At 50.6% G+C, this 72,089-nt stretch overlaps 1 protein-coding gene across 1 annotated transcript; it reads right to left on the reverse strand.

The window, feature by feature from the left end:
* Positions 1–468: 468 nt before the first annotated feature.
* On the reverse strand, positions 469–31,972 carry CCDC86 (coiled-coil domain containing 86). The gene is made up of 4 exons (XM_063958441.1): positions 31,406–31,972; positions 17,561–17,690; positions 16,246–16,320; positions 469–995 (listed from the first exon to the last, which is right to left on the reverse strand). The coding sequence occupies exons 1-4, from the start codon at positions 31,807–31,809 to the stop codon at positions 771–773; spliced, it is 834 nt and encodes a 277-aa protein (XP_063814511.1). The 5' UTR covers positions 31,810–31,972; the 3' UTR covers positions 469–770.
* Between the last annotated feature and the right edge of the window lie 40,117 nt (positions 31,973–72,089).

Genomic DNA, 72,089 nt, shown 5'->3' on the forward strand with positions numbered 1-72,089 from the left:
ACCTGGCTTACCAGTTTACCCTGCAAGCTAGCCAGGTTGTATTCTCAGGTCACTGGACTCAGGTAAACCCTTTTACACATGGCTGCGACCCAGATTTACCCAGGTCAAAAGCTTGGTGTAAAAGGGATATCATGGATGCATGGTAATGTTTCCCAAACCCCAGTAGACGTTACCACATCTTCCTGTAAAAAGCATTTTAAAAGTCTGCATTATTGTCCCCAAGACGAATGTGCCATCAAATACAAACCAATCACATTGTACATTTTGTGCGTTCTGGATAAACTTGCCCCACACACTTATCAAGGCATGATCAAATTTACCATACTGGGATGTTCCCTTGTGTAAGTTTATCTACTCTCAGTGGTGGTGATAATTAGCCAGAGGCCCTACTCTGGCACTGCCACTGGTACCTGAAGTCCAAATTTGCTAAATGGGAAAAGGGAGAAAAATTGACAATTTGGAGAACAGTTAAAGGGGGAGGGAATCATTTATAAAAGATTCAGAATGCAATATACTGGTTCTTCATAATACCATTTTTTTCCCAAAAGAACCATTTAGTGAAAATAAGTATGTGTTATATTCAATGAGAAGTCCAGTCAGAATGACATGTAACCAATAACAGCTGGATGAGATAGCTCCTCAGACACCTGCTGGCTCTCGCTGCTTCTTCTTCCCCCCCCCCCCCCCCCCTTCCCCTCAAGACATCTTTACGGTTGACACAGAAGCTTCAGTATTTCAATGAGTCTATGTCCATCGTGAAAGGCTATGGCTCATCTGGGGACAGTCTCACTCTCTTCAATGGCTTTTACAGGCGCAGCCTTTTTCTGAGTCAGCTTTTTCCCAGGTACAGTCTCACCCTCTTTACTGGCCTTTGCAGGCGCAGGCTTTTTCTGAGACAGCCTTTTCCCAGCCTGGGACATCTTGAGAGTGTCTCTCTTCTCAATATTGCGCAGCTGCTTCTTGCGTGCACGTTTCAGCTTGGCTGGATTCCGGATCTGAGAGGAAGGAGAGGGGTATGTATCGTCAGTGACATTAATGAAGACGCAGGTGGTGTATTCTGACACATTTACTATGGAAGCAGGACAGCATCATATATGATTATAGTACAATTATTATAATGAGGTAATTATAGGAGAAGAGAGTAAAGTCCAAGCTTCCACAATATTTGAAGTGCTGAATGCAGTGGTATTACAATACGGATTCAGAGATGGATGGAAGTTCAATGCCACATGCAAGAAGCATTGATTTTCTGTCTGATTTATAAGAGGGACAGGCAAGAGACGCCTCCTGCATGTATCTGCAATCTCAGCACTACGACTGACGTCGCAAGCGGAGACCCAACATCACGACCAGCTTATGCAGCTGGCCGATGGAAGTGGAGGCTGTGAGGCCAACAAGTCTGCTTGGTGACACGCAGACCCTTGGAGCTTCCCTCCCGGAAACCAAGGGGGGGCCACACATTTTCAGGAATGCAGCCCTCCCTCCACCCCCTCAATGGCCCTACCTATCAATCAGGCAGAGGGGAACTACAGGCATCATTGCAAGGCACGTTCTGCACATTATTGTGAATCTGCGGGCAGACCCTTTCCTGCGCATATCTCAGAATCAAGCCCATGGTTCTCAGGAATCACTAAGTCACCTGGCTTTGGTGCATCGCAGGGGAGGAAAGAGGAGATTAAAATAAGATTTTACTCACCGGTAAATCTATTTCTCGTAGTCCGTAGTGGATGCTGGGACTCCGTAAGGACCATGGGGAATAGCGGCTCCGCAGGAGACTGGGCACAACTAAAGAAAGCTTTAGGACTACCTGGTGTGCACTGGCTCCTCCCACTATGACCCTCCTCCAGACCTCAGTTAGGATACTGTGCCCGGAAGAGCTGACACAATAAGGAAGGATTTTGAATCCTGGGTAAGACTCATACCAGCCACACCAATCACACCGTATAACTCGTGATATTATACCCAGTTAACAGTATGAAATATAACTGAGCCTCTCAACAGATGGCTCAACAATAACCCTTTAGTTAGGCAATAACTATATACATGTATTGCAGACAATCCGCACTTGGGATGGGCGTCCAGCATCCACTACGGACTACGAGAAATAAATTTACCGGTGAGTAAAATCTTATTTTCTCTAACTTCCTAAGTGGATGCTGGGACTCCGTAAGGACCATGGGGATTATACCAAAGCTCCCAAACGGGCGGGAGAGTGCGGATGACTCTGCAGCACCGAATGAGCAAACTATAGGTCCTCCTCAGCCAGGGAATCAAACTTGTAGACTCTTGCAAAAATGTTTGAACCCGACCAAGTAACAGCTCGGCAAATTTGTAAAGCCGAGACCCCTCGGGCAGCCGCCCAAGAAGAGCCCACTTTCCTCGTGGAATGGGCTTTTACAGATTTAGGGTGCGGCAGTCCAGCCGCAGAATGTGCAAGTTGAATCGTGCTACAGATCCAGCGAGCAATAGTCTGCTTAGAAGCAGGAGCACCCAGCTTGTTGGGTGCATACAGGATAAATAGCGAGTCAGTTTTCCTGACTCCAGCCGTCCTGGAAACATATACTTTTCAGGGCCCTGACTACGTCCAGTAACTTGGAATCCTCCTAGTCCCAAGTAGCCGCAGGCACCACAATAGGTTGGTTCACATGAAAAACTGATACCACCTTAGGAAGGAATTGGGAACGAGTCCTCAATTCCGCCTTATCCATATAAAAAATCAGATAAGGGCTTTTTCATGACAAAGCCGCCAATTCTGATACACGCCTGGCCAAGGCCAACAGCATGACCACTTTCCACGTGAGGTATTGTAGCTCCACGGATTCAAGTGGCTCAACCCAAAGCGACTTCAGGAAATCCAACACCACGTTGAGATCCCACGGTGCCACTGGAGGCACAAACGGGGGCTGACTATGCAGCACTCCCTTAACAAAAGTCTGAACTTCAGGCAGTGAAGTCAGTTCTATTTTGGAAGAAAATCGATAGAGCCGAAATCTGGACCTTAATGGAACCCAATTTTAGGCCCATAGTCACCCCTGACTGTAGGAAGTGCAGAAATCGACCTAGCTGAAATTCCTCCTTTGGGGCTGTGGCCGGAGGGACCCCAGCCACGAGGAGAATGGCCGCCTGCGGCACTGAAGGGGTTAACCCCTAGTGCCCGGCGCCATTTTAAAAGGACAAAGGGCGCTTGGCGCCAGATTTTAAATGTGTTGGGCGCTAGGCGCCGTGTTGTAGTAACTGTTTAAAATTGTATTTTAAGATGTGCCGTGGTCCAGGACCCCTCCGGAGACCACGGCAGTGAGGGCAGCCCCCGGCGCGCTCAGCAGAGTGTGCGCGCCGGGGGAGAGGGCAGCCGCTGACCGCCGGAGTCCGGGAGCTCCGCTCCCGGCAGCGGTCGGTGAAGCCCCGGGCGCACTGGAGTGTGCGCGCCGGGGAGAAGGGAGAGCCGCCGCTGGGGGCCGGGAGCTCTGCTCCCGGCGCCTCAGCCCAGCACGGGTGGCCAGCCGCAGCAGCCAGGACGGACGTCCCGGGCTGCTAGCCGGCGAGGGGGGTGCGCCGCAGCCCGGCTCCCCGCCGGACGCTGCGGCGAGGGCACTTACAATCAGCGCCGCATACAGGGGACCGGGCTAGCCGGCTCCCTGCACGGCGAGGCCACCACAGGCGCCGCTCATGGGGGACCGGGCTAGCCGGCTCCCTAGCGGCGTGGGTGAATTAGGATGGTGAGCGCTGGGGGTCCGGGAGCTACGCTCCCGGCGCCTCAGTGCTGAAACAAGCCAGAGTCACGGCGGCCGGGACAAGTGTCCCGGGCCGCCGGGCTTCGGTACAGGGGGGTGCGCCGCACTGTGCGGTGAGGCCACTGAGTAGTGCCACACTGGGGGGACAGGGAGAGCCAGCTCCCTGGACCCCAGAGGCAGGAAGGCAGGCTGGAGGATGGGGGAAGCCAGCCCCATACCTCCAGCACTGAGAGAGAGCCCTAGCAGCCAGGCTGCAGGGCTAGGGAAGCCCAGCGCTGGGCACAGTAGTTAAACAACAAGACATTGTGTAAAATGTAGAAAAGTACAGTGTGTTGTAAGGCACTGCAGTGCCTAGGTATGTGGAGCCTGTGCAGGCTCAGAGTGTATTTAAATGTATAAACATGTACAGTGTGATTTAAATGTAATGTATTTAAAGGTAAATTGCACTTACTTGATTGTGTGTCCCAGGAGGGGGGAATCCATGGCTGAGCAGGCTGATGGATTCTCCCAGACCTTTTCCCCAAAAACGGAATGCTTTCCCATCCAGCCTCACATTTCCAAGGGGCACAGGGAGAAAGAGAAGCAGCTCAGCTATGAAACAAGCTGAGTGGTTTCATGGAGATCAACCGTGGTGGCCAGGAGACCTGGACCGGGGAGCCAGGCTGCCCAGCTCTGGAGCCCAAATCCAGGCTGCAGGCAGTGAGATGGGTCCCGGGCAGGTTTCTGGAAGTCAGTTTAGGAGGGAAAACTTCCCCCCAGCCAGACTGAACGGCACCGGGGAGTATCCTGATTCTCCAAGATGGGAGAGGCAAAGGAGACCGACCACTCCCCACTGTCCATAGAGGACAATGTTAGCTGTGCATGAGACCAGAGCATGCACAGCTCATGGGTAAACGTTGATTGGTTGTGCACCACAGGGCGGGCTTATCCCCTGTGGTAAGGGGTCTTGGAGAGGGATAAAAGAAGGGCAGTTGGCCCATAGGTGTGTGTTATTCCATCTTATTCTGCTGAAAACAGCTGATTGTATGCTGTTACCCCTAGCAATAGGGAGGAGCCTTTTTAAAGGTTATTGAGCAATAAACATCTTTGCCTCAAGAAGACTGCTTCATCTTGTGACCAACAGGGTTAGGCCAAACCTAGCCCCGTCCTCCGGCTGTCCAGGGAAGCACCTAGCGTCTCCAAGCTCCGCCTTCCGCCAGCTACCGGTAGAGGCCTAGCAAGTGGCTAGTGGGGATTCGTCAGCACCACACAGCTGTGGTAAGGCAGTGCGTCGGCACATACAGAGCAGAACCGTGGTTCCAAACGCCACGGCAGGTTAGTAGTTTGGTGGTGGCAGCGAGAATCCGCCCACAGCGCAGTGGGTGGAGTCAGTAACAGGCGGTTACTGACGGTAAGCGGGAATCCCCTATGTGGTCAGGCCTCGTGCGGCTTGACCTTCCAATCTGTGCGCAGTCAACGGGACGCGTACGGTACCGTCCTGTCACAGAAATTGGTGGCATAGTGGTGGGATATTCCCAGGCGGCTTTTCATCACCTGATTGGAGAAGCCGAGTTACTCAGGAGAGGAGTAACTGCAGCGCAGGAGAACGCACAAGATGGCGGAATTCAGCGGAATGTCCAAGGAGGATCTGGAGATCGTATGCCAGGGGAAGGGTGTGGATATCCCTTCCAACGCGTCCAGAAGCGTCATGAAGGCGGCGCTCAGGAGCGTGGAGGAGTCTCATCGGGCGGAGGTGGAAAGCACTGACGGCGTCAGCATCTCAGAGGACGGCCCAACAGTGGACCTTCGTAAGGAACCGGTGAGAACCACAAGCCCCGCCCTCTCTCACAGCAGCAATGTTTCCCAGCAATCCCTAGCAGGGCCAGGATCCCAACGTCCCAGGGGGGGCGGCCCGGATACCCTAGCAGATCGGCTAGCGGAATTGGGGGAAAGGGCAACGGAGCAAGAGCGCCTGATCATCATCCAGATGTGGCGTGATGAGCGGGCACCACAGGCTGTGGTACCCCGGGAGCCGTTGTCAGCTGTTGTACACAGATCAGGACGAATTCAGTTTGCCAAGTTTGCAGACAGTGATGGGGACATTGATGGACATTTACAAGTTTTTGAAAGGACTTGTAAACTACACGATCTACCCAAGTCAGAGTGGGTGAGACACCTTGTGCCCACTCTGCATGGAGAGGCCTTGGAGGCCTATCGAGGAGTGGCGACGGAGGACTGTGGGAACTACGACGAAGTCGCGAAGGCCCTCCTCCAGCGATTCTTCATCACTCCAGAGTCTTACAGGAAGAAGTTCAGAGACTTGCCCAAGAATCCTAGCAGCACCCATGAGCAGTTCGCCACCCAGCTGCGGCAGTACGTGGTGAAGTGGGTGAAGGATTCGGAAGCCACTACATGGGACGCACTGATCGACCTGATCTGCAGGGAGCAGTTCTACCGCCGGTGCACCCAAGAAGTGAAGGAGTGGGTGCTAGATCGGGAGCCACCCAGCTTAAAGATGGCTGCCTAATTAGCCGACAAGTATGTGGCAATTCGGCCACAGGGGCAGAAGCGCCCAGCCAGCTCCAAAAGACTGCACCACCAAGGGGACCCCCCTCTTCAGCTCATCACCCCCAAAGACAAGCATCTTCCAACCCGGGTGCTCTTGGCCAGCAACCGCACCGCAGCGTCCCTGCAACTGATCAGAGATCATCGGTGCCACGACTGGAGAAGAAGTGCTACGGCTGTGGGAAAATCGGACATCTGAGGATGAACTGTCCTGCATCCCAAGCACCCCAGACTCGTGCCCCAAATCCGAGTGCTGGAGCCCGGCTCGCTTGTTTGACGAGAGGAGATGAGCCTACAGAGACTGTTCCCCCTCCAGTCAGTACGATGGAGTGTGGCGAGAGACAGGTGCACTCTGCGGAGAGAGTCACCTGCATGGCCAAACAGCCCCTACACAACATGTGGAGGCACCTGCAGCCGGTCCACGTGGGACCCCTGCAGGGGGAAGGCCTAAGAGACTCTGGGGCCTCAATCACTGTGGTGAGCCCCCACCTTATAGATCCTGCTGCAGTATTGCAGGGTCGCACTGCCACGGTCACCCTGGCAGAAGGAACAGAGAAAGCGGTTCCCATGGCAAGAGTCTACCTGGACTGGGGAGCTGGACCAGAGTTGCGAGAAGTTGCCGTCATGGATGGTCTCCCAACTGATGTGGTCCTAGGAAATGATCTGGGTGGTGGGATCGTCACTACGTTTGTTGGCGCTATTCCCCGGAGTCAAGTTCCAAACCCACCATTGAGATCAGCTACTCCAGCACAGCCCAGCCCAGAGGAAAAGACTACAGCTGCTAGACAACTGCCAGCACAGCCAACCACAGCATCAACCAGCCCAGAGGAAAAGATTACAGCGGCTAGATCAGCACATCGACCCCGCATGCCTTTTGCCTCTGGTATGCCCACGTCCACTAGCAACGCAGAGGATGTCGGTTCCGGCTCGTTTGATCCTGTGGGGGTGCCCAATGATGCTCCTGACCCAAGTGGTTTGCCAACTCCGGCGGTGAGTATGAGAAACCACACTGACTTTTCCGTGACTGACCCCTACCAGACTGACCCTAGTAGTCCCCACCTAGATCCCCCTGTAGAGTGTCCCAATTTAGGAGAGATTGAGGGCCACAGGCAGGAGTTTAGGGAGGCTCAACTCTCTGACCCATCCCCGAAAGGCATGAGGCGCCACTCTGGCAGCGGCCTTGACAGGGTTGGGGCAGGAAGTTTGACCTGGCGGGAAGGGTTAAGGTACAGGGTAGACAGGAAAGTGGGAGGGGATAGACTAGATAGGGAATGTGTCCAACTGGTCCCCTCAGGGAAAGTTCCTGCGCAACCGGTGTCGGTTGCCAGTGAAACCCCTTTGGACAGTAACCCGGAGACAGACCGTACCCTGAAGTGCCTGACACAGAGCTTACCCTGGTCTGGAATGTCGGATGACGCCCAGACCAACTGTAAGGCTGGTGCCATGCGTTGGCAGCTGGGGCACTCCAGCGGTTGTGTTGTCTCTCGGCCTCTGCCCATAGGAGAACCCTTGCAGCAAGTTGCTGTGAACATAGCAGGTTCCCTGCCTGTGCGCAGTAGATCGGGGAAGACACGCAGCCTCCCTGTAGTGGATGCCACACAGGATCCAGAGGCTGGTGGTCTGGCTGCCATCACTGTGGCACAGGTAGCGGACGAGGATGAAGGAGTAGGCCTAGGTGACAGGGTAGGTTTCCCAAGTCATAGGTCGACGGAGGAGGATTGGAGGGCAGGTCTGACAGTTAGGGCAGACAGTTGCCAGATAGGTATGACGAAGGTGCAGTGCCTGGGGCACAATGTGGGAGGAGACAGGGGTAGGCCCAACCCAGAGGGGGTGGAGGCAACCAGAGGCTGTCCCCGACCCACATCACCCAGACCGGTACTGACCTTAGAACCTGTAAGGCCCTACGGACATGTTGTCATTGACTTTAGTCCTGTAGTGAACCCCTTGACAGAGATGGCTAGAAAGGGCATTCCCAAGTCAGTGGACTTTGCACCCGCTTGCGAGTTGGCATTCCAGTCATTGAAGGAGGCTCGGGTACCCGCTCCAGTGCTGATGGCGCACATTCTTGACCAGGACTGTGTGTTACGAACTATTGCGCCACTGCACGGACTGGGAGCAGTACCGAGCCAGAAAGAGCCATATGGGCAGGAGCACCCTGTGGCCTGGTTGAGCAATATACTGCTATTGTGGGAGGTGGGGTATGCCACAGTTGGGACACCGTGGGTGGCACTTGTTTGTAACCGGCCCCCCACCGTGGTGACTTACCACCTACCTGTTCGGTGGCTGCAACCTACCTTGGGGGAATTGGACAGACTTTTGTGGTGGCGCCTTGAACTTGGACTTCAGGTGGACTATTTGAACATTGTGCACCCACGAAGAGAGGCCCACTACACTATGGATGAACTGTCTAGGCCAGAGCCTACAACCCCCAGGTAGCGTCCCCTTCACCCCAACGGACTGCGGGACCGGGACCCAAATCGTTGGGACATGGGTCCCTGGTTGACCCGCTTGAGTGGGGGGGGGGGGGGGGGGGGGAGGGGGGGAGGGGGGAGTGTGGCCGGAGGGACCCCAGCCACGAGGAGAATGGCCGCCTGCGGCACTGAAGGGGTAAACCCCTAGTGCCCGGCGCCATTTTAAAAGGACAAAGCCAGATTTTAAATGTGTTGGGCGCTAGGCGCCGTGTTGTAGTAACTGTTTAAAATTGTATTTTAAGATGTGCCGTGGTCCAGGACCCCTCCGGAGACCACGGCAGTGAGGGCAGCCCCCGGCGCGCTCAGCAGAGTGTGCGCGCCGGGGGAGAGGGCAGCCGCTGACCGCCGGAGTCCGGGAGCTCCGCTCCCGGCAGCGGTCGGTGAAGCCCCGGGCGCACTGGAGTGTGCGCGCCGGGGAGAAGGGAGAGCCGCCGCTGGGGGCCGGGAGCTCTGCTCCCGGCGCCTCAGCCCAGCACGGGTGGCCAGCCGCAGCAGCCGGGACGGCGAGGGGGGTGCGCCGCAGCCCGGCTCCCCGCCGGACGCTGCGGCGAGGGCACTTACAATCAGCGCCGCATACAGGGGACCGGGCTAGCCGGCTCCCTGCGCGGCGAGGCCACCACAGGCGCCGCTCATGGGGGACCGGGCTAGCCGGCTCCCTAGCGGCGTGGGTGAATTAGGATGGTGAGCGCTGGGGTCCGGGAGCTACGCTCCCGGCGCCTCAGCGCTGAAACAAGCCAGAGTCACGGCGGCCGGGACAAGTGTCCCGGGCCGCCGGGCTTCGGTACAGGGGGGTGCGCCGCACTGTGCGGTGAGGCCACTGAGTAGTGCCACACTGGGGGGACAGGGAGAGCCAGCTCCCTGGACCCCAGAGGCAGGAAGGCAGGCTGGAGGATGGGGGAAGCCAGCCCCATACCTCCAGCACTGAGAGAGAGCCCTAGCAGCCAGGCTGCAGGGCTAGGGAAGCCCAGCGCTGGGCACAGTAGTTAAACAACAAGACATTGTGTAAAATGTAGAAAGTACAGTGTGTTGTAAGGCACTGCAGTGCCTAGGTATGTGGAGCCTGTGCAGGCTCAGAGTGTATTTAAATGTATAAACATGTACAGTGTGATTTAAATGTAATGTATTTAAAGGTAAATTGCACTTACTTGATTGTGTGTCCCAGGAGGGGGGAATCCATGGCTGTGCAGGCTGATGGATTCTCCCAGACCTTTTCCCCAAAAACGGAATGCTTTCCCATCCAGCCTCACATTTCCAAGGGGCACAGGGAGAAAGAGAAGCAGCTTAGCTATGAAACAAGCTGAGTGGTTTCTTGGAGCTCCATGGAGATCAACCGTGGTGGCCAGGAGACCTGGACCGGGGAGCCAGGCTGCCCAGCTCTGGAGCCCAAATCCAGGCTGCAGGCAGTGAGATGGGTCCCGGGCAGGTTTCTGGAAGTCAGTTTAGGAGGGAAAACTTCCCCCCAGCCAGACTGAACGGCACCGGGGAGTATCCTGATTCTCCAAGAGGCAAAGGAGACCGACCACTCCCCACTGTCCATAGAGGACAATGTTAGCTGTGCATGAGACCAGAGCATGCACAGCTCATGGGTAAACGTTGATTGGTTGTGCACCACAGGGCGGGCTTATCCCCTGTGGTAAGGGGTCTTGGAGAGGGATAAAAGAAGGGCAGTTGGCCCATAGGTGTGTGTTATTCCATCTTATTCTGCTGAAAACAGCTGATTGTATGCTGTTACCCCTAGCAATAGGGAGGAGCCTTTTTAAAGGTTATTGAGCAATAAACATCTTTGCCTCAAGAAGACTGTTTCATCTTGTGACCAACAGGGTTAGGCCAAACCTAGCCCCGTCCTCCGGCTGTCCAGGGAAGCACCTAGCGTCTCCAAGCTCCGCCTTCCGCCAGCTACCGGTAGAGGCCTAGCAAGTGGCTAGTGGGGATTCGTCAGCACCACACAGCTGTGGTAAGGCAGTGCGTCGGCACATACAGAGCAGAACCGTGGTTCCAAACGCCACGGCAGGTTAGGAGTTTGGTGGTGGCAGCGAGAATCCGCCCACAGCGCAGTGGGTGGAGTCAGTAACAGGCGGTTACTGACGGTAAGCGGGAATCCCCTATGTGGTCAGGCCTCGTGCGGCTTGACCTTCCAATCTGTGCGCAGTCAACGGGACGCGAAAGCGGCGAGTGCTTTCGTACGGTACCGTCCTGTCACAGGGGCCTTCCTGGCCTCACAGCACGCAACATATTTCCGCCATATGCGGTGATAATGGTTTGCGTTCACTTCTTTCCTAGCTTTAATTAGCGTAGGGATAACTTCCTCCAGAATGCCCTTTTCCTTCAGGATCCGGCGTACAACCGCCATGCCGTCAAACGCAGCCGCGGTACGTCTTGGAACAGACAGGCCCCCTGCTGCAGCAGGTCCTGTCTGAGCAGCAGAGGCCATGGGTCCTCTGAGATCATTTCTTGGAGTTCTGGGTACCAAGCTCTTCTTGGCCAATCCGGAACAATGAGTATAGTTCTTACTCCTCTCCTTCTTATTATTCTCATTACCCTGGGTAAGAGAGGCAGAGAAGGGAACACATACACCGACTGGTACACCCACGGTGTTACCAGAGCGTCCACAGCTATCGCCTGAGGGTCCCTTGACCTGGCGCAATATCTTTGTAGCTTTTTGTTGAGGCGGGACGCCATCATGTCCACCTGTGGCCTTTCCCAACGGTGTACAATCATTTGGAAGACTTCTGGATGAAGTCCCCACTCTCCCGGGTGGAGGTCGTGTCTGCTGAGAAAGTCTGCTTCCCAGTTGTCCACTCCGGGAATGAACACTGCTGACAGTGCTAACACATGATTTTCCGCCCATCGGAGAATCCTTGTGGCTTCTGCCATCGCCATTCTGCTTCTTGTGCCGCCCTGTCGGTTTACATGAGCGACCGCCGTGATGTTGTCTGACTGGATCAGCACCGGCCGGTGTTGAAGCAGGGGTCTAGCCTGACTTAGGGCATTGTAAATGGCCCTTAGTTCCAGAATATTTATGTGTAGGGAAGTCTCCTGACTTTTCCATAGTCCTTGGAAGTTTCTTCCCTGTATGACTGCCCCCGAGCCTCGAAGGCTGGCATCCGTGGTCACCAGGACCCAGTACGGTATGCCGAATCTGCGGCTCCCTAGAAGATGAGCACTCTGCAGCCACCACAACAGCGACACCCTGGCCCGTGGAGACAGGGTTATCCGCCGATGCATCTGAAGATGCGACCCGGACCACTTGTCCAACAGATCCCACTGGAAGATCTTTGCATGGGACCTGGCGAATGGAATTTCTTCGTAAGAAGCTACCATCTTTCCCAGGGCTCGCGTGCATTGATGCACCGACACCTGTATTTGTTTTAGGAGGTTTCTGTCTAGAGACAACAACTCCTTGGACTTCTCCTCCGGGAGAAACCCTTTTTATCCTGTTCTGTGTCCAGAACCATACCCAGGAACAGTAGACGCGTCGTAGGAACCAGCTGCGACTTTGGAATATTCAGAATCCAGCCGTGCTGTTGTAGCACTTCCCGAGATAGTGCTACTCCGACGAACAACTGCTCCCCGGACCTCGCCTTTATAAGGAGATCGTCCAAGTACGGGATAATTATTTCGGCCATTACCTTGGTAAATACCCTCGGTGCCGTGGACAGACCAACGGCAACGTCTGGAATTGGTAATGACAATCCTGTACCACAATTTTGAGGTACTCCTGGTGAAGAGGTAAATAGGGACATGCAGGTAAGCATCCTTGATGTCCAGTGATACCATGAAATTCTCCAGGCTTGCAATCATCACCCTGAGCGATTCCATTTTGAACTTGAACCTTCGTATATAAGTGTTCAAGGATTTCAATTTTAGAATGGGTCTCACCGAACCTTCTGGTTTCGGTACCACAACATTCTGGAATAGTAACCCCGGCCTTGTTGAAGGAGGGGTACCTTGATTTCACCTGCTGGAAGTACAGCTTGTGAATTGCCGCCAGTACTATCTCCCTTTCTCCGAGGGCAGCAGGCAAGGCTGATGTGAGGTAACGGCGAGGGGGAGTCGCCTCGAACTCCAGCCTGTATCCCTGTGATACTACTTGCAGAACCTAGGGATCCACCTGTGGGCAAGCCCACTGGTCCCTGAAGTTCCCGAGACGCGCCCCCACCGCACCTGTCTCCACCAGTGGAGCCCCAGCGTCATGCGGTGGACTCAGAGGAAGCGGGGGAAGATTTTTGATCCTGGGAACTGGCTGTCTGGTGCAGCTTTTTCCTTCTTCCCTTGTCTCTGTGCAGAAAGGAAGCGCCTTTGACCCGCTTGCTTTTCTGAAGCCGAAAGGACTGTACCTGAAAATACGGTGCTTTCTTAGGCTGTGAGGAAACCTGAGGTAAAAAAAATTCTTCCCAGCTGTTGCTGTGGATACGAGGTCCCAGAGACGATCCCCAAACAATTCCTCACCCTTATAAGGCAGAATCTCCATGTGCCTTTTAAAGGCAGCATCACCTGTCCACTGCCGGGTCTCCAATACCCTCCTGGCAGAATGGACATTGCATTAATTCTGGATGCCAGCCGGCAAATATCCCTCTGTGCATCCTTCATATATAAGACGACGTCTTTAATATGCTCTATGTTAGCAAAATATTATCCCTGTCTAGGGTATTAATATTATCTGACAGGGTATCAGACCACGCTGCAGCAGCACTATTTATGCTGAGGCAAATGCAGGTCTCAGTATAGTACCTGAGTGTGTATATACAGACTTCAGGATAGCCTCCTGCTTTTTATCAGCAGGCTCCTTCAAAGTGGCCGTATCCCCAGACGGCAGTGCCACCTTTTTTGACAAACGTGTGAGCGCCTTATCCACCCTAGGGGATATCTCCCAACGTGACCTATCCTCTGGCGGGAAAGGGTACGCCAGCAGTAATACCATTTTCTTATCAGGGGAACCCTCGCTCTTTACACACTTCATTCACTCATCTGATGGGGGAACAAAACACTGGCTGCTTTTTCTCCCCAAACATAAAACCCCTTTTATGTGGTACTTGGGTTCATGTCAGAAATGTGTAACACATTTTTCATTGCCGAGATCATGCAACGTATGTTCCTAGTGGATTGTGTATATGTCTCAACCTCGTCGACACTGGAGTCAGACTCCGTGCCGACATCTGTGTCTGCCATCTGAGGTAACGGGCGTTTTTTGAGCCCCTGATGGCCTTTGAGACGTCTGGGCAGGCGCGGGCTGAGAAGCCGGCTGTCCCACAGCTGTCACGTCATCCAGCCTTTTATGTAAGGAGTTGACATTGTCGGTTAATACCTTCCACCTATCCATCCACTCTGGTGTCGGCCCCACAGGGGGCGACATCCCATTTATCGGCCTCTGCTCTGCCTCCACGTAACCTTCCTCATCCAACATGTCGACACAGCCGTACCGACACACCGCACACACACAGGGAATGCTCTGACTGAGGACAGGATCCCACAAAGTCCTTTGGGGAGACAGAGAGAGTATGCCAGCACACACCAGAGCGCTATATAATGCAGGGATTAACACTATAACTGAGTGATTTTTCCCCCAATAGCTGCTTGTATACACATATTGCGCCTAAATTTAGTGCCCCTCCCTCTCTTTTTAACCCTTTGAGCCTGAAAACTACAGGGGAGAGCCTGGGGAGCTGTCTTCCAGCTGCACTGTGAAGAAAAAATGGCGCCAGTGTGCTGAGGGAGATAGCCCCGCCCCTATTTCGGCTGACTTTTCTCCCGCTTTTTTCATGGATTCTGGCAGGGGTAATTTATCACATATATAGCCCTGGGACTATATATTGTGATGATTTGCCAGCCAAGGTGTATTATATTGCCCTCAGGGTGCCCCCCCCCCCCAAGCGCCCTGCACCCATCAGTGACCGGAGTGTGAGGTGTGCCTGAGGAGCAATGGCGCACAGCTGCAGTGCTGTGCGCTACCTTGTTGAAGACAGAAGTCTTCTACCGCCGATTTTCCGGAACACTTCTTGCTTCTGGCTCTGTAAGGGGGCCGGCGGCGCGGCTCCGGGACCGAACATCGAGGTCGGGTCCTGTGGTCGATCCCTCTGGAGCTAATGGTGTCCAGTAGCCTAAGAAACCCAAGCTACCACCAGTTAGGTAGGTTCGCTTCTTCTCCCCTTAGTCCCTCGCTGCAGTGAGTCTGTTGCCAGCAGATCTCACTGTAAAATAAAAAACCTAAAATATACTTTCTTTCTAGGAGCTCAGGAGAGCCCCTAGTGTGCATCCAGCTCAGCCGGGCACAAGATTCTAACTGAGGTCTGGAGGAGGGTCATAGTGGGAGGAGCCAGTGCACACCAGGTAGTCCTAAAGCTTTCTTTAGTTGTGCCCAGTCTCCTGCGGAGCCGCTATTCCCCATGGTCCTTACGGAGTCCCAGCATCCACTTAGGACGTCAGAGAAATAATAGTTAAGCTGCCTCCACATGTATGGATGGATGAGGTGCGGTCATGACCGCCACTCAGGATCCCGGCAGTCACGATGACACCACCGGGATCCCTAGCATCCAAGATGCCGGCCCACAGGGACTATTCCCACTCATGGGTGTCCACGACACCCAGAGAGTGGGAAGAGAACCTGTGGTGAGCATAGCGTGCCTGAAAGGGGCTTGTTGCGCATACCCCCGGCCAGCATGCTGCCGGTCTCTCTGCCCCAACCCGTATGGACTCCTACGGAGAACCTGCTGGTCCAGGACAATGCCTAAATTGCAGATTGTCACTGGAGTCTCATGGCTCCACAGCGCAGTGTAATTAAGCTGACAGTGTGCTCTCCTCGTGGAGCTCAGTGGCAGTCTGAGTGTCACCAGATGTACTGCTTTTGAAGATTGCAAAGATATCAACCCATTCACTAGAATGGAAGCTATTGTGAGTTGGGCCCTACTGCTTTCTGCTTTAATGGCCACAGTAAAGAAAGTAGGATGAGTTCGGCTACTGTGGTCCAGAAAACCTACAACGACTGAGTCAACAGTCATAAGGTCGACCCAATATGGTGAACATTGACAAAAGGTTGACATGGACAAAGGTTCGACAGGTTGAAAAGGTCGAAAACAAAAATGGTCTATACTTTTTTTTTGTTGTTGCATTTTTGGAGTTGTGGATAGTTTTTCCATCTGTGACCACCATCCCTCGTGGGCTGCCTACGCCTCGGGCACGGTGCCTCGCTCTGATCCGCTTGACACAAGGTTGCTAAAGGTTATGATTTGTGACATGGATAGTCAAGAATGGAAAAAGTCCAAAAACATGAACCCCCCCAGAAAATGTGTCGACCATTGCAATGTCGACCATTTGAACCTGTCGACCCTGTGTCCATGTCGACCATTCCCAGTGTCAACCTTTTGACCATGTGGGCATTTTGTAAATGTTGACTTAATGCATGTCGACCTAGACATTGAAGACCTAGAGTCAGGATCGCGAGTTCTGCTGGGGACATTAGAAAAATAAACAAAATTAGAAAGAAAAGACGCACTAAAACTTACCACTTGTACCACCTCCGCCTTCCTCTCGTTTTCCAGCCGACGCCTGAGGTTCTCTTCACGCCGTTTATTTTTTTCCTATAAACATACAAGAGATGCACAAGAGACACTAATGAATCAAGTGCCATAATCGGAACAGTGCAATTAGAACAGCAAGACGCGTATTTGGTACGCTCTGCAGACTGAATACATTACTAGTTTGAGTAAAACCCCTGCATCCTTCCATAATACATAAAACCCGGTTCTGGCCCAGGGGATTTTGTGTAACAGCTGGCAGCAGCAGCCGCCTTTTAAGCAGTAACCAACATCTCCCTGCTACCCTAGTCCTAAACCCTCCCACCTCCTGCCCTAAATTGCATCTTGAACTTTTGCTGTTACATAATGATCTCTGTTATGGTCTGGAATGATTAATCTGTTTCTCCTGCAGGATCACTGTGACCTCTACTTGTATTGCTCCTGATACAATAAACTTGTATTTAATACACCACGGGTCATGAGTACACCTCTGACACATCATCGTCAGGGTCCTTAGAAATAAGTGCACCTATCTATGTATATCACTCAACCATGTACTCCCTTCAGAGCCGCCACAGCTGCCACAGCAGTGCATAGCCAGACAATTCTCACTCCTTTACTTGCTTTATCATCTAGTATAGCCTTGGAGTCACATGTGTGTGCAGGCACCGACGCAGTACATGGAAAGAGTAAAATCTATATAGGAGATTAAGGGGTCTATTTACTAAGCCTTGGATGGAGATTAAGTCCCAGCCAATTGGCTCCTAACTGCCATGTCACAGGCTGTTGGTAAATCTACCCCTAATTATTATACTAATAATAGACTAGACTGACATGTAAAGGGGGAGATGCATCAACACTTGGAGCGAGATAAAGTACCAACCAACCGCTGTCCTTTTTCAAACACAGCTTGTAAAATGGCAGTTACAAGCTGAAGGATTGGTGCATTATTTCTCTCCAAGGTTCGATACATCTCCCCCTACATGATTTAACAGGTAGAGATCTGTGGAATGTTAGGCAGACCTTTAGGTGATGGGTATTTGCAGGATATCATCAGCATTATGAGCAGGTATACCTAACTCGCAGTAGTTTATAATAAATAAATAAGTAAATAACTAGACGCTGTATGAAGTTCTGGCCTGTGGGTGCAAGAAGTCAGCATGGCCAGTAAGCGCTAATAAGTGTCCCAATGACCAATGAACGCTTCCATGTATAGGCGCGAAGAAAGATGGTTGTAGTTGGATTATAACACTGCTGTCTGTCGGTAATGCCCTGCTAAATCACACTGCAGGGCTGGACTCACTTCTTTTTCTCGTTGCTTATCATCTTTTAATTGTTGGGCTAAGCTTTTGACCATCTTCTTTTCCTGGCGTTCTTTCATCTTCACCTCCCAAGAGGTGCGCAATGGGCGGTCTTTCACCATGCTGGAGAACCTGAGGAGGAGAAATCAAAAATAATTTAAATTAAAAGAACGAACATCTAATTAGGATTATGTTGGGCAAACACCAGAGATGGAAGGAAATGGTCATCGCGCTATGGGGGGTGTAAATGTCTGTGGGGGAGGGGGGGGGGGGGGGGGAGAAATGGATGAAGAAGGGGGAGGGGGTATCTTTGTTCTTGTATGGGAATTGTCGTTGATATGTATATTCCCTGGGTATAAATGACAGCTGTGAGACAGAATGGGTTGTGTATATTTATTGATAGTTTATATTAATGTAAGTCCCTCTTCAGGTGTATCATGCAGACCACCCTTTCTGAGTGTACCCTCCTAAAAGGTACACTTGTGCTTAGACCCTTACAGTCAATATGTCCAATTACCACTATCAGGTGTATCTTGCAGACCACCCTTTGTTTGTATACCCTCCTGATGGTATACCCTACTCAGAAGGACCCCAGCTGGGGTTAATGTCAGGTGTACCCTGGTACGGGTCACCTTTACCATAGGTGTGCCTATGTGCTTCTGATTAGTCTCTGTCTATTTGTCTTAGTGAGTGTGACAGTTTGCGGCGTCCGCCTGTCAGACTCTGGCTGGTGTGCTCGGCTGGAAGTAGCGGGTATGGGGCTGTGCATGGCTACGCTTACAGCATTTAAGTGGGAGGTGCAGCCCACAGACGCTGCTGTAGGGGGCGTCCGTTGCCGGAGGAGTCACTGTTGGGGGCGTGCCCAGCACCTCCGTCGGTGCTGGGCTTCCCCCAGCTCTCTCCCATAGCGTGAATGGATGCCGTGCGCACGGCATCTTTACACGCTGGGAGGGCAGGAAGCGGGCGGCTGTTTATTGTGATAATATAGTACAAAAAATTATTCATACTGCATCTTCATTTAAATAAGAATTTACTTACCGATAATTCTATTTCTCGTAGTCCGTAGTGGATGCTGGGGACTCCGTAAGGACCATGGGGAATAGCGGCTCCGCAGGAGACTGGGCACATCTAAAGAAAGCTTTAGGACTATCTGGTGTGCACTGGCTCCTCCCCCTATGACCCTCCTCCAAGCCTCAGTTAGGATACTGTGCCCGGACGAGCGTACACAATAAGGAAGGATCTTGAATCCCGGGTAAGACTCATACCAGCCACACCAATCACACCGTACAACTTGTGATCTGAACCCAGTTAACAGCATGATAACAGAGGAGCCTCTAGAAAAGATGGCTCACTACAGCAATAACCCGATTTTTTGGTAACAATAACTATGTACCAGTATTGCAGACAATCCGCACTTGGGATGGGCGCCCAGCATCCACTACGGACTACGAGAAATAGAATTATCGGTAAGTAAATTCTAATTTTCTCTAACGTCCTAAGTGGATGCTGGGGACTCCGTAAGGACCATGGGGATTATACCAAAGCTCCCAAACGGGCGGGAGAGTGCGGATGACTCTGCAGCACCAAATGAGAGAACTCCAGGTCCTCCTCAGCCAGGGTATCAATTTTGTAGAATTTTACAAACGTATTTGCTCCTGACCAAGTAGCTGCTCGGCAAAGTTGTAAAGCCGAGACCCCTCGAGCAGCCGCCCAAGATGAGCCCACCTTCCTTGTGGAGTGGGCATTTACAGATTTTTGGCTGTGGCAGGCCTGCCACAGAATGTGCAAGCTGAATTGTACTACAAATCCAACGAGCAATAGTCTGCTTAGAAGCAGGAGCACCCAGCTTGTTGGGTGCATACAGGATAAACAGCGAGTCAGTTTTCCTGACTCCAGCCGTCCTGGAAACATATTTTCAGGGCCCTGACAACATCTAGCAACTTGGAGTCCTCCAAGTCCCTAGTAGCCGCAGGCACCACAATAGGTTGGTTCAGGTGAAACGCTGAAACCACCTTAGGGAGAAACTGAGGACGAGTCCTCAATTCCGCCCTGTCCGAATGGAAAATCAGATAAGGGCTTTTACAGGATAAAGCCGCCAATTCTGACACGCGCCTGGCCCAGGCCAGGGCCAACAGCATGACCACTTTCCATGTGAGATATTTTAACTCCACAGATTTAAGTGGTTCAAACCAATGTGACTTTTGGAACCCAAAAAACTACATTGAGATCCCAAAGTGCCACTGGAGGCACAAAAGGAGGCTGTATATGCAGTACCCCTTTTACAAATGTCTGAACTTCAGGGACTGAAGCTAGTTCTTTTTGGAAGAAAATTGACAGGGCCGAAATTTGAACCTTAATGGACCCCAATTTCAGGCCCATAGACACTCCTGTTTGCAGGAAATGTAGGAATCGACCCAGTTGAATTTCCTCCGTCGGGCCTTACTGGCCTCGCACCACGCAACATATTTTCGCCAAATGCGGTGATAATGTTTTGCGGTTACATCCTTCCTGGCTTTGATCAGGATAGGGATGACTTCATCCGGAATGCCTTTTTTCCTTCAGGATCCGGCGTTCAACCGCCATGCCGTCAAACGCAGCCGCGGTAAGTCTTGGAACAGACAGGGTCCTTGCTGGAGCAGGTCCCTTCTTAGAGGTAGAGGCCACGGATCCTCCATGAGCATCTCTTGAAGTTCCGGTTACCAAGTCCTTCTTGGCCAATCCGGAGCCACGAATATAGTGCTTACTCCTCTCCATCTTATCAATCTCAGTACCTTGGGTATGAGAGGCAGAGGAGGGAACACATACACTGACTGGTACACCCACGGTGTTACCAGAGCGTCTACAGCTATTGCCTGAGGGTCCCTTGACCTGGCGCAATACCTGTCGAGTTTTTCCCAACGGTTTATAATCATGTGGAAGACTTCTGGGTGAAGTCCCCACTCTCCCGGGTGGAGGTCGTGCTGAGGAAGTCTGCTTCCCAGTTGTCCACTCCCGGAATGAATACTGCTGACAGTGCTATCACATGATTTTCCGCCCAGCGAAGAATCCTTGCAGCTTCTGCCATTGCCCTCCTGCTTCTTGTGCCACCCTGTCTGTTTACGTGGGTGACTGCCGTGATGTTGTCCGACTGGATCAACACCGGCTGACCTTGAAGCAGAGGTCTTGCTAAGCTTAGAGCATTGTAAATGGCCCTTAGCTTCAGGATATTTATGTGAAGTGATGTCTCCAGGCTTGACCATAAGCCCTGGATATTCCTTCCCTGTGTGACTGCTCCCCAGCCTCGCAGGCTGGCATCCGTGGTCACCAGGACCCAGTCCTGAATGCCGAATCTGCGGCCCTCTAGAAGATGAGCACTCTGCAACCACCACAGGAGGGACACCCTTGTCCTTGGTGACAGGGTTATCCGCTGATGCATCTGAAGATGCGACCCGGACCATTTGTCCAGCAGGTCCCACTGGAAAGTTCTTGCGTGGAATCTGCCGAATGGGATTGCTTCGTAGGAAGCCACCATTTTACCCAGAACCCTTGTGCATTGATGCACTGAGACTTGGCTCGGTTTTAGGAGGTTCCTGACTAGCTCGGATAACTCCCTGGCTTTCTCCTCCGGGAGAAACACCTTTTTCTGGACTGTGTCCAGGATCATCCCTAGGAACAGAAGACAAGTCGTCGGAACCAGCTGCGATTTTGGAACATTGAGAATCCAATCGTGCTGCCGCAACACTACCTGAGATAGTGCTACACCGACCTCCAACTGTTCCCTGGATCTTACCCTTATCAGGGAATCGTCCAAGTAAGGGATAACTAAAATTCCCTTCCTTCGAAGGAATATCATCATTTCGGCCATTACCTTGGTAAAGACCCGGGGTGCCGTGGACCATCCATACGGCAGCATCTGAACTGATAGTGACAGTTTTGTACCATAAACCTGAGGTACCCTTGATGAGAAGGGTAAATTTTGACATGAAGGTAAGCATCCTTGATGTCCCGAGACATCATGTAGTCCCCTTCTTCCAGGTTCGCAATCACTGCTCTAAGTGACTCAATCTTGAATTTGAACCTCTGTATGTAAGTGTTCAAAGATTTTAGATTTAGAATCGGTCTCACCGAGCCGTCCGGCTTCGGTACCACAACAGTGTGGAATAATACCCCGTTCCCTGTTGCAGGAGGGGTACCTTGATTATCACCTGCTGGGAATACAGCTTGTGAATGGCTTCCAAAACTGTCTCCCTGTCAGAAGGAGACATCGGTAAAGCCGACTTTAGGAAACGGCGAGGGGGAGACGTCTCGAATTCTAATTTGTGCCCCTGAGATATCACCTGAAGGATCCAGGGGTCTACTTGCGAGTGAGCCCACTGCGCGCTGAAATTCATTGAGACGGGCCCCCCCACCGTGCCTGATTCTGCTTGTAAAGCCCCAGCGTCATACTGAGGGCTTGGCAGAGGCGGGAGAGGGTTTCTGTTCCTGGGAACTGGCTGATTTCTGCAGCCTTTTTCCTCTCCCTCTGTCACGGGGCAGAAATGAGGAACCTTTTGCCCGCTTGTCCACGAAAAGACTGCGCCTGATAATACGGCGTCTTCTATGTTGAGAGGCGACCTGGGGTACAAACGTGGATTTCCCAGCTGTTGCCGTGGCCACCAGGTCTGAAAGACCGACCCCAAATAACTCCTCCCTTTAATAAGGCAATACTTCCAAATGCCGTTTGGAATACGCATCACCTGACCACTGACGTGTCCATAACCTTCTACTGGTAGAAATGGACAACGCACTTAGACTTGATGCCAGTCGGCAAATATTCCGCTGTGCATCACGCATATATAGAAATGCATCTTTTAAATGCTCTATAGGCAAAAATATACTGTCCCTATCTAGGGTATCTATATTTTTAGTCAGGGAATCCGACCACGCCAACCCAGCACTGCACATCCAGGCTGAGGCGATTGCTGGTCGCAGTATAACACCAGTATGTGTGTAAATACATTTTAGGATACCCTCCTGCTTTCTATCAGCAGGATCCTTAAGGGCGGCCATCTCAGGAGAGGGTAGAGCCCTTACAAGCGTGTGAGCGCTTTATCCACCCTAGGGGGTGTTTCCCAACGCACCCTAACCTCTGGCGGGAAAGGATATAATGCCAATAACATTTTAGAAATTATCAGTTGTTATCGGGGGAAACCCACGCATCATCACACACCTCATTTAATTTCTCAGATTCAGGAAAACTACAGGTAGTTTTTCCTCACCGAACATAATACCCCTTTTTGGTGGTACTCGTATTATCAGAAATGTGTAAAACATTTTTCATTGCCTCAATCATGTAACGTGTGGCCCTACTGGAAGTCACATTTGTCTCTTCACCGTCGACACTGGAGTCAGTATCCGTGTCGGCGTCTATATCTGCCATCTGAGGTAACGGGCGCTTTAGAGCCCCTGACGGCCTATGAGACGTCTGGACAGGCCCAAGCTGAGTAGCCGGCTGTCTCATGTCAACCACTGTCTTTTATACAGAGCTGACACTGTCACGTAATTCCTTCCAACAGTTCATCCACTCAGGTGTTGACCCCCTAGGGGGTGACATCACTATTACAGGCAATCTGCTCCGTCTCCACATCATTTTTCTCCTCATACATGTCGACACAAACGTACCGACATACAGCACACACACAGGGAATGCTCTGATAGAGGACAGGACCCCACTAGCCCTTTGGGGAGACAGAGGGAGAGTTTGCCAGCACACACCAGAGCGCTATATATATATATATATATATATATATATATATATATATATATATATATATATATATATATATATATATATACAGGGATAACCTTATATAAGTGTTTTTCCCCTTATAGCTGCTGTATCTTTAATACTGCGCGTAATTAGTGCCCCCCCTCTCTTTTTTAACCCTTTCTGTAGTGTAGTGACTGCAGGGGAGAGACAGGGAGCTTCCCTCCAACGGAGCTGTGAGGGAAAATGGCGCCAGTGTGCTGAGGAGATAGGCTCCGCCCCCTTATCGGCGGCCTTATCTCCCGTTTTTCTATGTATTCTGGCAGGGGTTAAATGCATCCATATAGCCCAGGAGCTATATGTGATGCATTTTTTGCCATCCAAGGTGTTTTTTTTTTATTGCGTCTCAGGGCGCCCCCCAGCGCCCTGCACCCTCAGTGACCGGAGTGTGAAGTGTGCTGAGAGCAATGGCGCACAGCTGCAGTGCTGTGCGCTACCTTGTTGAAGACAGGACGTCTTCTGCCGCCGATTTTCCGGATCTCTTCAGGCTTCTGGCTCTGTAAGGGGGCCGGCGGCGCGGCTCTGGGACCCATCCAAGCTGGGCCTGTGATCGTCCCTCTGGAGCTAATGTCCAGTAGCCTAAGAAGCCCAATCCACTCTGCACGCAGGTGAGTTCGCTTCTTCTCCCCTTAGTCCCTCGATGCAGTGAGCCTGTTGCCAGCAGGTCTCACTGAAAATAAAAAACCTAAACTAAAAATAAGAATTTACTTACCGATAATTCTATTTCTCGGAGTCCGTAGTGGATGCTGGGGTTCCTGAAAGGACCATGGGGATTAGCGGCTCCGCAGGAGACAGGGCACAAAAAGTAAAGCTTTAGGATCAGGTGGTGTGCACTGGCTCCTCCCCCTATGACCCTCCTCCAAGCCTCAGTTAGGATACTGTGCCCGGACGAGCGTACACAATAAGGAAGGATTTATGAATCCCGGGTAAGACTCATACCAGCCACACCAATCACACTGTACAACCTGTGATCTGAACCCAGTTAACAGTATGATAACAGCGGAGCCTCTGAAAGATGGCTCACAACAATAATAACCCGATTTTTGTAACTATGTACAAGTATTGCAGATAATCCGCACTTGGGATGGGCGCCCAGCATCCACTACGGACTCCGAGAAATAGAATTATCGGTAAGTAAATTCTTATTTTCTCTATCGTCCTAGTGGATGCTGGGGTTCCTGAAAGGACCATGGGGATTATACCAAAGCTCCCAAACGGGCGGGAGAGTGCGGATGACTCTGCAGCACCGAATGAGAGAACTCCAGGTCCTCCTTAGCCAGGTTATCAAATTTGTAGGATTTTACAAACGTGTTTGCCCCTGACTAAATAGCCGCTCGGCAAAGTTGTAAAGCCGAGACCCCTCGGGCAGCCGCCCAAGATGAGCCCACCTTCCTTGTGGAATGGGCATTTACATATTTTGGCTGTGGCAGGCCTGCCACAGAATGTGCAAGCTGAATTGTATTACACATCCAACTAGCAAAAGTCTGCTTAGAAGCAAGAGCACCCAGTTTGTTGGGTGCATACAGGATAACAGCAAGTCAGTTTTCCTGACTCCAGCCGTCCTGGAACCTATATTTTCAGGGCCCTGACCACATCTAGCAACTTGGAGTCCTCCAAGTCCCTAGTAGGCGCAAGACACCACAATAAGCTGGTTCAGGTGAAACACTGACACCACCTTAGGGAGAGAACTGGGGACGAGTCCGCAGCTCTGCCCTGTCCGAATGGACAAACAGATATGGGCTTTTTTGAGAAAAAAAAACACCAATTTGACACTCGCCTGGTCCAGGCCAGGTCCAAGAGCATGTTCACTTTTCATGTGAGATGCTTCAAATCCACAGATTTGACTGGTTTTAAACCAATGTGTTTTGAGGAATCCCAGAACTACGTTGAGATCCCACAGTGCCACTGGAGGCACAAAAGGGGGTTGTATATGCAATACTCCCTTGACAAACTTCTGGACTTCAGGAACTGAAGCCAATTCTTTCTGGAAGAAAAATCGACAGGGCCGAAATTTGAACCTTAATGGACCCCAATTTGAGGCCCATAGACACTCCTGTTTGCAGGAAATGCAGGAATCGACCGAGTTGAAATTTCTTCGTGGGGCCTTCCTGGCCTCACACCACGCAACATATTTTCGCCACATGTGGTGATAATGTTGTGCGGTCACCTCCTTTCTGGCTTTGACCAGGGTAGGAATGACCTCTTCCTGAATGCCTTTTCCCTTAGGATCCGGCGTTCCACCGCCATGCCGTCAAACGCAGCTGCGGTAAGTCTTGGAACAGACATGGTACTTGCTGAAACAAGTCCCTTCTTAGCGGCAGAGGCCATAAGTCCTCTGTGAGCATCTCTTGAAGTTCCGGGTACCAAGTCCTTCTTGGCCAATCCGGAGCCATGAGTATAGTTCTTACTCCTCTACGTCTTATAATTCTCAGTACCTTAGGTATGAAAAGCAGAGGATGGAACACATACACCGACTGGTACACCCACGGTGTTACCAGAACGTCCACAGCTATTGCCTGAGGGTCTCTTAACCTGGCGCAATACCTGTCCCGTTTTTTGTTCAGACGGGACGCCATCATGTCCACCTTTGGTAATTCCCAACGGTTTACAATCATGTGGAAAACTTCCCCATGAAGTTCCCACTCTGCCGGGTGGAGGTCGTGCCTACTGAGGAAGTCTGCTTCCCAGTTTCCATTCCCGGAATGAAACACTGCTGACAGTGCTATCACATGATTTTCCGCCCAGCGAAAAGTCCTTGCAGTTTTTGCCACTGCCCTCCTGCTTCTTGTGCCGCCCTGTCTATTTACGTGGGCGACTGCCGTGATGTTTTATCCCACTGGATCAATACCGGCTGACCTTGAAGCAGAGGTCTTGCTAAGCTTAGAGCATTATAAATTTACCCTTAGCTATATTTATGTGGAGAAAAGTCTCCAGACTTGATCACACTCCCTGGAAATTTTTTCCTTGTGTGACTGCTCCCCAGCCTCTCGGGCTGGCCTCCGTGGTCACCAACATCCAAAACTGAATGTCGAATCTGCGGCCCTCTAGAAGATGAGCACTCTGTAACCACCACAGGAGAGACACCCTTGTCCTTGGATATAGGGTTATCCGCTGATGCATCTGAAGATGCGATCCGGACCATTTGTCCAGCAGATCCCACTGAAAAGTTCTTGCATGAAATCTGCCGACTGGAATTGCTTCGAAGGAAGTCACCATTTTTTTTACCATGGCCCTTGTGCAATGATGCACTGATTTTAGGAGGTTCCTGACTAGCTCGGATAACTCCCTGGCTTTCTCTTCCGGGAGAAACACCTTTTTCTGGACTGTGTCCAGAATCATCCCTAAGCACAGGAGACTTGTTGTCGGGATCAGCTGCGATTTTGGAATATTTAGAATCCACCCCTGCTGTTGTAACAGTATCCGAGATAGTGCTACTCCGACCTCCAACTGTTCCCTGGACTTTGCCCTTATCAGGAGATCGTCCAAGTAAGGGATAATTAAGACGCCTTTTCTTCGAAGAAGAACCATCATTTCGGCCATTACCTTGGTAAAGACCCGGGGTGCCGTGGACAATCCAAACGGCAGCGTCTGAAACTGATAGTGACAGTTCTGTACCACGAACCTGAGGTACCCTTAGTGATAAGGGCAAATTTGGGACATGGAGGTAAGCATCCCTGATGTCTCGGGACACCATATAGTCCCCTTCTTCCCGGTTCGTTATCACTGCTCTGAGTGACTCCATCTTGATTTGAACCTTTGTAAGTGTTCAAATTTTTTTAGATTTAGAATAGGTCTCACCTAGCCTTCTGGCTTCAGTACCACAATATAGTGTGGAATAATACCCCTTTTCTTGTTGTAGGAGGGGTAATTTAATTATCACCTGCTGGGAATACAGCTCGTGAATTTTTTCCCATACTGCCTCCTTGTCGGAGGGAGACCTTGGTAAAGCAGACTTCAGGAGCCTGCGCAGGGGAAACGTCTCGACATTCCAATCTGTACCCCTGGGATACTACTTGTAGGATCCAGGGGTCCTGTACGGTCTCAGCGTCATGCTGAGAGCTTGTCAGAAGCGGTGGAACGCTTCTGTTCCTGGGAATGGGCTGCCTGCTGCAGTCTTCTTCCCTTTCCTCTATCCCTGGGCAGATATGACTCTTATAGGGACGAAAGGACTGAAGCTGAAAAGACGGTGTCTTTTTCTGCAGAGATGTGACTTAGGGTAAAAAACGGTGGATTTTCCAGCAGTTGCCGTGGCCACCAGGTCCGATGGACCGACCCCAAATAACTCCTCTTCCTTTATACGGCAATACACCTTTGTGCCGTTTGGAATCTGCATCACCTGACCACTGTCGTGTCCATAAACATCTTCTGGCAGATATGGACATCGCACTTACTCTTGATGCCAGAGTGCAAATATCCCTCTGTGCATCTCGCATATATAGAAATGCATCCTTTAAATGCTCTATAGTCAATAAAATACTGTCCCTGTCAAGGGTATCAATATTTTTAGTCAGGGAATCCGACCAAGCCACCCCAGCTCTGCACATCCAGGCTGAGGCGATCGCTGGTCGCAGTATAACACCAGTATGTGTGTATATACTTTTTATGATATTTTTCCAGCCTCCTGTCAGCTGGCTCCTTGAGGACGGCCCTATCTATAGACGGTACCGCCACTTGTTCTGATAAGCGTGTGAGCGCCTTATCCACCCTAAGGGGTGTTTCCCAACGCGCCCTAACTTCTGGCGGGAAAGGGTATACCGCCCATATTTTCTATCGGGGGGAACCCACGCATCATCACACACTTCATTTAATTTATCTGATTCAGGAAAAACTACGGTAGTTTTTTCACATCCCACATAATACCCTCTTTTGTGGTACTTGTAGTATCAGAAATATGTAACACCTCCTTCATTGCCCTTAACGTGTGGCCCTAATAAGGAATACGTTTGTTTATTCACCGTCGACACTGGATTCAGTGTCCCTGTCTGTGTCTGTGTCGACCGACTAAAGTAAACGGGCGTTTTAAAACCCCTGACGGTGTTTTTGAGACGTCTGGACCGGTACTAATTGTTTGTCGGCCGTCTCATGTCGTCAACCGACCTTGCCGCGTGTTGACATTATCACGTAATTCCCTAAATAAGCCATCCATTCCGGTGTCGACTCCCTAGAGAGTGACATCACCATTACAGGCAATTGCTCCGCCTCCTCACCAACATCGTCCTCATACATGTCGACACACACGTACCGACACACAGCACACACACAGGGAATGCTCTGATAGAGGACAGGACCTACTAGCCCTTTGGAGAGACAGAGGGAGAGTTTGCCAGCACACACCAAAAACGCTATAATTATATAGGGACAACCTTATATAAGTGTTTTCCCTTATAGCATCTTTTTTATATATTTCTAACGCCAAATTAGTGCCCCCCCTCTCTGTTTTAACCCTGTTTCTGTAGTGCAGTGCAGGGGAGAGCCTGGGAGCCTTCCCTCCAGCCTTTCTGTGAGGGAAAATGGCGCTGTGTGCTGAGGAGATAGGCCCCGCCCCTTTTTCGGCGGCCTCGTCTCCCGCTCTTAACGGATTCTGGCAGGGGTTAAATATCTCCATATAGCCCCCGGAGGCTATATGTGAGGTATTTTTAGCCAAATTAGGTTTTCATTTGCCTCCCAGGGCGCCCCCCTCCCAGCGCCCTGCACCCTCAGTGACTGCCGTGTGAAGTGTGCTGAGAGGAAAATGGCGCACAGCTGCAGTGCTGTGCGCTACCTTTAGAAGACTGAGGAGTCTTCTGCCGCCGATTCTGGACCTCTTCTCGTTTCAGCATCTGCAAGGGGGCCGGCGGCGAGGCTGCGGTGACCATCCAGGCTGTACCTGTGATCGTCCCTCTGGAGCTAATGTCCAGTAGCCAAGAAGCCAATCCATCCTGCACGCAGGTGAGTTCACTTCTTCTCCCCTAAGTCCCTCGTTGCAGTGATCCTGTTGCCAGCAGGACTCACTGTAAAATAAAAAACCTAAGCTAAACTTTTCTAAGCAGCTCTTTAGGAGAGCCACCTAGATTGCACCCTTCTCGGCCGGGCACAAAAATCTAACTGAGGCTTGGAGGAGGGTCATAGGGGGAGGAGCCAGTGCACACCACCTGATCCTAAAGCTTTACTTTTTGTGCCCTGTCTCCTGCGGAGCCGCTAATCCCCATGGTCCTTTCAGGAACCCCAGCATCCACTAGGACGATAGAGAAACTTTCACTAAGAAGCTCAGGAGAGCCCCTAGTGTGCACCCTTCTCGTTCGGGCACAGAGATCTAACTGAGGCTTGGAGGAGGGTCATAGGGGGAGGAGCCAGTGCACACCAGATAGTCCTAAAGCTTTCTTTAGATGTGCCCAGTCTCCTGCGGAGCCGCTATTCCCCATGGTTCTTACGGAGTCCCCAGCATCCACTTAGGACGTTAGAGAAAATAAGATTATGGTACACAAGAAGACATTATTGTTTATTGGTCACCTGCTACATTACTAGATCCTTCTCCTTGGTATAGTGAGAGCAGGAATGCAGAATGCATTGTAATCTCATTACTGTTCCTAACTTGGTGCAGGCTGCACTTGCAGCCAGGGCTGTAACTGAGGTGGTGTGGCCATTGTTGTTGCACAAAGCATGATGCCCTTGGGGCAGAACACGCTATGCTCTCCACAGCCAACGCAATCCCTATTGTTGGGCGCCCACTTCAATGCATGTTGAGCTAGCTCAGTTTCTTGGTGGGAAGAGTCAGATGGGGTAGGGGGTAGGGGGGGGGGGTGCAGCACCCTGCGCCCCCATCTACGCAGACAGGAAGCTGGCTGGCTTCATAGGCTCCTCCCACCATGATCACACTGCCACCAGTAGGGAGAGCTCCCTGCCGGCCCCATCTATCCTTGGATCCATCTAATACCAGCATCACCGAAGTATGCCCTCCGGGTGGGCTCAGCTGTATAGAGTTATATGAACAGGGGGGGGGGGGGGGGGGGGGACTACTACTGTGTGCATAACATGTAAGGGGCACTACTACATTGTGGGCATAATGTGTATAAGGGCTACTAGTGTGTAGGGCAATGTGAATGATGAGCTCTGGAGTGCGGTGGAGCATTACTATTCTGTGGCATAATGTGTAAGGGGCAGTACTGTGTGACGGACGTGAATAAGGGACATTGCTATGCAGTGTAAAATGAGTAAGCGGCACTACTGTGTGGGGTAATTTGAATTGGGGGTACTATAGTGTGACCACGCCCCACCCCCTGAAGAGCACAGCCTTTTTTTCAGTATGCAAGCTATCCCTATTTAAAATATGGGGGGGGGGGGGGGACACACACACCAATTCTCTTCTAAACTAGATAGCTGTTTAACGGTAGCATTGGCCTTTGCTCAAAAATGAAAGTCGGGCATATTGCACACTCTGATAGGCTGCTGTTATGTATGCTGCTGCTACACTATTTCAGTGTGTGCTGGCTTTCTACTCAGGAGGGACTGTTTACATGACACATAGGGGCAGATTTAATAATAATGAGTGATATTCTTCATATTATTGTTGTCCCTCCTTCACGAGCATCATTTATCATTCGTAACGAGTGAAAATATAAACCACTGTTAAATAATCTGCCCACTAGATATATATTTATACAGGATCAGTATGGTATCCAGCCACACGGTACGCCGATGGTCAGTATACCGACATTGGCAGCCAGAGCAGCAGAATGCCAGCAGGGTGGGTGAGCAGAACGAAGCCCCTTGCGGGCTCGGTGGTAAGCTACGCTAGCCACAAATTCTATTCTTCCTCTATGGGTTTCGTGGACACCCACAGAGGGTGAATCACTTACCTCGCCGGTATCCCGGCGGCGATATGGTGCCCCAGTCGGTATCCCAGCATCGGTATTGTGACAGCCAGGATCCTGACCATCAGTAAGCTGACCGCATACCATAACAACAAACAATGTTTTCAACTCTGTAAACGCGCCAACATTAAATTAGCATAGAGATGTAAGTGATTGAGCTGCCGCCTATATATATAATAAACACTGCGGTGCTGCCAAGTGACTAATAATACCTTTTCTTGTTGAGGTCCTTCCACACCCTTCCAGATTTTGGCTTCCCCTGGGGCACGTCCTTCCTAATAGGGGCTTCTAGTTTTCTTTTAGCAGCTGATGGCACCTTCTCGTGTCCCGGTGTCTGTCTCGGCAGCTCCTGACTGTGTGTCACCTCTGCAGCCGCCTTCTTCTTCTCCTCCTCCTCCTGTGCCACCGTCCCGTCCTCCTGTGCTTGTGCCACAGTCACTGGACCCTCTGCCGCCGGGACTACTCCTGGTTCCCCTGCCGCACTCTCATTCTGGTCCTTCTTTGGTACTTCCTCCAGCGGCGGCTGCTGCTGCTGATCCCCAGGCTCAGGCGCTGCCCCTCTCCTCCTGCTGCTTCTCCGCAGAGGGGTCTCCGCGGCCCCGGTACCTGGCTGCATCCTCTTCCCGAGTACCAGCTGCTCCTCCCCCAGTTAGAGCTCAGCGGCTGCAGCAGTCTCCACGTGGTGCATCAGAGCACATGCAGCTTCCGGGTGGGCGCTCTGTGATGACAGAGCAGGAAGCCGTGGATCGTTTAGAATGCCTGTCACTATGGCAACTTCTAACAGCCGTTCCACTACTGGTTGTGTCTATGTTGCCTTCGTGCAAAGGACCTGGACGTGACATAGCGAGTGGGCAGGAGAGAACTTCCGCCCTTACAGCTCCTAAATGTTTTCTTCGTTCTCCGTTTAGGGTATTTCTTTTTTTACATGCAGCATTGGACGCTGGCCACGCATCGGGCTCGGTGTCTCGCTTCGCTCGCCACACTTTTCTATTCCAAATAGATTGTGACATGGACCCAGGGGAAAGGTCCTCTGCACGAAGAGAATCTAGACGCTACCTTCCAAATAATGCTGACTCTTGCAGTTCAACTTCAGTCACTTCAGTGTAATACCCCAGCAATGGCTGCCTGAGGCGCTCTGTCTGCACTCACTGCTGTTATTGGCCCTCATTCCGAGTCGTTCGCTCGGTAATTTTCTTCGCATCGCAGCGTTTTTCTGCTTAGTACGCATGCGCAATGTTCGCACTGCGACTGCGCCAAGTAATTTTGCTATGAAGATAGTTTTTTTACTCACGGCTTTTTCTTCGCTCCGGCGATCGTAATGTGATTGACAGGAAATGGGTGTTACTGGGCGGAAACACGGCGTTTTATGGGCGTGTGGATATAAACGCTACCGTTTCCGGAAAAAACGCGGGAGTGGCTGGAGAAACGGAGGAGTGTCTGGGTGAACGCTGGGTGTGTTTGTGACGTCAAACCAGGAACGACAAGCACTGAACTGATCGCAGATGCCGAGTAAGTCTGAAGCTACTCTGAAACTGCTAAGTAGTTTGTAATCGCAATATTGCGAATACATCGTTCGCAATTTTAAGAAGCTAAGATTCACTCCCAGTAGGCGGCGGCTTAGCGTGTGTAACTCTGCTAAAATCGCCTTGCGAGCGAACAACTCGGAATGAGGGCCATTGTGTATGTCTGCCTGCCCTTCCACAGCAGAGCAGAAGTGTGTCAGGCCATGCTGAATACTAAGCAAGAAAATAATACTTTTAGTGAACATATAAGCTATAATTTATTATAATCCTATATTGTATATATCAAATGTTTATAAACGTATTTTTTAACACACTTCTAGTATATGATTTTTATCTCTTACGTCCTAGAGGATACTGGGGTCCAGACTTAAACGCACCCGATTAAAAAGTTTACATGCCATTTGTTTCTGGGGAGGACTGAAACCTTACAAAGCTGGAAAGAAAAAAATAAGATTTTAAACCTACCGGTAAATATTTTTCTCCTAGTCCGTAGAGCATGGGTCTTCAACCTGTGGCCCTCCAGCTGCTGCGGAACTACACATCCCACCATGCCCTGCCACAGTTTTGCTATTAAGGCATGGTAAAACTGAGGCAGGGCATGCTGGGATGTGTAGTTCCGCAGCAGCTGGAGGGCCACAGGTTGAAGACCTATGCCGTAGAGGATGCTGGGGACTCCATAAGGACCATGGGGTATAAACGGGCTCCGCAGGAGACATGGGCACTATAAAGAACTTTAGAATGGGTGTGCACTGGCTCCTCCCTCTATGCCCCTCCTCCAGACCTCAGTTAGAGAAACTGTGCCCAGAGGAGACGGACAGTACAAGGAAAGGATTTTGTTAATCTAAGGGCAAGATTCATACCAGCCCACACCATCCATACCGTATAACCTGGAATATACGAACCACTCAACAGCATGAAACAAACAGCATCAGTCAAGACTGATGAAAACTGTAACATAACCCTTATGTATGCAATAACTATATACAAGTCTTGCAGAATGTTGTACGCACTGGGATGGGCGCCCAGCATCCTCTACGGACTAGGAGAAAAAGATTTACCGGTACGTTTAAAATCTTATTTCTCTATCGTCCTTGTGGATGCTGGGGTTCCTGAAAGGACCATGGGGAATAGCGGCTCCGCAGGAGACAGGGCACAAAAAGTAAAGCTTTCCGATCAGGTGGTGTGCACTGGCTCCTCCCCCTATGACCCTCCTCCAGACTCCAGTTAGATTTTTGTGCCCGGCCGAGAAGGGTGCAATCTAGGTGGCTCTCCTAAAGAGCTGCTTAGAGAAAGTTTAGCTTAGGTTTTTTATTTTACAGTGAGTCCTGCTGGCAACAGGATCACTGCAACGAGGGACTTAGGGGAGAAGGAGTGAACTCACCTGCGTGCAGGATGGATTGGCTTCTTGGCTACTGGACATCAGCTCCAGAGGGACGATCACAGGTACAGCCTGGATGGTCACCGGAGCCGCGCCGCCGGCCCCCTTGCAGATGCTGAAGTAAGAAGAGGTCCAGAATCGGCGGCTGAAGACTCCTGCAGTCTTCTAAAGGTAGCGCACAGCACTGCAGCTGTGCGCCATTTTCCTCTCAGCACACTTCACACGGCAGTCACTGAGGGTGCAGGGCGCTGGGAGGGGGGCGCCCTGGGAGGCAAATGAAAACCTTTTTTGGCGAAAAATACCTCACATATAGCCCCCAGAGGCTATATGGAGATATTTAACCCCTGCCAAGATTCACTAAATAGCGGGAGACGAGCCCGCCGAAAAAGGGGCGGGGCCTATCTCCTCAGCACACAGCGCCATTTTCTCTCACAGAAAGCCTGGAGAGAAGGCTCCCAGGCTCTCCCCTGCACTGCACTACAGAAACAGGGTTAAAACAGAGAGGGCACTGATTTTGGCGATATTGAGATATATATAAAGATGCTATAAGGGAAAACACTTATATAAGGTTGTCCCTATATAATTATAGCGTTTTGGTGTGTGCTGGCAAACTCTCCCTCTGTCTCCCCAAAGGGCTAGTGTGGGTCCTGTCCTCTGTCAGAGCATTCCCGGTGTGTGTGCTGTGTGTCGGTACGTGTGTGTCGACATGTATGAGGACGATGTTGGTGAGGAGGCGGAGAAATTGCCTGTAATGGTGATGTCACTCTCTAGGGAGTCGACACCGGAATGGATGGCTTATTTAGGGAATTACGTGAGAATGTCAACACGCTGCAAGGTCGGTTGACGACGTGAGACGGCCGACAAACTATTAGTACCGGTCCAGGCGTCTCAGAAACACCGTCAGGGGCGTTAAAAACGCCCATTTACCTCAGTCGGTCGACACAGACACAGACACGGACACTGAATCCAGTGTCGACGGTGAATAAACAAACGTATTTCTCATTAGGGCCACACGTTAAGGGCAATGAAGGAGGTGTTGCATATTTCTGATACTACAAGTACCACAAAAAAGGGTATTATGTGGGAGTGAAAAAACTACCTGTAGTTTTTCCTGAATCAGATAAAATAAAATGAAGTGTGTGATGATGCGTGGGGTTACCCCGATAGCAAATATTGGCGTTATACCCTTTCCCGCCAGAAATTAGGGCGCGTTGGGAAACACCCCTTAGGGTGATAAGGCGCTCACACGCTTATCAAGTGGCGTTACCGTCTCCAGATACGGCCGCCCTCAAGGAGCCAGCTGATAGGAAGCTGGAAAGATATCCTAAAAAGTATATACACACATACGGTGGTTATACTGCGACCAGCGATCGCCATCAGCCTGGAGATGCAGTGCTGGGTTGGCTTGGTCGGATTCCCTGACTGAAAATATTTTATTCATATAGAGCATTTAATAGGATGCATTCTATATATATGTACGTGAGATGCACAGAGGGATATTTGCTCTCTGGCATCAAGATAAGTACGTTGTCCATATCACCCAGAAGATGTCATGGACACGACAGTGGTCAGGTGATACAGATCCCATACGGCACATGGAAGTATTGCCGTATAAAGGGAAGGAGTTAGTTGGGGTCGGTCCATCGGACGGCAACAGCTGGGAAATCCAACCTTTTTACCCCAAGTTACATCTCAGCTGAAAAAGACACCGTCTTTTCAGCCTCAATCCTTCCTTTCCCATGAGGGCATGCAGGCAAAAGGCCAGTCATATCTGCCCAGACATAGAGGTAAGGGAAGTAGACTGCAGCAGGCAGCCCCTTCCCAGGAAAAGAAGCCCTCCACCGCGTCTGCCAAGTCCTCAGCATGACGCTGGGGCCATGCAAGCGGACTCAAGGTGGGGGGGTAGTCTCAAGAGTCTCAGCGCGCAGTGGGATCACTCGCAGGTTGACCCCTAGATAGTACAAGTATTATCCCAGGGGTACAGATGGGAGAGTCGAGACATCTTCTCCTCGCAGGTTTCTGAAGTCTGCTTTACCAACGGCTCCCTCCGACAGGGAGGCAGCATTGGAAACAATTCACAAGCTGTATATCCAGCAGGTGATAAATCAAAGTACCCCTCCTACAACAAGGAAAAGGGTATTATTTTTCCACACTATATTGTGGTACTGACGCCAGACGGCTTGGTGAGACATAGTCTAAACTGAAATCTTTGAACACTTACATAAAAGGTTCAAATCGAGATGGAGTCACTCAGAGCAGTGATAGCGAACCGGAAAAAAGGGGACTATATGGTGTCCCTGGACATCAAGGATTACCTCCATGTCCAAATTTGCCCTTCTCAACAAGGGTACCTCTGGTTCGTGGTACAGAACTGTCAATATCAGTTTCAGACGATGCCGTTTGAATTATCCACGGCACCCCGGGCCTTTTACCAAGGTAATGGCCGAAAAGATGTTTCTTCAAAGAAAAAAGGCATCTAAATTATCCCTTACTTGGACGATATCCTGAAAAGGGCAAGTTCCAGAGAACAGTTGGAGGTCGGAAGAGCACTATCTAAAGTAGTTCTACGACAGCACGACTGGATTCTAAATATTCCAAGAATCGCAGCTGTTTTCCGACGATACGTCTGCTGTTCCTAGGAATGATTCTGGGCATAGTCCAGAAAAAGGTGTTCCTCCGGGAGGAAAAAGCCAAGGAGTTATTCGACCTAGTCAGAAACCTCCTAAAACCAGGCCAAGTATCAGTGCATCAATGCACAGGAGTCCTGGGAAAAATGGTGGCTTCTTACGAAGCGATTCCATTCGGCAGATCTCAGGGGATTTGCTGGACGAATGGTCCGGATCGCATTTTCAGATGCATCAGCGGATAATCCTGTCTCCAAGGACAAGGGTGTCTCTTCTGTGGGGGCTGCAGAGTGCTCATCTTTTAGAGGGCAGCACACTCAGCATTCAGGACTGTGTTCTGGGGACCACGGATACCAGCCTGAGAGGCTGGGGAGTAGTCACACAGGGAAAAAATTTCCAAGGAAGTGTGGTCAAGTCTGGAGACTTCTCTCCACATGAATATACTGGAGCTAAGGGCAATTTACAATGCTCTGAGCCTAGGAAGACTCCTGCTTCAAAGTCAACCGGTGCTGATCCAGTAGGACATCATCATGGCGGTCGCCCACGTTATCAGACGGGGCGACACAAGAAGCAGGAGGGCAATGACAGCAAGGATTCTTCGCTGGGCGGAAAATCATGTGATAACACTGTCAGCAGTGTTCATTCCGGGAGTGGGCAACTGGGAAGATTTCCTCAGCATAAATGAATTCCACCCGGAAAAGTGGAAACTTAATCTGGAAGTTTCCACATGATTGTAAACCGTTGGGAAAGACCAAAGGTGGTTATGATGGCGTCCCACCTGAAGCGCCAGGTCAAGAGACACTCAGGCAATAGCTGGGACGCTCTGGTAACACCGTCGGTGTATGTGTTCCATCCTCTGCTTTTCATACCCAATGTATTGAAAATGATAGGAAGGAGAGGAGTAAGAACTATACTCGTGGCTCCGGTTTGGCCAAGAAGGACTTGGTTCCCGGAACTTCAAGAGATACTAAGAAGGGTCTTGATTCGGCAAGAACCGTGTCTGTTCCGGGACTTACCGCAGCTGCGTTGACGCCAAGGCGGGTGAACGCCGGATCCTAAGGGAAAGAGGCATTCCGGAAGAGGTCATCCCTACCCTGGTCAGAGCCAGGAAGGAGGTGACCGCACAACATTATCACCACTTAGGTGAAAATATGTGCCAGGGTGTGAGTCCAGGAAGGCTCCACGGAAGAATTTCAACTAGGTTAATTTCTACATTTCCTGCAAACAGGAGTGTCTATGGGTCTCAAATTGGGTCCATTAAGGTTCAAATTTCGGCCTGTTGATTTTCTTCCAGAAAGAAATTGGCTTCAGTTCCTGAAGTCCAGAAGTTGTTAAGGGAGTACTGCATATACAGCCCCTTTGATGTCTCCAGTGGCACTGGGCGATCTCAACGTAGTTTTGGGATTCCTAAAAAATCACATTGGTTTAAACAACTCAAATCTGTGGATTTGATATATCTCACATGGAAAATGACCATGCTGTTGGTCCTGGCCTCGGCCAGGCGAGTGTCAGAATTGGCGGCTTTATCTCACAAAGCCATATCTGATTGTCCATTCGGACAGAGCAAAGCTGCGGACTCGTCCCCAGTTTCTCCTTAAGGTGGTGTCAGCGTTTCACCTGAACCAGCTTATTGTGGTACCTGCGGCTACTAGGGACTTGGAGGACTCCAAGTTGCTGGATGTTATCAGGGCCCTGAAAATATAGTTTCCAGGTTGGCTGGAGTCAGGAAATCTGACTTGCTGTTTATCCTGTATGCACCCAACAATGCTGGGTGCTTCTGCTTCTAAGCAGTCGATTGCTCGTGGGATTGGTAGCACAATTCAACTTGCACATTCTGTGGCAGGCCTGCCACAGTCTAAATCTGTTAAGGCCCATTCCACAAGGAAGGTGGGCTCATCTTGGGCGGCTGCCCGAGGGGTCTCGGCATTACAACTTTGCCGAGCAGCTACGTGGTCGGGGGAGAACACGTTTGTAAAATTCTACAAATTTGATACCCTGGCAAAAGAGGACCTGGAGTTCTCTCATTCGGTGCTGCAGAGTCATCCGCACTCTCCCGCCCGTTTGGGAGCTTTGGTATAATCCCCATGGTCCTTTCAGGAACCCCAGCATCCACAAGGACGATAGAGAAAATAAGAATTTACTTACCGATAATTCTATTTCTCGGAGTCCGTAGTGGATGCTGGGCGCCCATCCCAAGTGCGGATTATCTGCAATACTTGTACATAGTTATTGCTAACTAAATCGGGTTATTGTTGTTGTGAGCCATCTTTTCAGAGGCTCCGCTGTTATCATACTGTTAACTGGGTTCAGATCACAGGTTGTACAGTGTGATTGGTGTGGCTGGTATGAGTCTTACCCGGGATTCAAAATTCCTCCCTTATTGTGTACACTCGTCCGGGCACAGTACCTAACTGGAGTCTGGAGGAGGGTCATAGGGGGAGGAGCCAGTGCACACCACCTGATCGGAAAGCTTTACTTTTTGTGCCCTGTCTCCTGCGGAGCCGCTATTCCCCATGGTCCTTTCAGGAACCCCAGCATCCACTACGGACTCCGAGAAATAGAATTATCGGTAAGTAAATTCTTATTTTTCTCTTACGTCCTAGAGGATGCTGGGGACTCCGTAAGGACCATGGGGATTATACCAAAGCTCCAAACTGGGCGGGAGAGTGCGGATGACTCTGCAGCACCGATTGAGCAAACATGAGGTCCTCATCAGCCAGGGTATCAAACTTGTAGAATTTAGCAAAAATGTTTGAACCCGACCAAGTCGCCGCTCGGCAAGCTGCAATGCCGAGACGCCCTGGGCAGCCGCCCAAGAAGAGCCCACCTTCCTAGTGGAATGGGCCTTTACTGAATTAGGTAACGGCAATCCAGCCATAGAATGAGCCTGCTGAATCGTGTTACAGATCCAGCGAGCAATAGTCTGCTTAGAAACAGGAGCGCCAACCTTGTTGGCTGCATACAGGACAAACAGCGCCTCTGTTTTCCTAACCCGAGCCGTTCTGGCTACATAAATTTTCAATGCCCTGACCACATCAAGGGACTCGGAATCCTCCAAGTCCCGGGTAGCCACAGGCACCACAATAGGTTGGTTCATATGAAAAGAGGAAACTACCTTAGGCAAAAATTGAGGACGAGTCCGCAACTCAGCTCTATCCACATGGAAAATCAGATATGGGCTTTTGTGTGACAAAGCCGCCAACTCGTACACTCGCCTTGCAGATGCCAAGGCCAACAACATGACCACCTTCCAAGTGAGATACTTTAATTCCACCTTTTGAAGAGGCTCAAACCAGTGAGACTTAAGGAACTGCAACACCACGTTAAGGTCCCATGGTGCCACTGGAGGCACAAAAGGAGGCTGTATGTGCAGCACTCCCTTTACAAAAGTCTGGACTTCTGGGAGGGAAGCTAATTCCTTCTGAAAGAAAATGGATAGGGCCGAAATCTGAACCTTAATGGAGCCTAATTTTAGGCCCATATTCACTCCAGTCTGTAGGAAGTGGAGAAAGCGGCCCAGATGGAAATCTTCCGGTGGAGCATTTTTGGTTTCACACCAAGAGACATACTTCCTCCAGATACGGTGATAATGCTTCGCTGTCACCTCCTTCCTAGCCTTTATCAGAGTAGGGATCACTTCATCCAGAATGCCCTTCCCAGCTAGGATCCGGCGTTCAACCGCCATGCCGTCAAACGCAGCCAAGGTAAGTCTTGGAACAGACAGGGCCCCTGTTGCAACAGGTTCTCTCTGAGAGGAAGAGGCCACGGATCTTCTGTGAGCATGTCCTGCAGATCCGGATACCAGGCCCTTCGAGGCCAATCTGGAACAATGAGAATTGCCTGTACTCCACTTCGTCTTATGATTCTCAATATTTTTGAGATGAGAGGAAGAGGAGGGAACACATAGACCGACTGAAACACCCACGGTGTCACCAGGGCGTCCACTGCCACTGCCTGAGGGTCCCTTGACCTGGCACAATACCTCGGAAGCTTGTTGTTGAGGCGTGATGCCATTATGTCTATTTGAGGAAGTCCCCACTGACTTGCAATCTCTGTAAAGACATCTTGATGAAGTTCCCACTCCCCTGGATGGAGATCGTGTCTGCTGAGGAAGTCTGCTTCCCAGTTGTCCACTCCCGGAATGAATACAGCCATCAAGGCTCTTACATGATTTTCCGCCCAGCGAACAATCCTGGCGGCTTCCGCCATCGCCACCCTGCTTCTTGTTCCGCCCTGGCGGTTTACATGAGCCACGGCTGTGACGTGTGACTGAATCAGAACAGGCAGGCCCCGAAGAAAAGTCTCCGCCCGACAGAGGCCGTTGTAGATGGCCCTCAATTCCAGTACGTTGATGTGTAGACAAGCCTCCTGGCTTGACCATAGTCCCTGATAGTTTCTTCCTTGTGTGACTGCTCCACATCCCCGGAGGCTCGCGTCCGTGGTCACCAGAACCCAGTCCTGAATGCCGAACCTGCGACCCTCTAGAACAGTGATTTTCAACCTTTTTTAACTTGTGGCACACCGAACAATATTTTTAAATTGCTAAGGCACACCATCGGTTCCCCACACAAAAAAACAAAAAACACACATTGGCCCTCATAGAAAAAAAAAATCCATACATACATTGGCCTACACAGAAAAAACAATCACATTGCTCCCCACATAAATCATATTGCTCCCCACAGGAATTATTCACATTGTTCCCCCCATAAATCCATAAATACTTATTCTCCCCACATGAATCCTATTTTTTCCCCACAGGTGGAAAAAAATAACAACAAATATTAGCCCCTACCGGTCAGCTGTCCTCCTCCCTGTCCCTCAGTGGCGGGTGTTATTCATAGTGGAGTGCTGCGAATACTGAGCAGCGGGCGGTCGGGCAGGTGTGGATGTGGGTGGGCAAGGAAAGCTGTGGATGCAGGCAGGAACTGGAAAATGTGTATGCAGGTGGGTGAGCTGGCTGGGTGGTGAGACGCGGCAGCGTGACCTATGATATCACACCGCCGCGTCTTCAAGGCATACGTCATGGCCGGAGCACGATTGATCCTCTAAGAAGAGCCCAGGCCAACAGTTCACTCTGAAGGTGCAGGAAGCTGCTCTGGCTCCGCGGCACACCTTGCAACTGGTCGCGGCACACTAGTGTGCCACGGCACACTGGTTGAAAAAGCCTGCTCTAGAAGGTGAGCACTCTGCAGCCACCATAAGAGAGATACCCTGGCCCTGGGGGACAGGCTGATCTTCTGATGAATATGTAGATGGGATCCGGACCATTTGTCCAGAAGGTCCCACTGAAAAGTCCTCGCATGGAACCTGCCGAAGGGAATGGCCTCGTAAGACGCCACCATTTTTCCCAGAACTTGAGTGCATTGATGGACCGACACCCTTTTCGGCTTCAACAGGTCTCTGAGCAAGATCTGGAGTTCCTGGGCTTTTTCCCTCAGAAGAAAAATCCTTTTTTGTTCCGTGTCCAGAATCATGCCTAAGAAAAGCAATCGGGTCGTTGGAACCAACTGTGACTTTGGCAGATTGAGAATCCAGCCATGCTGCTGCAACACCCTCAGGGAGAGTACTACGCTTTTCAGTAACTGTTCTCTCGATCTCGCCTTTATCAGGAGATCGTCCAAGTACGGGATAATTGTGACTCCCTGCTTGCGCAGGAGCACCATCATTTCCGCCATTACCTTGGTGAAAATCCTCGGGGCCGTGGAAAGCCCAAACGGCAACGTCTGAAATTGGTAATGACAATCCTGTACAGCAAACCTCAGGAACGCCTGATGAGGAGGATATATGGGGACATGCAGGTATGCATCCTTTATGTCCAGAGACACCATAAAATCCACCCCCTCCAGGCTGGCGATGGCCGCTCTGAGCGATTCCATCTTGAATTTGAACCTTTTCAAGTATAGGTTTAGGGATTTTAAATTCAGAATGGGTCTGACCGAACCGTCCGGTTTCGGGACCACAAACAGGGTTGAGTAAAACCCCGTTCCCTGTTGAAGCAGGGGAACTTTGACCACCACTTGTTGTTGACACAGTTTTTGAATTGCATCTAAAACTACTTCCCTCTCTGGGGAAGAAGCTGGTAGGGCCGATTTTAAAAACCAGCGAGGAGGCACATCTTCGAATTCCAGCTTGTAACCCTGGGATAGAATTTCTATTGCCCAGGGATCCACCTGTGATTGAACCCAGATGTGGCTGAAAAGTCGAAGACGTGCCCCCACTGGGGCGGACTCCCTCAGCGGAGCCCCGGCATAATGCGGGGGATTTAGTAGAAGCCGGGGAGTACTTCTGTTCCTGGGAACTAGCTGTAGCTGGCAGCTTTTTTCCTCTGCCCTTACCTCTGGCAAGAAAGGAAGATCCCCGACCTCTTTTGGACTTATGCGACCGAAAGGACTGCATCTGATAATGTGGCGTTTTCTTTGGCTGTGAGGAAACATACGGTAAAAAAGTAGATTTACCTGCAGTAGCTGTGGAAACCAGATCCGTGAGACCTTCCCCAAATAAGTCCTCGCCTTTGTAAGGCAAAACCTCCATATGCCTCTTTGAGTCGGCATCACCCATCCATTGGCGGGTCCACAGGGCTCGCCTAGCAGAAATCGCCATGGCGTTGGCTCTTGAACCCAGTAGGCCAACGTCTCTCTGAGCATCTCTAATATATAGTACAGCATCTTTAATATGACCCAAGGTCAATAAAATGGTATCCTTATCCAGGGTATCAATGTCAGCAGACAAGGTATCTGTCCAAGCTGCTACAGCGCTACAAACCCAAGCCGACGCTATCGCCGGTCTGAGCAAGGTACCAGTATGTGTATAAATCGACTTCAAGGTAGTCTCCTGTCTGCGATCAGCAGGATCCTTGAGGGCTGCGGTATCTTGAGACGGCAGCGCCACCTTTTTGGATAAGCACATTCACCCTGGGGGAGGATTCCCACCATATCCTGTCCTTAGCCGGGAAAGGATACGCCATAAGAATCCTCTTGGGAATCTGTAATTTCTTGTCTGGAGTTTCCCAAGCCCTTTCAAACAACTCATTTAGCTCATGAGATGGGGGTAAAGTAACCTCAGGTTTCTTTTCTTTAAACATGTGGACCCTCGTGTCAGGGACAGAGGGGTCATCAGTGATATGCAACACATCTTTTATTGCAATAATCATATAATGAATACTTTTTGCCAACATTGGCTTAGAGATGTGCACCGGAAATTTTTCGGGCTTTGTGTTTTGGTTTTGGATTCGGTTCCGAGGCTGTGTTTTGGATTCGGACGCGTTTTGGCAAAACCTCACCGAAATTTTTTTGTCGGATTCGGGTGTGTTTTGGATTCGGGTGTTTTTTTACAAAAAAACCCTCAAAAACAGCTTAAATCATAGAATTTGGGGGTCATTTTGATCCCATAATATTATTAACCTCAATAACCATAATTTCCACTCATTTTCAGTCTATTCTGAACACCTCACACCTCACAATATTATTTTTAGTCCTAAAATTTGCACCGAGGTCGCTGGATGACTAAGTTAAGCGACCCAAGTGGCCGACACAAACACCTGGCCCATCTAGTAGTGGCACTGCAGTGTCAGGCAGGATGGCACTTCAAAAAAATAGTCCCCAAACAGCACATGATGCAAAGAAAAAAAGAGGTGCACCAAGGTCGCTGGATGGCTAAGCTAAGCGACACAAGTGGCCGACACAAACACCTGGCCCATCTAGGAATGGCACTGCAGTGTCAGGCAGGATGGCACTTCAAAAAAATAGTCCCCAAACAGCACATGATGCAAAGAAAAAAAGAGGCGCAATGAGGTAGCTGTGTGACTAAGCTAAGCGACCCAAGTGGCCGACACAAACACCTGGCCCATCTAGGAGTGGCACTGCAGTGTCAGACAGGATGTCAGATTTAAAAAATAGTCCCCAAACAGCACATGATGCAAAGAAAAAAAGAGGTGCACCAAGGTCGCTGGATGGCTAAGCTAAGCGACACAAGTGGCCGACACAAACACCTGGCCCATCTAGGAGTGGCACTGCAGTGTCAGGCAGGATGGCATTTCAAAAAAATAGTCCCCAAACAGCACATGATGCAAAGAAAAAAAGAGGCGCAGTGAGGTAGCTGTGTGACTAAGCTAAGCGACCCAAGTGGCCGACACAAACACCTGGCCCATCTAGGAGTGGCACTGCAGTGTCAGACAGGATGTCAGATTTAAAAAATAGTCCCCAAACAGCACATGATGCAAAGAAAAAAAGAGGTGCACCAAGGTCGCTGGATGGCTAAGCTAAGCGACACAAGTGGCCGACACAAACACCTGGCCCATCTAGGAGTGGCACTGCAGTGTCAGACAGGATGGCACTTCAAAAAAATAGTCCCCGAACAGCACATGAATCAAAGAAAAAAAGAGGCGCAATGAGGTAGCTGTGTGACTAAGCTAAGCGACCCAAGTGGCCGACACAAACACCTGGCCCATCTAGGAGTGGCACTGCAGTGTCAGACAGGATGTTAGATTTAAAAAATAGTCCCCAAACAGCACATGATGCAAAGAAAAAAAGAGGTGCACCAAGGTCGCTGGATGGCTAAGCTAAGCGACACAAGTGGCCAACACAAACACCTGGCCCATCTAGGAGTGGCACTGCAGTGTCAGGCAGGATGGCACTTCAAAAAAATAGTCCCCAAACAGCACATGATGCAAAGAAAAATGAAAGAAAAAAGAGGTGCAAGATGGAATTGTCCTTGGGCCCTCCCACCCACCCTTATGTTGTATAAACAGGACATGCACACTTTAACGAACCCATCATTTCAGCGACAGGGTCTGCCACACGACTGTGAGTGAAATGACTGGTTGGTTTGGGCCCCCACCAAAACAGAAGCAATCAATCTCTCCTTGCACAAACTGGCTCTACAGAGGCAAGATGTCCACCTCCTCCTCATCGTCCGATTCCTCACCCCTTTCACTGTGTACATCCCCCTCCTCACAGATTATTAATTTGTCCCCACTGGAATCCACCATCTCAGGTCCCTGTGTGCTTTCTGGAGGCAATTGCTGGTGAATGTCTCCACCGAGGAATTGATTATAATTCTTTTTGACGAACATCATCTTCTCCACATTTTCTGGAAGTAACCTCGTCTGCCGATTGCTGACAAGGAGAGCGGCTGCACTAAACACTCTTTCGGAGTACACACTGGAGGGGGGGCAACTTAGGTAAAATAAAGCCAGTTTCTGCAAGGGCCTCCAAATTGCCTCTTTCTCTGACGTCCTAAGTGGATGCTGGGACTCCGTAAGGACCATGGGGAATAGCGGCTCCGCAGGAGACTGGGCACAACTATAAAGAAAGCTTTAGGTCTAACTGGTGTGCACTGGCTCCTCCCACTATGACCCTCCTTCAGACTTCAGTTAGAATCTTGTGCCCGGCTGAGCTGGATGCACACTAGGGGCTCTCCTGAGCTCCTAGAAAGAAAGTATATTTAGGTTTTTTATTTTACAGTGAGATCTGCTGGCAACAGACTCACTGCAGCGAGGGACTAAGGTGAGAAGAAGCGAACCTACCTAACAGGTGGTAGTTTGGGCTTCTTAGGCTACTGGACACCATTAGCTCCAGAGGGATCGACCGCAGGACCCGACCTTGGTGTTCGTTCCCGGAGCCGCGCCGCCGTCCCCCTTACAGAGCCAGAAGCAACGAAGAGGTCCGGAAAATTGGCGGCAGAAGACTTCGGTCTTCACCAAGGTAGCGCACAGCACTGCAGCTGTGCGCCATTGCTCCTCATGTACACCTCACACTCCGGTCACTGATGGGTGCAGGGCGCTGGGGGGGGGGGGCGCCCTGAGGGCAATATATGACACCTTGGCTGGCAAATCTACATCATATATAGTCCTAGAGGCTATATAGATGTAAAATTACCCCTGCCGGTATTCCATAAAAAGCGGGAGAAAGTCAGCCGAAAAAGGGGCGGGGCCATCTCCCTCAGCACACTGGCGCCATTTTTCCCTCACAGCTCCGCTGGAAGGAAGCTCCCTGGCTCTCCCCTGCAGTCTGAACACTACAGAAGGGTAAAAAAGAGAGGGGGGGGGCACTAAATTTAGGCGCAGTATAGATATATATATATATATGATATATAAAAAAGCAGCTATAAGGGAAAACACTCATTTATAGTGGGATCCCTGTGTTATATAGTGCTCTGGTGTGTGCTGGCATACTCTCTCTCTGTCTCCCCAAAGGGCTTTGTGGGGTCCTGTCCTCTGTCAGAGCATTCCCTGTGTGTTTGCGGTGTGTCGGTACGGCTGTGTCGACATGTTTGATGAGGAGGCTTATGTGGAGGCGGAGCAAATGCCTGTAAACGTGATGTCACCCCCTGTGGGGTCGACACCTGAGTGGATGGTGCTGTGGAAGGAATTACGCGACAGTGTCGACTCCTTGCATAAAAGGTTTGACGACATACCTAATGTGGGACAGCTGGCTTCTCAGCCTGTGCCTGCCCAGGCGTCTCAAAAGTCATCAGGGGCTCTAAAACGCCCGCTACCTCAGATGACAGACACAGATGTCGACACGGATACTGACTCCAGTGTCGACGACGATGAGACTAATGTAACTTCCAGTAGGGCCACACGTTACATGACTGAGGCAATGAAAAATGTGTTGCACATTTCTGATGTTACCCCCGGTACCACAAAAAAGGGTATTATGTTTGGAGAGAAAAAACTACCAGTAGCTTTTCCTCCATCTGAAGAGTTAAATGAAGTGTGTGAAGAAGCGTGGGCTTCCCCTGATAAAAAGCTGGTAATTTCTAAGAGGTTACTAATGGCGTACCCTTTCCCGCCAGAGGATAGGGCACGTTGAGAAACATCCCCTAGAGTGGATAAAGCGCTCACACGCTTGTCAAAGAAGGTGGCACTACCGTCTCCGGATACGGCCGCCCTGAAGGAATCTGCTGATAGAAAGCAGGAGGCTATCCTGAAATCTATATATACACACACAGGTGTTATACTGAGACCGGCTATTGCTTCAGCCTGGATGTGCAGTGCTGCTGCTGCGTGGTCAGATTCCCTGTCAGAAAATATAGATACCCTAGACAGGGACACTATATTGCTAAACGTACAGCATATAAAAGACGCACTTTTATACATGAGGGATGCACAGAGGGATATTTGCCGGCTGGCATCCAAAATTAGTGCAATGTCCATTTCTGCCAGGAGAGGGTTATGGACTCGGCAGTGGACAGGAGATGCAGATTCCAAACGACACATGGAAGTTCTGCCTTATAAGGGTGAGGAGTTGTTCGGGGATGGTCTCTCGGACCTCGTTTTCACAGCAACAGCTGGGAAGTCTGCATTTTTACCCCATGTTCCCTCACAACCAAAGAAAGCACCGTATTATCAGGTACAGTCCTTTCGGCCCAATAGGGGCAAGCGGGTTAAAGGCGCGTCCTTTCTGCCCAGAGGCAGAGGTAGGGGAAAGAAGCTGCAGCATACAGCCAGTTCCCAGGAGCAAAAGTCCTCCCCCGCTTCCTCTAAGTCCACAGCATGACGCTGGGGCTTCACAGGCGGAGCCAGGTACGGTGGGGGCCCGTCTCAAATATTTCAGCAATCAGTGGGCTCGCTCACGGATGGATCCCTGGATCCTTCAAGTAGTATCTCAGGGGTACAAGCTGGAATTCGAGACGTCTCCCCCCCGCCGTTTCCTCAAATCTGCCTTGCCAACCACTCCCTCAGGCAGGGAGGCAGTGTTACAGGCAATTCACAAGCTGTATTCACAACAAGTGATAGTAAAGGTGCCCCTACTTCAACAAGGAAGGGGTTACTATTCCACAATGTTTGTGGTACCGAAACCGGACGGTTCGGTGAGACCCATTTTAAATTTGAAATCCTTGAACACATATATAAAAAAATTCAAGTTCAAGATGGAATCGCTCAGGGCGGTTATTGCAAGCCTGGACGAGGGGGATTACATGGTATCACTGGACATCAAGGATGCTTACCTGCATGTCCCCTTTTACCATCCTCACCAGGAGTACCTCAGATTTGTGGTACAGGATTGTCATTACCAATTCCAGACGTTGCCGTTCGGTCTATCCACGGCTCCGAGGGTCTTTACCAAGGTAATGGCCGAAATGATGATACTCCTTCGAAAGAAAGGAGTTTTAATTATCCCGTATTTGGACGATCTCCTGATAAAGGCGAGGTCCAGAGAGCAGTTGTTGGTCGGGGTAGCACTATCTCGGGAAGTGCTACAACAGCACGGCTGGATTCTAAACATTCCAAAGTCACAGCTGGTCCCTACGACACGTCTACTGTTCCTGGGGATGGTTCTGGACACAGAACAGAGAAAAGTGTTTCTCCCGGAGGAGAAGGCCAAGGAGCTGTCATCTCTAGTCAGAGGCCTCCTAAAACCAAAACAGGTGTCGGTGCATCACTGCATGCGGATCCTGGGGAAAATGGTAGCTTCCTACGAAGCGATTCCATTCGGCAGGTTTCATGCAAGAACCTTTCAGTGGGACCTGTTGGACAAGTGGTCCGGATCGCATCTTCAGATGCATCGTCTGATAACCCTGTCTCCAAGGACAAGGGTGTCTCTGCTGTGGTGGCTGCAGAGTGCTCGTCTTCAAGAGGGCCGCAGATTCGGCATACAGGACTGGGTCCTGGTGACCACGGATGCCAGCCTTCGAGGCTGGGGGGCAGTCACACAGGGAAGAAACTTCCAAGGACTATGGTCAAGTCAGGAGACTTCCCTGCACATAAATATTCTGGAACTAAGGGCCATTTACAATGCCCTAAGTCAGGCAAAACCCCTGCTTCAAAACCAGCCGGTACTGATCCAGTCAGACAACATCACGGCGGTCGCCCATGTAAACCGACAGGGCGGCACGAGAAGCAGGACGGCGATGGCAGAAGCCACAAGGATTCTCCGATAGGCGGAAAATCACGTGTTAGCACTGTCAGCAGTGTTCATTCCGGGAGTGGACAACTGGGAAGCAGACTTCCTCAGCAGGCACGACCTCCACCCGGGAGAGTGGGGACTTCATCCAGAAGTCTTCCAAATGATTGTAAACCGTTGGGAAAGGCCACAGGTGGACATGATGGCGTCCCGCCTAAACAAAAAGCTAGAAAAGTATTGCGCCAGGTCAAGAGACCCTCAGGCGATAGCTGTGGACGCTCTAGTGACACCGTGGGTGTACCGGTCGGTTTATGTGTTCCCTTCTCTTCCTCTCATACCAAAGGTACTGAGGATAATACGGAGAAGAGGAGTAAGAACTATACTCATTGTTCCGGATTGGCCAAGAAGGGCTTGGTACCCGGAACTTCAAGAAATGATCTCAGAGGACCCATGGCCTCTTCCGCTCAGACAGGACCTGCTGCTGCAGGGGCCCTGTCTGTTCCAAGACTTACCGCGGCTGCGTTTGACGGCATGGCGGTTGTACACCGGATCCTGAAGGAAAAGGGCATTCCGGAGGAAGTCATTCCTACGCTGATTAAGGCTAGGAAAGAAGTAACCGCAAACCATTATCACCGCATATGGCGAAAATATGTTGCGTGGTGTGAGGCTAGGAAGGCCCCAACAGAGGAATTTCAGCTGGGCCGTTTCCTGCACTTCCTACAGTCAGGGGTGACTATGGGCCTTAAATTGGGTTCCATTAAGGTCCAGATTTCGGCTTTATCGATTTTCTTCCAGAGAGAACTGGCTTCACTACCTGAAGTTCAGACTTTTGTTAAGGGAGTGCTGCATATTCAGCCCCCTTTTGTGCCTCCAGTGGCACCTTGGGATCTCAACGTGGTGTTGGATTTCCTAAAGTCACATTGGTTTGAGCCACTTAAAACCGTGGATTTGAAATATCTCACGTGGAAAGTGGTCATGTTGTTGGCCTTGGCTTCGGCCAGGCGTGTATCAGAATTGGCGGCTTTGTCATGTAAAAGCCCTTCTCTGATTTTCCATATGGATAGGGCAGAATTGAGGACTCGTCCCCAGTTTCTCCCTAAAGTGGTATCAGCGTTTCATCTGAACCAACCTATCGTGGTGCCTGCGGCTACAAAAGACTTGGAGGCTTCCAAGTTGTTGGACGTAGTCAGGGCCCTGAAAATATATGTTTCCAGGACAGCTGGAGTCAGAAAGACTGACTCGCTATTTATCTGGTATGCGCCCAATAAGTTGGGTGCACCTGCTTCAAAGCAGACTATTGCTCGCTGGATCTGTAGTACGATTCAGCTTGCACATTCTGCGGCTGGACTGCCGCATCCTAAATCAGTGAAAGCCCATTCCACGAGGAAGGTGGGCTCTTCTTGGGCGGCTGCCGGAGGGGTCTCGGCTCTACAACTTTGCCGAGCAGCTACTTGGTCGGGGTCAAACACATTTGCAAAATTCTACAAGTTTGACACCCTGGCTGAGGAGGACCTAGAGTTTGCCCATTCGGTGCTGCAGAGTCATCCGCACTCTCCCGCCCGTTTGGGAGCTTTGGTATAATCCCCATGGTCCTTACGGAGTCCCAGCATCCACTTAGGACGTCAGAGAAAATAAGAATTTACTCACGGTAATTCTATTTCTCGTAGTACGTAGTGGATGCTGGGCGCCCATCCCAAGTGCGGATTGTCTGCAATACTTGTATATAGTTGTTGCTTCACTACAGGGTTATTGTTGAGCCATCTGTTGAGAGGCTCAGTTGTTATCATACTGTTAACTGGGTATTGTATCACGAGTTATACGGTGTGATTGGTGTGGCTGGTATGAGTCTTACCCGGGATTCAAAATCCTTCCTTCTTGTGTCAGCTCTTCCGGGCACAGTATCCTAACTGAAGTCTGGAGGAGGGTCATAGTGGGAGGAGCCAGTGCACACCAGTTAGACCTAAAGCTTTCTTTATAGTTGTGCCCAGTCTCCTGCGGAGCCGCTATTCCCCATGGTCCTTACAGAGTCCCAGCATCCACTACGGACTACGAGAAATAGAATTACCAGTGAGTAAATTCTTATTTTTTCCTACCAGTATACGTACGGACTGTCTGACGTGCCTACTTGGATGCAGTCACTCATATAATCCTCCACCATTCTTTCAATGGTGACAGAATCATATGCAGTGACAGTAGACGACATGTCAGTAATCGTTGGCAGGTCCTTCAGTCCGGACCAGATGTCAGCACTCGCTCCAGACTGCCCTGCATCACCGCCAGCGGGTGGGCTCGGAATTCTTAGCCTTTTCCTCGCAGCCCCAGTTGCGGGGGAATGTGAAGGAGGAGCTGTTGACGGGTCACGTTCCGCTTGACTTGACAATTTTCTCACCAGCAGGTCTTTGAACCTCTGCAGACCTGTGTCTGCCGGAAAGAGAGCTACAACGTAGGTTTTAAATCTAGGATCGAGCACGGTGGCCAAAATGTAGTGCTCTGATTTCAACAGATTGACCACCCGTGAATCCTGGTTAAGCGAATTAAGGCCCCATCCACAAGTCCCACATGCCTAGCAGAATCGCTCTGTTTTAGCTCCTCCTTCAATGTCTCCAGCTTCTTCTGCAAAAGACTGATGAGGGGAATGACCTGACTCAGGCTGGCAGTGTCTGAACTGACTTCACGTGTGGCAAGTTCAAAGGGTTGCAGAACCTTGCACAACGTTGAAATCATTCTCCACTGCGCTTGAGTCAGGTGCATTCCCCCTCCTTTGCCAATATCGTAGGCAGATGTACAGGCTTGAATGGCCTTTTGCTGCTCCTCCATCCTCTGAAGCATATAGAGGGTTGAATTCCACCTCGTTACCACCTCTTGCTTCAGATGATGGCAGGGCAGGTTCAGGACTGTTTGCTGGTGCTCCAGTCTTCGGCACGCGGTGGCTGAATGCCGAAAGTGGCCCGCAATTCTTCGGGCCACCGACAGCATCTCTTGCACGCCCCTGTCGTTTTTTAAATAATTCTGCACCACCAAATTCAATATATGTGCAAAACATGGGACGTGCTGGAATTTGCCCAGATGTAATGCACGCACAATATTGTTGGCGTTGTCCGATGTCACAAATCCCCAGGAGAGTCCAATTGGGGTAAGCCATTCTGCGATGATGTTCCTCAGTTTCCGTAAGAGGTTGTCAGCTGTGTGCCTCTTCTGGAAAGCGGTGATACAAAGCGTAGCCTGCCTAGGAACGAGTTGGCGTTTGCGAGATGCTGCTACTGGTGCCGCCGCTGCTGTTCTTGCTGCGGGAGGCAATACATCTACCCAGTGGGCTGTCACAGTCATATAGTCCTGAGTCTGCCCTGCTCCACTTGTCCACATGTCCGTGGTTAAGTGGACATTGGGTACAACTGCATTTTTTAGGACACTGGTGACTCTTTTTCTGACGTCTGTGTACATTTTCGGTATCGCCTGCCTAGAGAAATGGAACCTAGATGGTATTTGTTACCGGGGACACAGTACCTCAATCAAGTCTCTAGTTCCCTGTGAATTATCGGTGGATACCGGAAACACGTTTCTCACCACCCAGGCTGCCAAGGCCTGAGTTATCCGCTTTGCAGCAGGATGACTGCTGTGATATTTCATCTTCCTCGCAAAGGACTGTTGGACAGTCAATTGCTTACTGGAAGTAGTACAAGTGGTCTTCCGACTTCCCCTCTGGGATGACGATCGACTCCCAGCAGCAACAACAGCAGCGCCAGCAGCAGTAGGCGTTACACTCAAGGATGCATCGAAGGAATCCCAGGCAGGAGGGATTTAGTGGTCAATGGACTGCTTCCGCTGTCATCCAAAGTTTTTGAACTTGTCACTGACTTCTGATGAATGCGGTCCAGGTGACGTATAAGGGAGGATGTTCCTAGGTGGTTAATGTCCTTACCCCTACTTATTACAGCTTGACAAAGGCAACACACGGCTTGACACCAGTTGTCCGCATTTCTGTGGAAATAATTCCACACCGAAGTGGTGATTTTTTTTGTATTTTGACCAGGCATGTCAATGGCCATATTCGTGCCACGGACAACAGGTGTCTCCCCGGGTGCCTGACTTAAACAAACCACCTCACCATCAGAATCCTTCTTGTCAATTTCCTCCCCAGCGCCAGCAACACCCATATCCTCATCCTGGTGTACTTCAACAGTGACATCTTCAATTTGACTATCAGGAACTGGACTGCGGGTGCTCCTTCCAACACTTGCAGGGGGCGTGCAAATGGTGGAAGGCGCAACCTCTTCCCGTTCAGTGTTGGGAAGGTCAGGCATCGCAACCGACACAATTGGACTCTCCTTGGGGATTTGTGATTTAGAAGAACGCACAGTTCTTTGCTGTGCTTTTGCCATCTTAACTCTTTTAAGTTTTCAAGCAGGAGGATGAGTGCTTCCATCCTCAGGTGAAGCTGAACCACTAGCCTTGAACATAGGCCAGGGCCTCAGCCAGGGCCGTAACTACGTGTGTGCCAAGTGGGCTTGGCACACAGCGCAGTTGCCCTGAGGGCGCACGGCCAGCGGCATGTAATGAGTCAAATTGACTCATTACATGCCGCCTCTGAAGTCCGCGCCGTGCGCCGCAGCCGCGCTGGAGGAGAGAGAAGCACCGGAGGCAGCTGAGAAGGAGGAGGAGGGAGGGGGACTGGAGCCGCAGCAGCGCTATTTCATTGGTAGTAAGCGCCGCTGCAGCATCCCCCTCTCCTTCCGTATAGGTTGCCAGGCGCTGCTGTGGATGCTGGGATGCGGTTCCTCCATCCCAGCATCCACAGCAGCGCCAGGCAACCTATACGGAAGGAGAGGGGGATGCTGCAGCGGCGCTTACTACCAATGACATAGCGCTGCTGCGGCTCCAGTCCCCCTCCTTCCTCCTCCTTGTCCGATGCCTGCACACTGCACAGAGGGAGATGCCAGCACGGGGAGCCTGTCAGCGGGGAGAAGGTAAGTATATCCCTCTTTCTCTCTCTCTCTCTCTCTCTCTCTCTCTCTCTCTCTGGGGGACACCTTATGCCATAATGTGTAAAAAGGGGTCCTGGCTGCCGCAATGTGTAAAAAGGGGTCCTGGCTGCCGCAATGTGTAAAAAGGGGGACTGGCTGCTGCAAAGGGGGCCTGGCTGCTGCAATGTGTAAAAAGGGGGACTGGCTGCCGCAATGTGTAAAAAGGGGTCCTGGCTGCCGCAATGTGTAAAAAGGGGGACTGGCTGCCACAATGTGTAAAAAGGGGGACTGTCTGCTGTAATGTGTAAAAAGGGGGACGCTGTCTGCTGTAATGTATAAAAGGGGCTCTACCTGGTGTAGTGGCGCTACTGTGCAGCGTAATTTGAATAATGGAGACTACTGTGCACCGTAGTATGAATTGCTATTATTTTGTGGCCACGCCCCTTCCCCATGAAGCCACGCCCCTTTATATTCTTTGCGCACCTACGGCGCGCACTGCCCCTATCTTGCATGGGGGGGGCGCCTATGTTGTTTCTTGCACACAGCGCTAAAATGCCTAGTTACGGCACTGGCCTCAGCTGTTCCTTGCCACTCCGTTTCGTAAATGGCACATTGGCAAGTTTACGCTTCTCCTCAGACGATTTTGATTTAGATTTTTGGGTCATTTTACTGAGCTTTATTTTTTGGGATTTTACATGCTCTCGACGTTGATGGCATTTCATCGTCTCGGCCATGACTAGTGGCAGCAGCTTCAGCACGAGGTGGAAGTGGATCTTGATCTTTCCCTATTTTACCCTCCACATTTTTGTTCTCCATTTTTTAATGTGTGGAATTATATGCCAGTAATATATCAATAGCAATGGCCTACTACTATATATACTGCGCACAACTGAAATGCACCACAGGTATGGATGGATAGTATACTTGACGACACAGAGGTAGGTAGAGCAGTGGCTTACTCTGTACCGTACTGCTATATAGTATATACTGGTGGTCAGCAAACTGTGCAAAACTGAAATGCACCACAGGTATGGATGGATAGTATACTTGACGACACAGAGGTAGGTAGAGCAGTGGCCTACTGTACCGTACTGCTATATAGTATATACTGGTGGTCAGCAAACTGTGCAAAACTGAAATGCACCACAGGTATGGATGGATAATATACTTGACGACACAGAGGTAGGTAGAGCAGTGGCCTACTGTACCGTACTGCTATATAGTATATACTGGTGGTCTGCAAACTGTGCAAAACTGAAATGCACCACAGGTATGGATGGATAGTATACTTGACGACACAGAGGTAGGTAGAGCAGTGGCCTAATGTACCGTACTGCTATATATTATATACTAGTGGACAGCAAACTGTGCAAAACTGAAATGCACCACAGGTATGGATGGATAGTATACTTGACGACACAGAGGTAGGTAGAGCAGTGGCCTACTGTACCGTACTGCTATATATTATATACTGGTGGACAGCAAACTGTGCAAAACTGAAATGCACCACAGGTATGGATGGATAGTATACTTGATGACACAGAGGTAGGTAGAGCAGTGGCCTACTGTACCGTACTGCTATATATTATATACTGGTGGACAGCAAACTGTACAAAACTGAAATGCACCACAGGTATGGATGGATAGTATACTTGACGACACAGAGGTAGGTAGAGCAGTGGCCTACTGTACCGTACTGCTATATAGTATATACTGGTGGTCAGCAAACTGTGCAAAACTGAAATGCACCACAGGTATGGATGTGATACCCTGAAACTGCAGCCCAAATCAACTGTGGCACTACAGGTGCCAGCATGACTTTAAAAAAAGTAAAATGTTTGCTGGAGTTGCATAGCACTGTACCAGCAGCTTACAGCTTGCAGCACAGAAGGAGTTAACAGCACAGCTCATAGCAATACAGATCAGTCTGCAAAATGCAAAGTGCATGACTCACCCATTTGCAGACTAAGAGCGGGAAATCCCAAATAGAATGTGTTCCTGGGAATGCAAAGTTATAAAAAGGTTGTCCTGCAGTAGCCTGCTGAACAGTGAGCTGAGGAGAGTGAGCAGGCAGTGAGGAGACTGAGAGAACAGTGAGCTGAGGAGATCGGGGCAGAGGCGGGAAGACGGAGAGAGAGAGGACCGCGGTGTGAGGGGAACGAAGAGAGCGCGCCCACCCGCTGGAATCGCTGCTGCCTGACACGGCCGGAGAGAAGGAACAACACCGCCGCGTGGACAAGAGAGGGAGGTGGCTCAGGTCACGGAGGCTTCCTGACACCTGCCCAACATCAAAGACGCCGCGGCACAAGGGCTCGAGATCCGGAAGGGGGGAGATCGCGTGGGAAGAGGATTCCCCTAACAACAGTCATACGGGAGAGGCTGCAGTGATTGGGGGCACGGCTGCAGACAGCAGGAGCAACGAATATACCGCAGGTACTCTCACTTATCCCCAATATCCCAGCTATCCGGGTTACAGGAACCCCAAGTACAGAAGTACTGTACCTGGGTCTTCATAGATGTTTCCACGTAAAGTAGAGGGTTATCATTAACTGCCGCCTGTCAGAAAGGGGGACGCCCCTAACCCTAAACAGCTCCGTCAAAGACTCTCCCTATGTAATAGCGCCTCCTAACGGGTCCATGTTATGACCTTCACACTTATACTGCACCCGGTTGTTACAACACAGTTCAACAAAAGGTAACAGGACTGTGCAAACCCCTGTTCTTACTGTGCAAGCCAGAACTGGTCTGTTTACTAGTTTATATCACTGGATGATAACTGACTTACCTTTCTGTGGATACAAATGCAGTTGGTACCGTGAGACATTACTGCTGTTCTGTATTATGGAGAAAGTGGTTTTGCATGCCTGTTTACAACTGTTTACCTTGCGTCCACTGACGCCTCCTTAGAAGTCCTCTGTTTCAGTATAAGCAGTCTATTAGAGAGACATTGGCTGCAAACGCCCCCTCGTGGACAGTTTAGGGAGGGCTCCCGCGTTACTGCCAGGGCATACTTTACCCTAATAGGACATTATTCTCCAAATGATTGGTAGTACGGGTGAAGTATTTGATTGTTTGATTTGGTCAAAGTTATACCTTCGAGGTGTTAAAACTGTGAATGCTGTTATAAGACAGGGACAGACTCAGGATATTGTAATAATGTTCAACCTACGCAACTGTGTTTAATGAAAATTGAGTTACATCGGTGACTGATATCGTCAGTGCAATAAATGGTTGTCACCGTCTCCATGTGTCGTGGTCCTTGAGCACATTGGGTTTGGGTTGCCCTTCCGGGGTTCTCCTGGTCCTTCTGCCCCAGCCTTACAAGTGAGGAGAAGAATAGACGCTGGCCAAGATATCGTTGAAGAGTGGATACGGCCGATTACGAGACCGACAGAGTTTCAGGTACGAACCCTTTTATAGAGATATTACACTTGGCGTCCGCGAACAGGATCGTTTCAAGATGTCGAACCCAGATGTTCCGGAGTCGTCCTCGGCACAGGGACAACCACCAGCGGAACCCGGAAATCCGACAGGGACAACGGCATCACCGATCACCATGCCATATTACTTTGGGGCCTCATGGTTGCCGACATATGCAGGAAAACAAGTCCCTGGCTCAAGTACTTTCAAGGCATTCAAAGACAAAATGCTCTCCATGTTCCGCCTATGGCCCTCATTCCGAGTCGTTCGCTCGTTCTTTTTTTTCGCATCGCAGTGAAAATCAGCTTAGAGCGCATGCGCAATGTTCGCACTGCGACTGCGCTAAGTAATTCTGCTATGAAGAAAGGATTTTTACTCACGGCTTTTTGTTCGCACCGGCGAACGTAGTGTGATTGACAGGAAATGGGTGTTACTGGGCGGAAACACGGCGTTTTATGGGCGTGTGGCTGAAAACGCTACCGTTTCCGGAAAAAACACAGGAGTGGCCGGAGAAACGGGGGAGTGTCTGGGCGAACGCTGGGAGTGTTTGTGACGTCAAACCAGGAACGACAAGCACTGAACTGATCGCACAGGCAGAGTAAGTCTGGAGCTACTCTAAAACTGCTAAGTTTTTTTTGTTCGCAATATTGCGTAAACTTCGTTCGCACTTTTAAGATGCTAAGATACACTCCCAGTAGGCGTAGACTAAGCGTGTGTAACTCTGCTAAATTCGCCTTGCGACCAATCAACTCGGAATGAGGGCCAATATACGCTCACGGAAGAACAAAAAGTAGAGATCCTGAAGGGGCAATTAACCGGCCCAGCACTGAGGGAAGTAGAAGCATGGGAGGATACGGAGAAGAAGAGTGCAGATTGTATACTCCAGAAATTGAGGAACATATTTGAATGCAGAACGGTAGCAGAACTAAAGAGCCGTCTGTACGCAAGAAAGCAACGACCAGGCGAATCTCTACGGGAGTTTGCACTAGGCCTACAGGAAGCCTTGAGGGCTGTACGAACACTAGATCCACTGGATGCCGGACTGACCGATGACACCCTAATTAATTTATTTATGGAAGGAGCACAAGGTGAAGCGATTCGGTCACAATTACGAATGTGGAAACGCCAAAAACCGGACAGTTCCTTCTCTGCATTTAAAGAAGATGTTCTACAGATCTTAGGAATGAATCAGGGCAATGAGGCTGAAGACGACGAGACACCAAGGAAAGTGGACGAAGAAAGCCTCCAGAGCATCCCTTCGTACAAGAATGTAGACACCACTACCCAAGCGGGGGCAGTCCTTCAGCAGGCACAGGCCCCAACAGGGCCAGACCCTATCGAAACCCTTAACCGACAGATGTCAGAAGTGACGCTCAGCCTGTCTCGGATGAGCCAGAAACTGGAAGAACTCGGCAAAGAACCAAGTGGAAGCCGACGCAGAGAAGGGCGTCAAGAACGCGGTGGAAGACGCCACCCTCGATGGGAGGTCACGAGGGAGTCAGGCCGAAGGCCTACCGATCGGTTTGACCCACAGGGTCGAACGATTTGTAGGGGATGTCACCAGAGCGGACACATCGAACGGAACTGCCCACTTGATCCTTTAAAAGGGGGGACCCCGAGGCGAGGGACCGACCCTCGGGAGGAGAACCACTGACAGGTCCGCCATCGCGGGATTGGTGGCCCCAGTATGTAGGAGAGTGCCCTCACCTGAACATCCGCATCAATGGGATCGAAATACCAGCTCTCTTAGATACGGGCTCACAAGTCTCTACAATCCGATTCACGGAGTTCCTCCAACACTGGGACGAAGCTACCATTGTGTCCCCACCCACTACATGGCTCCACTTGCTAGCCAGCAATGGACAAGCCATCGCCTTCCAAGGCTACTGGGAAGCCGACGTGGAAGTAGGAAACGCCGCCTTGACCCGCCAAGGATACCTCATCACCACTGCGCCCAACGCACACTTGCCACCCGTGATCCTAGGCATGAACATTCTGCGAAACTGTCCAGAGGAACTAGTAGAAGCCCTGCGACACGAGATGAAGACCGCGACCCCTAAGGAGCGAAAGGCCCTGCAACAGACCGTCAAAGTACTAGAGGGCCGAAGGAAATTCATTAATGGTCAGGGTGAGATTGGAAAAGCCCGAATCACCGACCGCCAACCTGTTCTGTTGAAACCGAATTCGGAGCAAGTGGTGTGGTGCAAAACGAGAATTGGTCCGGGGGGAAGAAACTACGAGGCTCTGGTGGAACCCTGTGACCGGGACGGACAACAGCCGTTCGCTGTGGCGAGGACACTAGCCAAGGTGGTACACGGGAGGGTACCAGTCCGTCTTCTGAACCCACACTCGTATGCCATCAGACTCTACAAGTATTGTCCGGTGGCGAAGGTCAGTTGGATCGACTTCCAAGACATCGTGAGACAGGGGGTAACCATGGCTCAATCAGGAGCGGCAGACGGCGAAAAGTCAGCGGCTGAGGAAGAACCCCCATGGTGGGTCGAGATCCAGATTGGCGATGTTGACACCCCCACTGACCAAAGAGATGGAATATTACAGCTGGTGCGACGCAACGTTGCTGCATTCAGCCAACACCCTTCGGATTTTGGTCAAGCGGATGAAGTGTATCATCACATTCCCACCGGGACAACCCCTCCTATCAAGGAACGCCACCGGCCCCTCCCCCCAACTATGTACCAGCCAGTGAGGAACATGATTGCGGAAATGAAAGAGGCTGGAGTCATCCGTGAAAGCCACAGCCCATGGGCCGCTCCACTGGTGATAGTGAAGAAGAAGGACGATAGCCTGCGCTTCTGCGTAGATTATCGCAGGCTCAATGCTGCAACTCACAAGGACGCCTATCCGCTTCCCCGAATCGAAGAATCTCTGACAGCCTTGAAGACGGCGGCGTATTTCTCCACACTGGACCTCACCAGCGGCTACTGGCAGGTCCAAATGGCCCCTGAAGACATTGAGAAGACGGCCTTCACTACGCCAATGGGCTTATTCGAATTCTTAAGGATGCCATTTGGACTCTGCAACGCCCCTGCCACCTTCCAACGTGTCATGGAGCATTGTCTCGGACACCGCAACTTCGAGATGGTCCTGCTGTACCTCGACGATGTGATAATCTTCTCCAGAAACTACGGGGACCATCTGCGACATTTGGAAGAAGTGTTCCAACAGTTGATCCACTGCGGCCTGAAGCTTAAACCGAGCAAATGTCACCTGCTCAAGCCCAAGGTCCAGTATCTGGGGCATGTCGTCAGCGCTGAGGGCGTGATGCCCGATCCGGAGAAGATCAGAGTCGTTCAGGACTGGCCAGTCCCCAAGACCGTCAGAGATGTCCGAAGCTATTTGGGATTTGTGGGGTACTATCGACGCTTCATTGAACAATTTGCCGCAGTGGCAGCCCCGTTGCACGAATTACTCAGAGGCCAATCGTGTCATGAGCGAAGAGGGTCGTCCCTGGTACATTGGGGAGAGGAACAGCAGCGAGCCTTTCATCGGTTGAAGACGTCCTTAATCGAAGCCCCGTTGTTGGCCTATCCCGATTATGAACAACCATTTCAAGTTTACACAGACGCTAGTCACCGGGGTTTAGGGGCCGTACTCTCCCAGGTGCAGGAGGGGCGGGAAAGAGTGATTGCATACGCCAGCCGGGGCCTCCGCAAGACCGAGCGTAACTGTGAGAATTACAGCGCATTTAAGCTAGAGTTACTCGCCCTCATCTGGGCCGTCACCGAGAAGTTTAAACACTATCTGGCCGCCACGCCGTTCGTCATCATGATGGACAATAACCCGCTGGCACATCTGTCCACTGCTAAGCTCGGAGCCCTGGAACAGAGATGGGTATCCCGATTAGCAAATTTCCAGTACACCGTATCCTACCGAAGTGGGAAGTCCAACGGGAACGCCGATGCCCTCTCCCGATTACCCACTGTGGACATTACAGAGGAAGATAGAGATGTGGATGAGGATGTCGAAACCCCGGTGTTTAAAGTCTCTCGAAAGGGACGAACGGTCACGTCAGACCCCCTATCCGTCACCGGACCTCCACGAGTGGAGAATGCCCTACTGGATGCTCCCACAGTCGACTGGCGCGAGAAGCAGCGGAAGAATCCAGTGCTGAGGGAACTTGTGGCCTTGTTGCACCAGCGGCGCCCTTTGACCCGGGCCCAACGGGATAAAGCCGACCCGGAATTGATAAAGTTACTACGGCATAGGGACCGCATTCACTTGGAGGAGGGGATCCTAGTGCGTACCAGCATAGATCCAAGTACCCACCAACCAGTCACTCAGGTGGTTGTATCCAAAGATCAAGCTGCTCTTCTGCTCACGGCCTACCATGACAAGTCCGGGCACTTCGGCACACAAAAGACTGAAGCTATCCTACGCACACGGTATTTCTGGGTGGGCATGCGAGAAGATGTAGAAAGATGGTGCCGCGACTGTGTTCCATGCACAAGGAAAAGGCAGGCCGACATTACCCAAAAGGATCCTCTGCATCCCATTAAGAGTCAACATCCACTGTAAATTGTTGCCCTGGACCACGTGAAATTGGAGCCGAGCACCAATGGATATCTGTATGCCCTTACAATAACGGACCATTACAGTAAATTCCTAGTAGCCGTCCCGGCTAAAGACCTCACTGCAAAAACCACTGCTGAACTGTTTTTGAAGCACTTTGCCAGGCCCTATGGGTATCCAGACTGCATCTTGACCGACCAAGGCCCTGCCTTTGAGTCGCAGTTGTTTCACGAACTGTGTTCCTACTACGGCTGTCGGAAAGCTCGGACCACAGCCTATCACCCACAGGGGAATGGATTGTGCGAAAGAGCTAACCAGACCCTCATCGGGATGCTCCGGAGCCTGGTGGCAGAAGATCGCACCAAGTGGCCGACCGTACTCCCCGAATTAACCTATCTTTACAACAACACTGAACATTGCTCTACCGGCTTCACACCGTACTACCTCATGTTCGGCCGACGAGGCAAATTACCCCAGGACCTGGAATTGGCCCCTGCTGTGGCCCCTCCCATCGACCCAAAGACCGACTGGGTCCGTGAGCACCAGCGGAAGATAGAAGCTGCCCGAGAAATTGTAATAAAAAGAATTGAGCATGCGCAGCAGCGCCAAGAGATGAACTACAATGCCCACATCCGACCGGAGGCACTGAAGACTGGGGACCTTGTCTGGAAGAAACGGAATCACCGTACCAGCAAGCTTGACGCTATGTGGGAAAGTTGCCCGTACGTTGTGATCAGTGTTCCTGAGGGCGACCGACACACCTACAAGATCCGTAAGGGCCCGGAAGGTCCAGTCAGCGTGGTACCAAGGGACCAACTCAAGCTCTGCACCGTAGAGTTACCAATGAGAAGCGCAGATCCACCTGTGGCAGAGGGACGGGAGACCCTAGGGGGCATACCCTTACACGATCCCATGGAGCTCTTAGTGTTTATGGGTGGACTACCACCACCGCATTCAGCCCCACCCATAACTCCAAACCAGGTGTTCAATGGGCCTGTTGAAGACCAGGATCGGCCTAGCCTAATTACCGCTCCTGACGAGAGCGACATCCCTGGGGTTGAGACCAGAAGGTCGGGACGCAGCACCCAGGGCGTCCCGCCTTTAAGGTATAGGGAGTAAACTGTTAACCGTTTCCACTGTATACTTATATCCGATTTGTTTACACCTGTTTATTGTTATGCTTAAATTGAGATTTATATTAGAGACTTTGGCCTGCTGCCATAGGCGTGAGGACACGCAAGATTTTAGCTGGGGTGCATGTGATACCCTGAAACTGCAGCCCAAATCAACTGTGGCACTACAGGTGCCAGCATGACTTTAAAAAAAGTAAAATGTTTGCTGGAGTTGCATAGCACTGTGCCAGCAGCTTACAGCTTGCAGCACAGAAGGAGTTAACAGCACAGCTCATAGCAATACAGATCAGTCTGCAAAATGCAAAGTGCATGACTCACCCATTTGCAGACTAAGAGCGGGAAATCCCAGATAGAATGTGTTCCTGGGAATGCAAAGTTATAAAAAGGTTGTCCTGCAGCAGCCTGCTGAACAGTGAGCTGAGGAGAGTGAGCAGGCAGTGAGGAGACTGAGAGAACAGTGAGCTGAGGAGATCGGGGCAGAGGCGGGAAGACGGAGAGAGAGAGGACCGCGGTGTGAGGGGAACGAAGAGAGCGCGCCCACCCGCTGGAATCGCTGCTGCCTGACACGGCCGGAGAGAAGGAACAACACCGCTGCGTGGACAAGAGAGGGAGGTGGCTCAGGTCACGGAGGCTTCCTGACACCTGCCCAACATCAAAGACGCCGCGGCACAAGGGCTCGAGATCCGGAAGGGGGGAGATCGCGTGGGAAGAGGATTCCCCTAACAACAGTTATACGGGAGAGGCTGCAGTGATTGGGAGCACGGCTGCAGACAGCAGGAGCAACGAATATACCGCAGGTACTCTCACTTATCCCCAATATCCCAGCTATCCGGGTTACAGGAACCCCAAGTACAGAAGTACTGTACCTGGGTCTTCATAGATGTTTCCACGTAAAGTAGAGGGTTATCATTAACTGCCGCCTGTCAGAAAGGGGGACGCCCCTAACCCTAAACAGCTCCGTCAAAGACTCTCCCTATATAATAGCGCCTCCTAACGGGTCCATGTTATGACCTTCACACTTATACTGCACCCGGTTGTTACAACACAGTTCAACAAAAGGTAACAGGACTGTGCAAACCCCTGTTCTTACTGTGCAAGCCAGAACTGGTCTGTTTACTAGTTTATATCACTGGATGATAACTGACTTACCTTTCTGTGGATACAAATGCGGTTGGTACCGTGAGACATTACTGCTGTTCTGTATTATGGAGAAAGTGGTTTTGCATGCCTGTTTACAACTGTTTACCTTGTGTCCACTGACGCCTCCTTAGAAGTCCTCTGTTTCAGTATAAGCAGTCTATTAGAGAGACATTGGCTGCAAACGCCCCCTCGTGGACAGTTTAGGGAGGGCTCCCGCGTTACTGCCAGGACATACTTTACCCTAATAGGACATTATTCTCCAAATGATTGGTAGTACGGGTGAAGTATTTGATTGTTTGATTTGGTCAAAGTTATACCTTCGAGGTGTTAAAACTGTGAATGCTGTTATAAGACAGGGAAAGACTCAGGATATTGTAATAATGTTCAACCTATGCAACTGTGTTTAATGAAAATTGAGTTACAGCGGTGACTGATATTGTCAGTGCAATAAATGGTTGTCACCGTCTCCATGTGTCGTGGTCCTTGAGCACATTGGGTTTGGGTTGCCCTTCCGGGGTTCTCCTGGTCCTTCTGCCCCAGCCTTACAGGTGAGGAGAAGAATAGACGCTGGCCAAGACATCGTTGAAGAGTGGATACGTCCGATTACGAGACCGACAGAGTTTCAGGTACGAACCCTTTTATAGAGATATTACATGGATGGATTGTATACTTGACGACACAGAGGTAGGTAGAGCAGTGGCCTTCTGTACCGTACTGCTATATAGTATATACTGGTGGTCAGCAAACTGTGCAAAACTGAAATGCACCACAGGTATGGATGGATAGTATACTTGACGACACAGAGGTAGGTAGAGCAGTGGCCTTCTGTACCGTACTGCTATATAGTATATACTGGTGGTCAGCAAACTGTGCATAACTGAAATGCACCACAGGTATGGATGGATAGTATACTTGACCACACAGAGGTAGGTAGAGCAGTGGACTACTGTACCGTACTGCTATATATATACAGTATTTGCTGGCGTATAAGACTACTTTTTTGCCCTGAAAAACATGCCTCCAAGTGGGGGGGTCGTCTTATACGCCGGGTGCACTTCAGTTGGGATAGACATAGCTGCCATAGTGGCCTTTCGATACTCGCCCGGTGCCCATAGTGGCCTCCCGATGCCCGCCCACCTCATTCTACTCACCATCCAGTATCGCGCGATATCCAGTGCGGCCGCGGTGGGTCACTAGTGCCAATTACAGGGAGATGCAGGGACTGGCCGGAGGCGCTGCAGTCGCGTTGTGGCCGTACAATGGTGACAATGACAGGTACTGTAATGGCACTAATACTAATACTAATGGCACTCATGTGAAACCGGTAACACTAAATGCACACAGGGGTATACTTTTATACATTTTACAACTTTCTCCTCGCCCCCTCCCCACTTCTTATGCATACCTTGATAAATACTCCCTATCCAAATCTCTTATCAGGTCATAATATACAGTATGTCACAAATCTGATGTTCTTTTACGTTTTATTTGGTGTGTGGAAGGGGGTAGTCTTATACGGCGAGTATATAACAAACTCTATATTTTGAGTGGAAATGTTGGGGGTCGTCTTATACGCCCAGTCGTCTTATACGCCGGCAAATACGGTAGTTATACTGGTGGTCAGCAAAATTCTGCACTGTCCTCCTACTATATACTACAATGATGCTAGCCATACATCAGACCAACTTTTCTCCAACACTCCAAACTTCCAACCATCCAACTTGTCTGTTCAACTAAAACAGTGCCCCACACATCTCACCAACTTTTTACCAGTGCTCCACACATCTAACCAACTTTTCATCAGACCAACCAACCTTCCAACTTCTGTCCAACTTGTGATGTCACCGAAGTAGGCGGACAGTGCCTGCCTACAGTTCTTCAGTTTTGTTTTGTTTTTTAATTTCAAAACATGCAGAAGTGTCTTTTTTTCAGTGAAACTGGGCTTTTCTTTCACCACCATACATTTATTAGATTTACTTATTTTTATACTGAACTATGGATACCAGCATGGTTGGACTGCCAAGGCAAATATATATATATATATATATATATATATAAGATGTAGATATTCGGCACTCCCAATGTAGTAAAATGTACAGCTTGCCTGGTGCCCTCTTTTTTGGAGGCACAAGTATTATTTATATATTTTTAAAAAGATTATTATTATATATATATATTTTTTTTTTAAATGGAATGGGAAAAACCCGAAAAAATTTGCGTGGGGTCCCCCCTCCAACGCATAACCAGCCTCGGGCTCTTCGAGCCGGTCCTGGTTCTAAAAATACGGGGGACAAAAAGAGTAGGGGTCCCCCATATTTTTTACACCAGCATCAGGCTCCACTAGCTGGACAGATAATGCCACAGCCGGGGGTCACTTTTATACAGTGCCCTGCGGCCATGGCATTAAATATCCAACTAGTCACCCCTGGCCGGGGTACCCTGGGGGAGTGGGGACCACTTCAATCAAGGGGTCCCCCCCCCCAGCCACCCAAGGGCCAGGGGTGAAGCCCGAGGCTGTCCCCCCCATCCAAAGGCTGCGGATGGGGGGCTGATAGCCTTGAGAAAATTTAAAGAATATTGTTTTTTCCGGTAGTACTACAAGTCCCAGCAAGCCTCCCCCGCAAGCTGGTACTTGGAGAACCACAAGTACCAGCATGCGGGAGAAAAAACGGGCCCGCTGGTACCTGCAGTTCTAATGGAAAAAAAATACCCAAATAAAAACAGGAGACACACACCGTGACAGTACAACTTTATTTCACACATGTCGACACACACATACTTACCTATGTTGACACGAAGCAGTCGGTCCTCTTCTCCAAGTAGAATCCACGGGTACCTGAAAATAAAAGATAATTATACTCATCTGATCCAGCGTCCTTATACGTAATGCCACCCCTGTAGTAGTAGCATCCTTATACGTAATGTTCCCCCAGTAGTAGTACCACCCTTATACATAATGCCCCCCCAGTAGTAGCAGCATCCTTACATGTAATGCCCTCCCAGTAGTAGTAGCACCGTCCTTATACATAATGCCCCCCAGTAGTAAGAGTCCTTATACATAATGCCCCCCAGTAGTAAGAGTCCTTATACATAATGCCCCCCAGTAGTAAGAGTCCTTATACATAATGCCCCCCCAGTAGTAGCGTCCTTATATGTAATGCCCCCCCAGTATTAGTAGCCTCCTTATACATAATGCCCCCCCAGTAGTAGTAGCATCGTTATATGTAATGCCCCCCTGTAGTAGTAGCGTTCTTATACATAATGCCCCCCCAGTAGTAGTAGCATCGTTATATGTAATGCCCCCCTGTAGTAGTAGCGTTCTTATACATAATGCCCCCCCAGTAGTAGTAGCATCGTTATATGTAATGCCCCCATGTAGTAGTAGCGTTCTTATACATAATGCCCCCCAGTAGTAGTAGCATTGTTATAGGTAATGCCCCCCCAGTAATAGTAGCGTCCTTATACATAATGCCCCCCCAGCAGTAGTATCGTTATATGTAATGCCCCCCCCCCAGCAATAGTAGCGTCCTTATACGTAATGCCCCCCTATAGTAGTAGCGTCCTTATACGTAATGCCCCTCCTATAGTAGTAGCGTCCTTGCATGTAATGGCCCCCCTAGCAGTGGCGTCCATAAAGCGCGCACACACAGACATACCTCACACACACACAATTCACACATATATACAGACACACACACACACCCCACCTTGCACACACACACATCTCCACCATACACACACACACACACACACACACACACACACTTCACATATATACAAACACACACACACACACACACACACATATATACAAACACACACACACATATATACAAACACACACACACATATATACAAACACACACACACACACACACACATATATATATACAAACACACACACTCACTTCTCTCTCACCCTCCACTTACCAAGTCTGGCTGGCCGTCACTGCAAAGCTGTCTGGTCCCGTGTAGCTCCGCCCCTCTACTCCGTGTAGCTCCGCCCCCTCGTGCCGCCGTAGCTCCGCCCCCTTTTCAGACCCCGCACTGCACAGCCCGCTGTCACAGGTGATTGGGGGGGGGGGGGGGGAGGGGGGCTTTTCATGCTGCCGGCACAGTAGGCGGACACTAGCAGGCAGTGTCCGCCTACTAATCGTTCAGTTGGGGGGAAAGTTTCCCCTACACCTGAACGATTGGTTGGGAAAATCAAACAGGTTTGATTTTCCCAACTAGTTGGACAGACCGTTTCTGTTCGTTTTTCAGCGTGTGGGAGCAAACGGCTGATAATCGTTTGCTCCCACACACTGCCACATTATCTTTCCAACCAGCCAACTAGTTGGCTGGTTGGAAAGATATCGTCCTGATGTATGGCCAGCTATGGAGCGTTTTTCAGGCAGAGAACGTATAATACTGGTGATCACTGGTCACTGGTCAGCAAAACTCTGCACTGTACTCCTCCTATATAATACTGCTGGTCCCCAGTCCCCACAATAAAGCAGTGTGAGCACAGATATATGCAGCACACTGAGCACAGATATGGAGCGTTTTTCAGGCAGACAACGTATAATGGTGGTCACTGTCAGCAAAACTCTGCACTGTACTCCTCCTATATAATACTGCTGGTCCCCAGTCCCCACAATAAAGCAGTGTGAGCTCAGATATATGCAGCACACTGAGCACAGATATTTGCAGCACACTGAGCACAGTCAGATATGGAGCGTTTTTCAGGCAGAGAACGTAGATACCTGTATTTGCACTTGCAGCACACTGAGCACAGATATTTGCAGCACACTGAGCACAGATATTTGCAGCACAATTTGCAGCCCACTGAACATAGAAACTGAGAGGACGCCAGCCACGTCCTCTCACGATCATCTCCAATGCACGAGTGAAAAATGGCGGCGACGCGCGGCTCCTTATATAGAATACGAATCTCGCGAGAATCCGACCGCGGGATGATGACGTTCAGGCGCGCTCGGGTTAACCGAGCAAGGCGGGCGGATCCGAGTTGCTCGGACCCGTGAAAAAAAAGGTGAAGTTCGGGCGGGTTCGGATCCCGAGGATCCGAACACGTTCATCACTACTTTGGCTGCAATCTCGCATCATCGTAGTCGACACTGGAGTCAGGATCCGTGTCGGTATCAGTGTCTGCTACTTGGGATAGTGGGCGCTTCTGAGACCCAGAAGGGCCCTGTGATATAGTGAAAGGCAAGGATTGACTCCCTGCATTTTCCCTGGACTCCGCTTTGTCCAATCTCTTATGTAATAAATTCACATTTGCATTTAAAACATTCAACATATCCAACCAATCAGGTGTCGGCGTTGCCGACGGAGACACCACACTCATTTGCTCCACCTCCTCTCTAGAAGAGCCTTCCGCTTCAGACATGCCGACACACGCAAACCGACACCCCCACACACTCAAGGGAAATATCTAATCTGGAGACAGTCCCCCAATAAGGCCTTTTGGAGAGAGAGAGAGAGAGTATGCCAGCACACACCCAGCACCAATGACCCTGGAAAACAATTTCCCAGACACACAGCACTTTAATATTATTCAATATACACTCACTGCCAAATTAAGTGCCCCCCCCCTCTTTTTAAACCCTCTGCCACCGTGTTCAGCAGGGGAGAGTCCGGGGAGCCAGCTTCTCTGCAGTGTGCTGTGGAGAAAATGGCGCTGGTCAGTGCTGTGGAATCAAGCTCCGCCCCCTCAGCGGCGGGCTTCAGTCCCACTCAAAAATACAATACTGGCGGGGGGATTTGTATATATATTGCCTCCGCGGGTGGTAGTCATGTGACCGCCGGTCGGCTGACCGACAGTCACATGACCTCCTCCGTGAGCCCGACGGCTCACTACCCCGATGGTCGGCATGCCGACCAACAGGGACTATTTCCACTCGTGGGTGTCCACGACACCCATAGAGTGGGAATAGAACCCGTGGCGACCGCAGCGTGGTGAGCGCAGCGAGCCCGCAAGGGGCTTGCTGCACTTGCCCTTCCCCGCCGGGATCCCGGCGTCGGTAAGGTGACCGGCGGTCAGGAGACCGCCGGTCACCCGTACTACACCCGCCTCCGCAGCCCATATATACTAAAATGCCAGCCTAGAGGTTTTATATTGCTGCCCAGGGCGCCCCCCCTGCGCCCTGCACCCAACCGTGCCTCAGTGTGTGTTTGTGTGTGGGAGCAGTCTTCTGCCGCCTGTGATGTCTTCTGTCTTCTAATACTCACCCGGCTTCTATCTTCCGGCTCTGCAAGGAGGACGGCGGCGCGGCTCTGGGACGAACGGCTACGGTGAGACCTGCGTTCCGATCCCTCTGGAGCTAATGGTGTCCAGTAGCCTAAGAAGCAGAGCCTATCACTTAAGTAGGTCTGCTTCTCTCTCCTCAGTCCCACGACGCAGGGAGCCTGTTGCCAGCAGGGCTCCCTGAAAACAAAAAACCTAACAAAATTCTTTTAATCAGAGAAACTCAGGAGAGCTCCCCTGTAATGCACCCAGCCTCCTCTGGGCACAGGATCTAACTGAGGTCTGGAGGAGGGGCATAGAGGGAGGAGCCAGTGCACACCCATTCTAAAGTTCTTTATAGTGCCCATGTCTCCTGCGGAGCTCGTCTATACCCCATGGTCCTTACGGAGTCCCCAGCATCCTCTAGGACGTAAGAGAAATAGGATTTTAATTACCTACCGGTAAATCCTTTTCTCGTAGTCTGTACAGGATACTGGGGTCCATTTAGTAACATGGGATATAGACGGGTCCACTAGGAGCCATGGGCACTTTAAGAATTTGATAGTGTGGGCTGGCTCCTCCCTCTATGCCCCTCCTACCAGACTCAGTTTAGAAAATGTGCCCGGAGGAGCTGGTCATGCTGAAGGAAGCTCCTGAAGAGTTTTCTGCATTTATTTTATATGTTTGTTATTTTTCCGGCAGGGCTGGTTGGCACCAACCGCAAAAGCGATCTCTGGTCCATATCTTGCAGTCTGACTCTGACGCTGAAGGGTCAGACTTGGAGGAGGGTGAGGTAGACTTGGAGTGGGGGCGGGGGAGGGGGTGGCTCCGTCACAGGGAATAGAGGCTCTTATAGAGGCTATCAGAGATGTTCTGCATATTCCTGATAAGGTGTCAGAGGAGTGTGAGGAATCTTATTTTAATGTAAAAAATAAGTCCTCAGTCACTTTTCCTGTGTCAAAGGAATTGAATACCCTGTTTGAAGAACCGTGGGTTAATCCTGATAAGAAATTTCAGATCCTTAAAAAGTTGCTCTCATCTTTTCCCTTTCCTCTGGAGGATAGGAAAAAATGGGAAAATCCACCGATAGTGGACGCATCAGTCTCTAGGCAG

Source organism: Pseudophryne corroboree, chromosome 3, assembly GCF_028390025.1.
Source record: "Pseudophryne corroboree isolate aPseCor3 chromosome 3, aPseCor3.hap2, whole genome shotgun sequence".
In the NCBI taxonomy this organism is placed as follows: Eukaryota; Metazoa; Chordata; class Amphibia; order Anura; family Myobatrachidae; genus Pseudophryne; species Pseudophryne corroboree.

What these genes read in the sequence shown, in the direction of transcription:
- CCDC86 (XM_063958441.1), bottom strand. Translation starts at nt 31,809, where the DNA reads ATGCAGCCAGGTACCGGGGCCGCGGAGACCCCTCTGCGGAGAAGCAGC. An exon ending in AAGGACCTCAACAAGAAAAG is followed by an intron (nt 17,691 to 31,405) that starts GTATTATTAGTC and finishes TCTCCTCCTCAG; the next exon opens with GTTCTCCAGCATGGTGAAAG. An exon ending in AGGCGGAGGTGGTACAAGTG is followed by an intron (nt 996 to 16,245) that starts GTAAGTTTTAGT and finishes CCTTCCTCTCAG; the next exon opens with ATCCGGAATCCAGCCAAGCT.